Source organism: Capra hircus, chromosome 3 (genome assembly GCF_001704415.2).
Source record: "Capra hircus breed San Clemente chromosome 3, ASM170441v1, whole genome shotgun sequence".
NCBI classification, from domain to species: Eukaryota; Metazoa; Chordata; class Mammalia; order Artiodactyla; family Bovidae; genus Capra; species Capra hircus.
In genome coordinates, this window is record NC_030810.1 from 90,074,945 (window position 1) to 90,147,033 (window position 72,089).

At 41.0% G+C, this 72,089-nt stretch overlaps 1 protein-coding gene and 1 pseudogene across 1 annotated transcript; one reads left to right on the forward strand and one right to left on the reverse strand.

Moving 5' to 3' along the window:
- LOC102181743 (monocarboxylate transporter 1) lies at positions 616-39,458 on the reverse strand. Its single transcript, XM_018046576.1, has 5 exons — positions 39,303-39,458; positions 11,323-11,583; positions 9,974-10,117; positions 4,463-5,329; positions 616-1,339 (listed from the first exon to the last, which is right to left on the reverse strand). Exons 2-5 carry the CDS (start codon positions 11,537-11,539, stop codon positions 1,092-1,094), a joined length of 1,476 nt encoding a protein of 491 aa, XP_017902065.1. The 5' UTR covers positions 11,540-11,583; positions 39,303-39,458; the 3' UTR covers positions 616-1,091.
- LOC102181459 overlaps positions 64,407-72,089 on the forward strand; it is a 19,377-nt pseudogene continuing 11,694 nt past the window's right edge.

Sequence of the window (72,089 nt, forward strand, 5' to 3'; positions counted from 1 at the left end):
CAGATGGAAGAGATTCATAGGGCAAAATATGGAGGGGAGGAGTGGCAGGGAACTTCCATGTCTTATCTGGGCACACTACCCTCCCAGTACCTTAAGGTACTCACCAGCCAGGAAGCTCTCTGTAGTTTAGGGGGTTTCATTACATAGGTGTGATCGATTATTTTATTGGACATTAATAATTGAACTCAATTTCCAGTCCCTCTCCCCTCCCCAGAGGTCATGGGGCTGAAAGAGCCAACCTCCTAATCATGCCTTGGCCTCTCTAGAGACTAGCCCCCATCCTGAAGTTAAGAAGGGGGTCTCCAGCCACCAGTCACTTAATTAGCATGCAAAAGATACTCTTATCACTCCCAAGGTTCCAAGGGTTCTAGGAGCTCTATACCAGGAACTGAGGATAAAGATCAAATATATGCTATCATGCCACAGTTACATACTAGGTCATTTCATACAGGCTTCCCAGGTGGCACAGTGGTAAAGAGTCCACCTGTCAATGCAGGAGATGCCAAGAGATATGAATTGGGTGGGGAAGATGCCCTGGAGGAGGGCATGGCAACTCACTCCAGAGAATCCCATGGACATAGGAGCCTGGTGGGCTATATAGTCCATGGGATCCCAAAGAGTCGACACTACTGAGCATGCAGGCATAGGGGAAGTAGGTACCAGGTGCTTTAGTTAAGGAGAGAATTGACTGCAAAGGAGCAGAAGGGAATTATCTTGGCTATTTTAAATGTTCTATATTGGAATGGTAGTTATTTGACAAAAGAACTTTGTCAAAATTCATTAAACTTTATAAAAGGAGTGTGAACAGTATATAAGTATACCTGAATAAACATGACCTCAAATAAAAGCTATTTCCTTCTGTCACCTTCTGCAAATGTCCCTTGCCCCTAAAAAGTGTGACTGTAAGTGGGTGTAAAAGTGTGACTGTAAGTGGGTGTAAAGGAAGGAATAAAAGTTCCATCAGTGAACACCTGGTCTGACTTCTACACAAGTGTCCACTGTCCATGGTGAGCACCAAGAGTAGAACATGATTCAGTAGCATTTTTCATGTATCTTTGCTCCAAAGCTTCTGTTTCTCCCTGATTTCAGCCTCAAAGTTCCTCCTCTTTGGGTCCTTCTTCTGTGCCTTTCAGTTCTGGAGACTGAGCAGCTTTAATAACTTCTTTTGGTTCCATCTCTTTACTTTCTTTTTTCTGTTTCTCTCCTGCCTTTTGTTCTTTAACCTCAAGTCGGTAATTGATGCCCATGCCGATGAAGAGATAGATGCCTGCGACAATAAGGATTATGCCACATGCCCAGTATGTGTATTTATAGTCTCCATATATGTCATTGAGACGACCTAAGGATGTCAAAAAAAAAAATAAGTTATGTGGGTAAACAATTATACCCTTTCCCAAATAAAGGTTAAGGATCCTTTCAAAGAGCCCATAAATGACAAATTAGTCTAAAAAGAAACTGCTCAAAGTTGTATGATCTTTCGTTTATGATGTCACACTGATTTTGGGGTGTCCCTGCACATTCTGTTATCTTTAGCAACTTGAAAATAACTAAATCTTGGGAAATTTGAATTGAGAAAGTCCTGGAGATCACCTAGAATCAATTCTCTCAATATCCAATGGAAAAATTTGCTCAGAAGAGGTTTAGGAGTCTTGTCCAAGGCCACAGAGCTAATTCCAGTCTCCCAGGCCAATGCACTTTTTCTGACATCAACTTTTCCCAAAGAATGTTCCTAGGGACACTCATCCTCTGCTAAAACATTAACTAACAGCAATACTTTCCACCATTCTAACCTCATACCAGAAAGATTCTATCATCATTTCCACTGTATAACATAAAAGCTGAAGTACGGAGACTTTAAGGAAGTCATCCAAGGTCACAAAGCTTTAAATGAAACAGGTTGGCTTTAACCCCAGCGAGCCTGACTCTGAGGCATGCACCCATAACCTCTGTGCTTCAGGCTACCTCCCTCACATTTGCACAGTCAAGTAAATTTGGAAATGACACATCATAGTCTTTTCTATTCAAGTTTTTATGAGGTCTGATATTAAAGAAACTTATTTAATCCTCATTATAGTAAAATTTATTAGCAACTCATCAAACTAGTATTAAGAAATAAACTTTGGAAAACTTGACACATATAAAGGCTACAATAACCAATTCAAATATGATTCCATATGGTTTTCCAATGCAGGGCATCACTCACTCAGCAATACTTAGTTTCTATGTATCAGTACAGCCCTGGGTCTGCTAAGCCCTGAGTTAAGAGTGAGCAAAAGAGGTAACGTCCACAGTTCAGTGGAGAAGAGAAATGTTAATCCAATAACCACACAGACTGTGACAAGTGCTACAGGTGTGCTTGAAGGCAGAAATTAGGGGTTTGGGGCTAGCAAGGAGGGTCAGGAAGGCTGTTTTACAGTGCAAACTTAACCAAAACTTACAGGAGGATAGAGTTAACCTAGGAGAAAGGAGATGGGAAAAGGATCTGGGCGGAGAACAGCCAGTGCTAAGGCAGGTGGGACGGGGAAACACCAGGTGTGAGAGGGCAGCACAGGAAACAAACTGGGTGGTAGGAAGTGAGGCTGGAGAAAGAGGTGGGCCAGGCCATGCAGGAACCAGCAGCCACAGTAGGGAATTTCATCTTCACCCTCAGAACGCGGGAAGCAACTGGAGTGTTCTAAGAGACGGGAGAACAGCTAGAGTGGATATGGGTAAAGCTAGAAGGCTACTGATAGAAGATCGGAGATTAGGATAAGAGCAGTAGTAGTGATGGAGAAAAAAATAAGCAGATTAGAAAGAGATTTAGGAAGTGAAAAACGAACAGGATTTGGAATCTCCTTGGATATACTGGGTTGGCCAAAAAAGTTCAATTGGGGTTTTTCTGTAAGATCTTATGGAGGAGAGAAGGTGGAAAAGTTTTGCCAGGTCAATAGCGGGTCTTTCATTACGTGTCCTTCTTAACTTTATAGCACATAATCTCAAAAACATGCATCACATCCAGAAGTCCAAATTATTGTTGTATTTTGTATTAATGATAATTTAAAAATGTAAACTGTTCTATTTGCAATTTTTTAAGGAATCTCCACACTGTTCTCCATAGTGGCTGTACTAGTTTGCATTCCCACCAACAGTGTAGGAGGGTTCCCTTTTCTCCACACCCTCTCCAGCATTTATTGCTTGCAGATTTTTGGATCGCAGCCATTCTGACTGGTGTGAAGTGGTACCTTATGACCCAGCAATCCCACTGCTGGGCATACACACCGAGGAAACCAGAATTGAAAGAGACACATGTACCCCAATGTTCATCGACAGCACTGTTTATAATAGCCAGGACATGGAAACAACCTAGATGTCCATCAGCAGATGAATGGATAAGAAAGCTGTGGTACATATACACAATGGAGTATTACTCAGCTGTTAAAAAGAATTCATTTGAATCAGTTCTGATGAGATGGATGAAACTGGAGCCAATTATACAGAGTGAAGTAAGCCAGAAAGAAAAACACCAATACAGTATATTAACACATATATATGGAATTTAGAAAGATGGCAATGACGACCCTGTATGCAAGACAGGAAAAAAGACACAGATGTGTATAACGGACTTTTGGACTCAGAGGGAGAGGGAGAGGGTGGGATGATTTGGGAGAATGGGAATTCTAACATGTATACTGTCATGTAAGAATTGAATCGCCAGTCCATGTCTGACGTAGGGTGCAGCATGCTTGGGGCTGGTGCGTGGGGATGACCCAGAGAGATGTTGTGGGGAGGGAGGTGGGAGGGGGGTTCATGTTTGGGAACACATGTAAGAATTAAAGATTTTAAAATTAAAAAAAATAATAATAATAAAAAATAAATTGATACTCAAAAAAAAAATTAAAAAAAAAAAGTAAACTGTTTAGCACTGACTGAGAGAATAATACCTCAGGTTTTATCGTCACTTCTTAGCTGTGTGATCCTGGGCAAGTTATTTCACTTTCAAAAGCCTCTATTTCTTTAAAGTGGGAACAATAATAGTCTGATATCATAGTCTTGCAATATATGACAGAATATAGAAACGATTAAGACAGTCCCTGGTACACTGTGAGCCCTCATCTGGTACCTACTGTTATTTTAAATATTACTTTTGAAATAAATTCCACAATTAAAAAGAAATCACCAACAGTATTTTAAAGGTGGTTATACATTTTTCTAAAGTAAATGTTAGGATTTTTTTAAATCAGGAAAATTATTAGAAATACTTAAATTTATAATAGCTTTTTATTCCTCTTTCAGCTTGAGGATTCACTTCAATTCAGTTCTATAAGTATTTGAGCAATTGCTGTGCCAAGCACTGTGTCAGCCCTGAGGGTACAGAAATGAGGACTATCAAGCAGCCCACTGACTTCTGCTTTCCATCACCTTCCCAATCTTCTCTGCCTGTTTTATGTTAATAGAACCATAGAAATTGGGAGACATACTGTACCTAAAACTGGTGGCCCCAGGAGGATAGGGCAGCACTCCACAATGGTCACCAACCCCACAGCACTGGAGAATCTCTCGGCTCCCACAAGGTCCATCAGTGTTTCAAACAGTACGGCACCAAACCACCCAAAAGCAAATCCAAGGAATCCGGAGTAGACACAGAACCCTATGTAGCTGGAAGATAAAGGTACTAGCATATGACATACTCCGTTCATGATAATAGAAGCAGCCAAAAAGTACTGAATTCGTGGTCTTACCCACTTTGTGTTGGCTACAAATCCCATACAAGGTCTGGATACCATGTCAACAAAAGCCAGGATGGAGAGAAGGAAGGCAGCCTTCTCACTAGAGTGATGTTGACTCTTGGCGTAACTGCTAATAAAGACTAAAGGTGTAGCCATCCCAAAAGACATGATCACATTCCCAGAGAGGTACAGCAGGAAGCCTCTGTGCTTCAACAAGGATAGGTCCAAAAGTTTGTTAACTGTTTGACAAAGTGATTGTTTCTCCTTTGGGGAGTTTCTGCCATTAACTCCTGTCTTTGGATTACCTGGCCCCTTGTTTGCATCACATTTTCTAGCTTCCTGAAGGAATTCTTTAGACTTCTCTTTCTCTGCAGCGGTTGGCTTGGGCCCTATTGGTCTCATCAGGGCTCCAGCCACACAGCAGTTTAGTAGGAGGGCCCCCAGAATTAGGAAGCTTCCTCTCCAGCCAAAGGCAGCAAAAAGAGCCTGGTTGAGCGGGGCCATGGCAGAGAGGAACACAGGGCTGCCTGCCATGGCTAGTCCACTTGCTAACGGCCGCTTCTTATAGAAATACTTGCCAATCATGGTCAAAGCTGGACTGAAGTTGAAGGCAAGCCCAAGACCTGGGGAGAGGGGAGGAAAAAACAATCACATACCATCAGAAACATATTTGGAAATGATTAACTAGGGAAAGAACTGACATGGAAAGAGGTCAAAATCATGAGAGGCTATTGTAACTACTAGGTCATGAAGTGGACTATTATCAAATAAATACAGACATAAAATCTCTTTATGCAGCAAATACTAGATTTATACACACACACATGCGTGTGTGTGTGTGTATGTGTGTGTGTGTGTGTGTGTATGTATATGGCATGCCATGTGGCTTCCAGGATCTTAGTGCCCTGAACAGGGATGGAACCCATGCCCCCCACAGTGGAAGTGTGCAGTCTTAACCGCTGCACCACCAGGGAAGTCCCTAAAACATGTATATTATTAAAAACAATTCTTTTCACTTTAGCAACAAAAAGAACAATAGAGATTCTTTGTCTAATTTCATAATTACAAATGTATTAGAACTATTGGAAAAGGATAAATAATTGGTGGGCCTACCCTAACAAATAAATAAACATATTATACAGCTATAGTAATAGAACAAAACACTTACTCAAAATTGAAAAACTGATTTCTAAAAGTGGGAAGAAAATCCAGAAATAGAACCAAAAGATACATTTAAATTAATAGGGAAAAAATGGATTTTTCAGCTAATGGGGTTGGGATAGTAACTATGCTGATAACCTTTTAAGTGGTCTTCCAATCTTGCTTTTCTACTAGGTAAACCAGGTTAGGATGCTTGCCCATTTCCATCTCTCTAATGACTGCCTGTCCATAACTTTTCACTCTGGATTAAGAGGTCCTATGACTTGGCTCACACCTACCTCCCTGCCCTCACTTCAGTCTGTTCTTTTTGTGCAAAGTGGAACTATTACTCTAGGTTTCCACAAAGCCTTCTCCTGGCTATCATTCAGATCTCAACTCAAAATCACAATCTCCTTCTCTTTAGGGGCCATTCAATCCTTCTCTATCAAATTCTGTTTTAAGTCTTTGCAAAGCACTTATTACTACCTGAATTTTTCTTATTTATTCATTTATTTGTTGGCCTGTTTATTGTCTGATTCCCTCCACTAAGGATCAGGAATTTTGCTTGTCATGTTGGTCTCCCCACAGAGCTTGAACCAGTGCCTGGCATATAGTTAGGGACTCAATGAATATTTGCCGAGTAAATTAATGACATGAAATAATGAACAGGTTGAATAACCACGTGGGAACAAATAAAGTTCTATTCCTTCTTTGTGTTATTCAAATATTCCAGATGAATTAAAATATTTAAATATTTAAAATTTTAATGCAGTAAAAGTATAGATCTAAAAAGATAATACCTATTATTAGCATTATCTCAGGTCCTGCAGGTGGGGCTGTAAATTATTAAAACCTTTCTAAAGATTAATTGACCAATCGTATCAAAAACCTTTTCTTCCCCCAGTAATTGCACTTCTACAATTTATCCAAAGAAAATTATCATTTTCAAAGATGCATACAGAGGCACTATCATACAAACACTGTTTATTAAGAATGAAAATATAAACAATCTAAATGTCCTTCAATTAAAGTGAAATAAATTATAGTACATCTACCCAGTGAAAAAATAATAGCTACTAAAGTATATTTACTGAGATGGGGAAGCTATTAATATGTACATGATGTATTACTAAGTAAAAAAAACTGGTTACAAATATTTCACATAATCTGGTCAGTTTTCATTCCAATCCCAAAGAAGGGCAATGCCAAAGAATGTTTAAATTACTGTATAATTGTGCTCATTTCACATGCTAGCAACATAATACTCAAAATCCTTGAAGTTAGGCTTCAGCAGTACATGAACTGAGAACTTCCAGATGTACAAGCTGGGTTTAGAAAAGGCAGAGGAACCAGAGATCAAATTGCCAACATTTACTGAATAACAGAGAAAGCAAGGGAATTCCAGTAAAACATCTATTTCTGCTTCATTGACTATGGTAAAGCCTTTGACTGTGTAGATCACAACAAACTGGAAAATTCTTAAAGAGATGGGAATACGAGACCACCTTAGGTAAGTTTCTCACCTCCTGAGAAACCTGTATGCAGGTCAAGATGCAACAATTAGAACTGACATGGAACAACAGACTGGTTCAAAATTGGGAAAGGAGTATGTCAAGGCTATACATTGTCACCCTGCTTATTTAACTTACATGCAGAGTACATCATGTGAAATCCTGGGCTGGATGACTCAAAAGATTGAATCAAGATTGCTGGGAGAAATATCACAATCTCAGATATGCAGAAGATGCCACTCTAATGGCAGAAAGCAAAGAGAAACTTTAGAGCCTCTAGATGAGGGTCTTTCACCTCATCTTCCACCTCAGCCAGAGTGAAAAAGCTGGCTTATAACCCAACATTCAAAAAACTAAGATCATGGCATCTGGTCCCATCACTTCGCAGCAAATACAAGGGGGAAAAGTGGAAACTGTGACAGATTTTATTTTCTTGGGCTCCAAAATGACTACGGAATGGTGACTGCAGCCATGAAAGTAAAAGATACTTGCTTCTTGGGAGGAAAGCTATGACAAACCTAGCTGCTGCTGCTGCTGCTGCTGCTGCTGCTAAGTTGCTTCAGTCGTGTCTGACTCTGTGCGACCCCATAGATGGCAGCTAACCAGGCTCCCCTGTCCCTGGGATTCTCCAGGCAAGGACACTGGAGTGGGTTGCCATTTCCTTCTCCAATGCATGAAAGTGAAAAGTGAAAGTCAAGTCACTCAGTCGTGTCCGACTCTTCGCAACCCCATGGGCTGCAGCCTACCAGGCTCCTCCGCCCATGGGATTTTCCAGGTAAGAGTACTGGAGTGGGGTGCCATTGCCTTCTCCAATGACAAACCTACACAGCACATCAAAAAGCAGAGACATCACTTTGCTGACAAAGGTCCGTGTAGTCAAAGCTATGGTTTTCCCAGTAGTCATGTATGGATGTGAGAATTGGACCATAAAGAAAGCTGAGTGCCAAAGAATTGGATGGCAAGGATATCAAACCAGTCAATCCTGAATATTCATTGGAAGGACTGATGCTGAAACTGATGCTCCAATACTTTGGCCACCTGATGCAAAGAGCCAGCTCATTGGAAAAGACCCTGATGCTGGGAAAGATTGAGGGCAGGAGGAGAAAGGGGCAACAGAAGATGAGATGGTTAGATGGCATCACTGACTTAATGGACAAGAGTTTGCGCAAACTCTGGTAGAGAGTGAAGGATAGGGAAGCCTGGTGAGCTGCAGTCCATGGGGTCACAAAGAGTTGGACATGACTTAGTAACTGAACAACAATATCCCTTTTTAAAAAAATTTTAACTTTATTGGAGTATAGCTGATTTTTGTTAGTTTCAGGTATACAGCAAAGTGATTCAGTTTTACATATACATATATTCATGCTTTTTAAGATTTTTTTCTCTTACAGGTTAGCACAGAGTACTGAGGAGAATTCCTTGTGTTATTGTCCTTGTTCATTATCTTTCTTAAATACAGTACTGTGTGTATGTTCATCCCAAGCTCCTAATTTATCCCCTACCCCTCAACATTTCCCCTTTGGTCACCATAAGTTTTTTCAATATCTATCATCTGTTTCTGTAAATAAGTCCATTTGTATAATTTTTAAAAATTAGATTCCACATATAAGTGATATCACGATATTTGTCTTTGACTTAATTCACTTAATCTCATCCCTTTTTGTTCTAAAAGTTCTATGTGTATAGAAGAATTTTTAAAACAAAACTTTTTGTTTTGTTTTTAGAAAGAATATAGAAAACTATACAAAAATTATATAGAAAAACTATAGAAAAATCAGTGGATATGGCATCAAAATGTTTTTTAAATAAATCTTATTGGAGTATAGTTGATTTATAATGTTGTGTTAGTTCCAGGTGTATAGCAGAGTGAATCAGTTATACATGTACACACATCTACTCTTGTTTTTTTTTTTTAAGATTCTTTCCCATATATGCTATTACAGAGTATTGAGTATTGTGCTATAGAGCAGATTATTATAAATTATCTTCTTTACATATAGAAGTGTGCATATGTCAATCCCATCTCCCAGTTTATCCCTCACCCCCCATGTTATCAAAATATTAATGGTAGTTTTCTCTGAACTGTAGAGCTCTGGGTGTTGACAGTATTTATATTCAGCAGTTCTATTTTCTTAATTTAGCTATTAGAAAGAGAGTTTTCCCATGTGTCCCTTTATCCTTTGAAATGTATCTGGCTTTTCTATCAGAAAACTCTTTCTATGTATCTGACATTTTCTCTTTCTCCAATTTGAGCCAGTGCCTTCCTAGGCAGAAGGGGAAATGAGTGGGAACAGTTAATGACCTCCCTTTCAACAACTTTTTACATATCACTGCTATCTTCTTTATAAAAACAAAAAAAGAAAAAGAATTCTCTTTCACTGTATTCATTCAATAAAAAATAATCACTCATTAGGTATGATTACTTTTACACTTAATGTGAACTTTCTTTAAAGATTGCTTTTCTAATACTATTAAATTAATGATCAACAGCTCAAAAACATAGTGACCTAGTAATTTTCTAACAAAGAACTTTCATTTTTCAAAAGAATTGGCAAATGGATACTATAAATAGTCCACAAAGAAATTATTGCCTGAAAAGGCATTAGTACAACTCACCTACAATAACTCCGATACAAAAGTAAAGTTCCATCACAGTGCTACAGAAGGAACCTGCAACCAAGCCACAGCCTGACAAGCAGCCACCAAGAATCATGACGGGGCGACTGCCATATTTATTCACCAGGACACTGCTGATAGGACCTAGGAGAGAACAGACAGATTAGTAACAATATAGGGGAGAAGCCCAGCCCTCCCATCCACACCTGCTCATGCCATTACTGACACGACAGCATGCTATCCCAGAAAATAAACAGACAGAACCCAGTGCTAAAGAATAGTGCTTTCTGTCTTTATTTCAGAGTCACAGGCTTGTCTAATGGAAAAAAGTTATAGTATTGATTATACATCTTCTATATACCTAGGACATGTGAGATGGGTTTTAACTGAAGTATGAAAGACCATAAGCTAACTATTTTAAGGCAGAAGAGGCCGCAAGTACCCTGATTATAAGTGCTTAAAGGATTCTTCATATATCTAAGATATTATGCACATATATGTAGCAACTTTGTTTATTTTAAATTTTTTAAAAAATATTTTAATTTATGTATTTGGTTGCTCTGGGTCTTAGTTGAAGCATATGAACTCTGTAAGTTGTGGCATGTGGGATCTAGTTCCCTGACCAGGGTTGAACCTGGGCCCCCTGCCCTGGGAGCACAGAGTCTTAGCCACTGGACGACCAGGGAAGTCCTTGTTTTAAAATTTTAGATGGAATTTAAACATACACGACTGATGAGATATATGAGCTAGTCTGATCATACTTCTGACTTAAGGGCATATTTACTACAAACTACCTAAAATATTGTTTCTCATAGAAAACAACAACAAAACCAAAGCAGGCCTACAAAATAAGAATGCCTACCATCACCACTTTTCTTCAACATTATACTGGAGGTCCAAGCCAGTGCAGTAAGACAGGAGGAAAAAAGGTGTAAGAAAAGGAAGAAACCAAAGTATCAGTATTTGTAGAAGATTTGTTTGTCTATCTAAAATTTTTGAAAAAGAAATCTACCAATAAACTACTGGAAATCAGAGTTTAGCAAGCTTACAGGATATATGATTAAAGTACAAATATCAATTACCTGTCTATTCCCAGCAGCCAACACAAGACACATATTTTTAAAGAAAGCTATCCTTTATAATGACACTGTTTTATATTATAACTGACCCAACAGAGCACACGATTGCTATGCAACTTAGAATGAAAAATATGATTCTAATCACATAACTCCAATAACTAAGATTTCAATTATTTTTACTAATAAAGATATCAAGAGCAAAAAGTACTTAATACAGAACTTCTGTCTACCCACTGAAAGTTAAAAGAGCAAGCCTTCATGGATACTTACCTCCAGCATACATGACAGCAAACGCAATGGAAGATAACCATGACACTTCGCTGGTGCTGGCTTTAAATATTTCTTCAATTTCTTTGTAAAATACACTAATAGATTTGCCAAATGCACAAGAGAAGCCAATGGAAATGAAAGCTCCAACTACCACTGCCCACCCCCAGCCTCCATCTGGTGGGGTATATCCAGCTGGACCTCCATTTGATGGTGGCATTGTAAGTAAAGATGAATTCTAAAATCCAGTTCAAATCCAGATATCTAAAGGGTATGAAATCAAAATAGTACAGAACAAGCAGATCAATAGCAAAGCACTTCCAGAAAATCCCTTACATTTATGAAATAAATAAATAAAGGCATATAGCAATTTTCTAAATAAAAGGTCAAACAGATTCTCATTTAATGGGCTGCAAAGTTATCTCAGTAAAGTTTATTTTTCATCCAGATGCTTAGACTTAAGTTTTTGTTGTTTTACTATTATGTGACTAGAAAGATTCCTAAATAATGGCTGGCCAATACAGTTTAAATCTGCAAAATGAATCCTGATGTCAGAGACTAGTAGTTTTAAACCAAAGATTTCACCTTTTCTTAAGCCCCAGCATTAGTGAAAAACATAGCTAGAAAAAGAAATTTAATATGATTATGAATTACCAGCAGGTGGGAGAAGTTGAGAGCAGATTTACCAGTCTAGAGAAATTAAGTTCTCCTTGGATTTACTTAAACCGGATTCTATTTTATGTCAAAATTAACAACAATGTGTTATCATACATATTTCTGGCCACCCTAACATTACCTGGAGAGATTTAGTACCGTATTGACACTGTGCAATGACAATATGATATAAATGATATAAAATGGTTAACAATAACAATATCACATTTTACTATTCCTTTTTAATACAAATTCTACCTTCCTATCCATAGAAATTAACTTTTAAATAGCTCACATTCTAACTAAACACTTCAAATATAATTTAGAAAGTGATGCTGTAGTGATTAAAAAGAAAATAACTCAGAAAGAGTTCTGCTTGAGAAGCTAAAAGACTAAGTTTTTTAAATAAAACTTTTATAGAAGTAAAGTTTCTAAAACCTTTATAAAATTATAAAACTCCCAGAGTTTGCAAACTTTTGTTAGACTTATCCCAAGGTGTTTTTATTACTCTTATAGATAGTAGTTATAAAAAATCATTTTCTGTTAGTTGCTGGTGTATAAAGACATAACTTATTTGTTTCAATAATAGCTTTACTGAGATATCATTCACATATAATAAAACTTTAAACTTTATATTTCAGTGGTTTTCAGTATATTCACAAAACTATCAATTATCATCACTAACATCAAACATTTTTATCACCCTTGAAACCCTGTACCCATGAGCAATTTTATTGCTAAATATTATTTTTTTATGATATTGTAAATCAAGTTGTTTTCTGCATATCACGTTTGGATTTTTCATTGCTAATGTCTAGAAATTGATTTTTTGATGTTAATTTTGCAGCCTGCAAATTTGCCGAACTCATTTATTAGTTCTAATAGGCTTAACTAAGTATCTGTGGATTTCTCAGGATTTTCTATTTACAAAAGCATGTAATCTGTGATGATTTTACATCTTTTTTTCATTGCCTAATTCCTTGGATAAAACCTCCAGTACATGTGGTGAAAGCAAACATCCTCATCTTATTTCTGACCTTAGAAAGCTTTCAGTATTTTACCATTAAGTATGCTGTTAGCTGTGGGGTTTTGTAGATGCCCTTTAGCTCAGATGGTAAAGAATCCGCCTGCAATGCAGGAGACCCAGGTTTGATCCCTGGGTCAGGAAGATCCCCTGGAGAAGGAAATAGCAACCCACTCCTGTACTCTTGCCTGGAGAATTCCATGGATGGAGGAGCCTGGTGGGCTACAGTCCATGGGATCGCAAAGAGTCAGACACGACTGTGTGACTAACTTTAACTTTATTAAGTTTGGGAAGTTTCCTTCTATTTCTAGTTGTTGAGTATTTTTATCAAGAAAGATGTTCAGTTCAGTTCAGTTCAGTCACTCAGTCGTGTCCGACTCTGCAACCCAATGGACTGCAGCACCCCAGGCTTCCCTGTCCATCACCAACTCCTGGAGCTTGCTCAAACTCATGTCTATCAAGTGGGTGATGCCATCCAACCATCTCATCCTCTGTCGTCCCCTTCTCCTCCTGCCTTCAATCTCTCCCAGCATCAGGGTCTTTTCCAGTGAGTCAGCTGTTTGTATCAGGTGGCCAAAGTATCGGAGCTTCAACATCAGTCCTTCGGCATCAGAAGGACATTGGATTGTGGCAAATGCTTTGTTATGTATCTATTAAGATGACCTTGTGGTTTGGGACCTTTATTCTATTAATACAGTGTGGTTGAACTGACTCTTTTAAATTTTGACCCATTTATGAATTCCTGCACTCCTGAGATAAGTCCCAGTTCATCATGATATATAACCCATTTTAAATGTTGTTGGATTCTGTTTGCTCATATTTTGTTGAATATTTTTATGTCCATATTTACAAGGGATGTATAGTTTTCTCCTCTTGTGATGTCTGATTTTGGTTTCAGGGTAATTCTGGCTTCAAAAATAAGTTGGGAGTTGTTCTGTTCTTTGGACCAATTTATAAGAGTTGTGTTTGTTCTTTAAATGTTTCATAGAATTTACCAGTGAAGCCAACTAGGCTTCAGGTTTTCCTTGTGGGTAGTTTTTTGTGTGTGTGATGATTATGTCAATCTTTTTACTTTCTATAGGTATATACAGATTGTCTGTATCTAACTTGAGTCATTTAACAGTTTGTTTTCCTATAAATGTATTCATTTCATTTAGGTTATCTGATTTGTTGGTCTGCAATTGTTCATAGTATCCATTTATAATCCCCTTTTTATTTCTGTAAGATTAGTAGTGATATATGAAGAGTTGCTCAGTGGTGAAGAATCCACCTGCTAATACAGGAGACATGGGTTCAATCCTTGGTTCAGGAAGATCCCCTGGAGAAGGGAATGGCAACCCACTTCAGCATTCTTGTCTGGGAAATCCCATGGGCAGAGGAGCCTAGCAGGCTATAGTCCATGAGGTTGCAAGAGCAGACATGACTTACAGGCTAAACAACAACAATACCATAAAGAGTTTCAGCAAGAGTACTATTAGAGGGAACAGGCCTCACAAAATTGACCTCACTTCTAACACCAACTGCTAGGCATTGGAGGTGGGGGGGGGGGTGTGGTGGGAGGTGGTTTCAAAATCAGGTTTGGCAATTCTACAGGACTCACAGAATTCACTGAAAGCTATTATACCCATGATTTATTACAGGGGAAAGGACACAGGTTGAAATTAGCCACAGGAAGAGATGCACAGGGTAGAGTTTGGGAGAGGTTCAAGTGTGGAGGTTTTGATCATCCTCTTTCCATGAAGTCATGGAAGCATCACCTTCTCCAAGTCATAGTGTATGACAATACAGAGTATCACCAACCAGGGAAGCTCACCTAAGCTTTCAGTGTCTAGAATTTAATGGGACTTGATCACACACTGCCCACATGACAGCTGACTGTCTCCAGCTCTTTTAGAGATTGGAAAAAAGACAATATGGCTAAAACACCTAGCAAAGACACTCTTATCAAACAGGACTTTTCAGAGGGCTAAGGAAATGGCAACCCACTCCAGTGTTCTTGCCTGGAGAATCCCAGGGATGGTGGAGCCTGGTGGCCTGCCATCTATGGGGTTGCACAGAGGTGGACACAACTGAAGCGACTTAGCAGCAGCAGCAGAGATCATATTCCAATAGTCAAGGGCAAAGGCCAAACCTTGTTTTTCATAAGGTTAATTCTTTACTATACCTACTGTATCCTCTTGCATTTCTGACTTCAGTAATTTGAGTCTTTTCTCTTTTCTTGGTTAGTCTGGCTAAAAGTTTGTCAATTTTATTGATTTTTTTTTTTTTGGATGTCTCAGACTCTTGTGTCTTCTTCTTCTTCTTTTTTTAATATTTTTACTTTATTTTACTTTACAATACTGTACTGGTTTTGCCATACATTGACATGAATCCACCACGGGTGTATACAAGCTCCCAATCCTGAATCCCCCTCCCACCTCCCACCCCATATCATCTCTCTGGATCATCCCCATGCACCAGCCCCAAGCATCCTGTATCCTGTATCAAACATAGACTGGCACTTTGTTTCTTACATGATAGTATACATGTTTCAATGCCATTCTCCCAAATCATCCCGCCCTCTCCCTCTCCCTCAGAGTCCAAAAGCCCATTCTATACATCTGTGTCTCTTTTGCTGTCTCACATACAGGGTCATCATTACCATCTTTCTAAATTCCGTATATATGTGTCAGTATACTATATTGGTGTTTTTCTTTCTGGCTTACTTCACTCTGTATAATTGGCTCCAGTTTCATCCATCTCATTAGAACTGATTCAAATGTATTCTTTTTAATGGCTGAGTAATACTCCATTGTGTATATGTACCACAACCAGAAAATTACTAGAGCTAATCAATGAATATAGTAAAGTTGCAGGATATAAAATCAACACTCAGAAATCCCTTGCATTCCTATACACTAATAATGAGAAAGTATAAAAAGAAATTAAGGAAACAATTCCATTCACCATTGCAATGAAAAGAATAAAATACTTAGGAATATACCTACCTAAAGAAACTAAAGACCTATATATAGAAAACTATGAAACACTGGTGAAAGAAATCAAAGAGGACACTAATAGATGGAGAAATATACCATGTTCATGGATTGGAAGAATCAATATAGTGAAAATGAGTATACTACCCAAAGCAATCTACAGATCCAATGCAATCCCTATCAAGCTACTAGCAGTATTTTTCACAGAACTAGAACAAATAATTTCAAGATTTGTATGGAAATACAAAAAACCTCGAATAGCCAAAGCAATCTTGAGAAAGAAGAATGGAACTGGAGGAATCAACTTGCCTGACTTCAGGCTCTACTACAAAGCCACAGTCATCAAGACAGTATGGTACTGGCACAAAGACAGAAATATAGATCAATGGAACAGAATAGAAAGCCCAGAGATAAATCCACACACCTATGGACACCTTATCTTTGACAAAGGAGGCAAGAATATACAATGGAGTAAAGACAATCTCTTTAACAAGTGGTGCTGGGAAAACTGGTCAACCACTTGTAAAAGAATGAAACTAGATTACTTTCTAACACCACACACAAAAATAAACTCAAAATGGATTAAAGATCTAAACGTAAGACCAGAAACTATAAAACTCCTAGAGGAGAACATAGGCAAAACACTCTCCGACATAAATCACAGCAGGATCCTCCATGATCCACCTCCCAGAATACTGGAAATAAAAGCAAAAAAAACAAATGGGATCTAATTAAAATTAAAAGCTTCTGCACAACAAAGGAAACTATAAGTAAGGTGAAAAGACAGCCTTCTGAATGGGAGAAAACAATAGCAAATGAAGCAACTGACAAACAACTAATCTCAAAAATATACAAGCAACTTATGCAGCTCAACTCCAGAAAAATAAACGACCCAATCAAAAAATGGGCCAAAGAACTAAATAGGCTTTTCTCCAAAGAAGACATACAGATGGCTAACAAACACATGAAAAGATGCTCAAGATCACTCATTGTCAGAGAAATGCAAATCAAGACCACAATGAGGTACCATTTCACACCAGTCAGAATGGCTGCGATCCAAAAGTCTACAAGCAATAAATGCTGGAGAGGATGTGAAGAAAAGGGAACCCTCTTACACTGTTGGTGGGAATGCAAGCTAGTACAGCCACTATGGAAAACATTGTGGAGATTCCTTAAAAAATTGCAAATAGAGCTGCCTTATGACCCAACAATCCCATTGCTGGGCATACACACCGAGGAAACCAGAATTGAAAGAGACACATGTACCCCAATGTCCATTGAAGCACTGTTTATAATAGCCAGGACATGGAAAATTTCATTGATTTTTGTCAAACAATCAAACTTTGTTTTATTAACTTTTTGGTTTTGTACTTTCATTTATTTCTGTTCTAATCTTTATTATTTCTTTCCCCATTTCCTTACATTTAATTTGCCCTTTTCTCCCCACATTACTCCATGGTAAAAGTTTCAGTTATTAATTTGAGATTTTCTCTCTTTTTAAATATAGATGTATACAGCTATTGATTTCCTGCTAAGCACTGTTTTAGCTGTATTCCAGAACCTTTGATATTCTGTATTTGTTTTCATTCATCTCAATGTGTTTCCTATTTTTTTTTTTTTTTTTTTTACAATTCATCCCTTGAACCACCACTGGTTATTTAGGAATGTGTTGACAGTTTTCACATTTTTGTTCATTTCACAAATTTTCTTTTGTTATTCACTTCTGATTTTATTTCATTATAATCAGAGAACATACTCAGTCCTTTCAAATGTACTGAGACATGTTTTATGGCCGAATGGATGGTCTATCCTGGAAAATGTTCTGTATGTTACTTGAGAAGAAAGTGTATTCTGCTGTTGTTAGATAAAATATTCTAAGAATGTTTGTTAGATTTATTTGGTTTATACTCAGTATGTACTTGGTTGTCCAAGTCTTATATTTCTTGGTTGATTTTCTGCCTAGTTATTTTATTGGAAGTGAAAGTGAAGTCACTCAGTCATGTCCGACTCTGCGAACCCATGAACTGTAGTCTACCAGGCTTCTCTGGACATGGGATTTTCCAGGCAAGAGTACTGGAGTGGGTTGCCATTTCCTTCTCCAGGGGATCTTCCTGACCAAGGGATCAAACCCAGGTCTCCTGCATTGCAGGCAGATGCTTTACCCTCTGAGCCACCAGGGAAGCTTATTTTATTGAAGTTCTGTTGAAATCTTCAACTATTGTTACTGAATTGTCTATATCTCTCTTTAATTCTGTCAGTTTTTGCTTTATGTATTTTAGGGCTCTGTGGTTAGGTGTATATATGTTTATAATTTGGAGAAGGAAATGGCAACCCACTCCAGTATTCTTGCCTGGAGAATCCCATGGACAGAGGAACTTGCCAGGCTATAGTCCATGGGGTCACAAAGAGTAAGACACAATTGAATGCCTAACAACAACAACAACATGTTTATAACTTTTATATCTTCATAGTGGATTAAACTTTTACCATCATAAAATGTCCTTATTTATGTCTAGGTCTCTTTGGTTACTGTTTCCCCCCACATCTGTATACTCTAAATCAGTCTGCCCTTGAATCTATAACATGTCTCTTGTAGATAGCATAAGGTTTGATCCAGTCTTCCAATCACTGGTTTTTGATTGGAGTGTTTAGTCTATGTACATTTAATTAATGCTAAGGTAGGACTCCAGTCTGCTGTTTCACTGTTTGTCTTCTCTGCCATGTCTTGTTTTTCCAGTCCTCCATCACTACCTTCTTCTATGTTAGGTATATATTTTAGTGTGCCTCTTTAATTACCTTGTTGTTTCTTTTATTATGCTTTTGGTTATTTTCTTAGTGGTTGTCCTATGAATTACAATTAACATCTTAAAACAATCTAGTCTGGTTTAATACCAATTTAATAGTAATAATATACAAAAATTTTGCTCCTGTACAGTATCCCCTTTCACACTATTGTCTTACAAATGACCTCTTTATATAAGCCTATCAAAAGTTATATAATTATTGTTTTACAATTGGATTGAAGACAAAAAAATAGAGTTTACAAAGAAAAAATATATTTTACTGTCTTACTGTATATTAACCAATGAAGTTGCCATTACTGGTGCACTCAACTTCTTTCCATGTGGATGCAAGTTATTGTGTAGTGTCCTTTCAATTCATTCTGAAGGACACTCTTTGGTCTTTCTTGTAGAGCAAGCTTGCTGGCAAGAAATTCTTTCACTTTTCATCTGGGAATGTCCTACTCTCCCCTTCATTTTGGAAGATAGCTTTGCCAGATATAGAAGTTTTGGTTGACAAGTCTTTTTCTTTCAGCACTTAGAACACTTTCTCCCACTGTCTTCTTGCTTCTATGGCCAAGAAAGAAAAATTACCCTTTATCTTACTGAGAGGAGATAACCTCCACGTCCAAGGTCAGGGGCGGCAGCCGAGAGGAGCTACCCCACGTCCAAGGCAAGGAGCAGCAGCTGCGCTTTGCTGGAGCAGCCATGAAGAGATACCCTACGTCTAAGGTAAGAGAAACCCAAGTAAGATGGTAGGCACTGAGAGAGGGCATCAGGGGGCAGACAGACTGAAACCACAATCACAACTAGCCAATCTGGTCACATGGACCACAGTGTTGTCTAACTCAATGAAACTAACCCATGCCTTCTGGGGCCACCCAAGACAGACGGGTCATGGTGGAGAGGTCTGACAGAATGTGGTGCACTGGAGAAGGGAATGGCAAACGATTTCAGTATTCTTGCCTTGAGAACCCATGAACAGTATGAAAAGGCAAAATGATAGGATACTGACAGAGGAACTCCCCAGGTCAGTAGGTACCTAATATGCTACTGGAGATCAGAGAAATGACTCCAGAAACAATGAAGGGATGGAGCCAAAGCAAAAACAACACCCAGTTGTGGATATGACTGTTGATAGAAGCAAGGTCCGATGCTGTAAAGAGCAATATTGCATAGGAACCTGGAATGTTAGGTCTATGAATCAAGGCAAATTGGAAGTGGTCAAACAGGAGATGGCAAGAGTGAATGTTGACATTCTAGGAACCAGCAAACTAAAATGGACTGGAATGAGTTAATTTAACTCAGATGACCATTCTATCTACTACTGCAGGCAGGAATCCCTTAGAAGAAATGGAGTAGCCATCATGGTCAACAAAAGAGTCCAAAATGCAGTACTTGGATGCAATATCAAAAACGACAGAATGATCTCTGTTCATCTCCAAGGCAAATCATTCACTATCACGGTAATCCAAGTCTATGCCCCAACCAGTAACACTGAAGAAGCTGAAGTTGACCGGTTCTGTGAAGACCTACAAGACCTTTTAGAACTAATATCCAAAAAAGATGTCCTTTTCATTATAGAGGACTGGAATGCAAAAGTAGGAAGTCAAGAAACACCTGGAGTAACAGGCAAATTTGGCCTTGGAGTACAGAATGAAGCACAGCAAAGGCTAGTAGAGTTTTGCCAAGAGAACACACTGGTCATAGCAAACACCCTCTTCCAACAACACAAGAGAAGACTCTACACATGGACATCACCAGATGGCCAACACTGAAATAAGATTGGTTATATTCTTTGCAGCCAAAGATGGAGAAGCTCTATACAGTCAGCAAAAACAAGACTGGGAGCTGACTGTGGCTCAGATCACAAGCTCCTTATTGCCAAATTCAGACTTGAAGAAAGTGGGGGAAACCACTAGACCATTCAGGTATGAGCTAAATGAAATCCCTTATGACTATACAGTGGAAGTGAGAAATAGATTTAAGGGACTATATCTGATAGACAGAGTGCCTGATGAACTATGGATGGAAGTACGTGACACTGTACAAGAGGGAGTGATCAAGACCATCCCCAAGAAAAAGAAATGCAAAAAAGCAAAATGGCTGCCTGAAGAGGCCTTAAAAATAGCTGTGAAAAGAAGAGAAGTGAAAAGCAAAGGAGAAAAGGAAAGATATAAGCATCTGAATGCAGAGTTCCAAAGAATAGCAAGAAGAGATAAGAAAGCCTTCCTCAGTGATCAATGCAAAGAAATAGAGGAAAACAACAGAATGGGAAAGACCAGAGATCTCTTCAAGAAAATAAGAGATACCAAGGAAACATTTCATGCAAAGATGGGCTCGATAAAGGACAGAAATGGTATGGACCTCACAGAAGCAGAAGATATTAAGAAGAGGTGGCAAGAATACACATAAGAACTGTGCAAAAAAGATCTTCACGACCAAGATAATCATGATGGTGTGTTCACTCACCTAGAGCCAGACATCCTGGAATGTGAAGTCAAGTGGGCCTTAGAAAGCATCACTACGAACAAAGCTAGTGGAGGTGTTGGAATTCCAGTTGAGCTATTTCAAATCCTGAAAGATGATGCTGTGAAAGTGCTGCACTCAATATGCCAGCAAATTTGGAAAACGGAGCAGTGGCCACAGGACTGGAAAAAGTCAGTTTTCATTCCAATTCCAAAGAAAGGCAATGCCAAAGAATGCTCAAACTACAGCACAATTGCACTCATCTCACACACTAGCAAAGTACTGCTTAAAATTCTCCAAGCCAGGCTTCAGAAATACATGAACCGTGAAGTTCCAGATGTTGAAGCCAGATTTAGAAATGGCAGAGGAACCAGAGATCAAATGGCCAACATCCGCTGGATCATTGAAAAAGCAAGGGAGTTCCAGAAAAACATCTATTCCTGCTTTATTAACTATGCCAAAGCCTTTGACTGTATGGATCACAATAAACTGTGGAAAATTCTGAAAGAGATGGGAATACCAGACCACCTGACCTGCCTCTTGAGAAACCTGTATGCAGGTCAAGAAGCAACGGTCAGAACTGGACATGGAACATCAGACTGGTTCCAAATAGGAAAAGGAATACATCAAGGCTGTATATTGTCACCCTGCTTATTTAACTTATATGCAGAGTACATCATGCAAAATGCTGGGCTGGATGAAGCACAAGCTGGAATCAAGACTGCCGGGAGAAATATCAATAACCTCAGATATACAGATGACACCACCTTTATGGCAGAAAGTGAAAGAGGAGAGTGAAAAAGTTGGCTTAAAGCTCAACATTCAGAAAACAAAGATCTTGGCAGCCGGTCCCATCACTTCATGGGAAATAGATGGGGAAACAATGGGAACAGTGGCTGACATTATTTTGGGGGGCTCCCAAATCACTGCAGTTGGTGATTGCAGCCATGAAATTAAAAGATGCTTACTCCTTGGAAGGAAAGTTATGACCAATCTAGAGAGCATATTAAAAAGCAGAGATATTACTTTACCAACAAAGGTCTGTCTAGTCAAGGCTATGGTTTTTCCAATAGTCATGAATGGATGTGAGAGTTGGACTCTAAAGAAAGCTGAGCACCGAAGAATTGATGCTTTTGAGCTGTGGTGTTGGAAAAGACTCTTGAGAGTCCCTTGGACTGCAAGGAGATCCAACCAGTCCATCCTAAAGGAGATCAGTCCTGGGTGCTCATTGGAAGGACTGACGTTGAAGCTGAAACTCCAATACCTTGGCCACCTCATGCGAAGAGTTGACTCATTTGAAAAGACCCTGATGCTGGCAAAGATTGAGGGCAGGAAGAGAAGGGGACGACAGAGGATGAGATGGTTGGATGGCATCACTGACTCAATGCACATGAATTTGGGTAAGCTCTGGTAGTTGGTGATGAATAGGGAGGCCTGGTGTGCTTCAGTCCATGGGGCTGCAAAGAGTTGGACACTTCTGAGCGACTGAACTGAACTGAATCTTATCGAGGCTTGGTTTGTAATGAGTTGCTTCTCTCTCGTTGCTTTCAAGATTCTCTCTTTGTCTTTGTCTCTGAGAATCTATTCATTTTTCATTTATTTTTTCCCCCTTAGATTAGATAATTGGCCAGTGTTCAGGTTTACTGATTCTTCTGCCAGCTGGAGTCTGCTGTTGAGCCCTTCTTACAAATTTTTTCACTCAGTTACTATACTTTTCAGCTCCAGAATTTCTCTTTGGCTTTTTCATTTTTAAATAACTACTGTCTATTTGATGAGATGTTCTCAAATCATTTCTTTTAGTTCTTTAGACATGGTTTTAATTCTTTAAAAAAACTTTGTAATAGCTAATTTAAAGCCCTTGTCTAGTAAGTCCAAATGTCTAGGCTTCCTTGGGGATAGTTTCTATTTAATGACTTTTCTGTCTACAGACCATACTTTTCTGTTTCTTTGAGTATCTCACATTTTGCTTTTGTTTTTGTTATTGCTGCAAACTGGGCATTTAAAATAATACAAAGTAGCAACTGTGGCAATCTGATTTCAGATTCCCTCCTCCCCATGGCTAGTTGTTATTGCTGTTTGTTATTCATGTTGACACTACTACTATTGCCCTTTGTTTGTTTAATGAATTTCCTAAATACTGTGAAGTTTGTATTTTTTGTCATATGTTACTATTGAAATACTTGCTTAGCTCAGTCATCAGCCAGTGGTTGGACAAACATTTTCTTAAAATGCCTTGAATCAGTCAGAATATCTCCCAGGCTTCATCAAAGGGTTTTATGTGTATGTTGGGGCATGCTTTCAATTATCCAGCAGGCAGCTTACAGTTCTGCCTTAGCCTTCAATTCCTGCTTGTATAGAGCTTCAAGATCAGTCAGAGGAGGGAGATTCAGGCCTTCTAGGTCTTTCCTAAGCATAGGCCCAGTGTGCCCATGTGCATGACCTTCTAGTATCTTGGGAATATGGCAGAGCTTTTCAAAGCCCACTGTGAACATCTCACTCCCCAGCTTTTGTTTTGAAGTGCTTGGTCAGCTTTTTGTTTGCCCCAGTTGTTTTTCCAAGTCAGGCATGTGAGATGTTAAGTAATTGTCCCTGATTGTTTTCAACAAATGTCCTGGGGAAAAAATTGTTTGCACTGGGCAAGCTCTGAATTAGGTCAAAGGCAAGCTCTGTGAGTTAGAGTTTCCGTGACTGTCAGACATGTTGGCTAATAATAATTCTCTAAGAATGGGGCTTTTCTGTGAGTTCCAAACAATTCTGTCCCCACAATGATTACTACACTGATGAGGTTCAGTTGTTTGTTGATTATATTCTCTTTGGATTATTGCAAGCCTTGGGTTAATTTTTAGTTTTGAAAAGTGAGAGGTTTTTGTGTTTTTTTTGGCCAATGTTCTTATTGCTTTTATGAAAGAGGAAAGTTTCAGAAGACCTTACTTTACCATTCCAGAAGCAATTCCACTACAGTTGATTTTTGTATCTAGTAAACCCACTCCAGTATGGCTCAATGGGTAGGGTCTCCCTGCAATGCAGGAGACACAGGAGATGCAGTTTCAATCCCTGGATCAAGAAGATCCCCTGGAGGAGGAAATGGCAACTCATTCCAGTATTCTTGCCTGAAAAAGCCCATGGACAGAGGAGCCTGGTGGGCTACAGTCCAAAGGGTCCCAAAGAATCGGACATGACTGAGCTAGTAAGAAGTCCCTCTTTATCTGAAGTTTTGCTTTCTGCAGTTTTAGTTACTCATTGTCAAACTGCAGTCTGAAAATATGAAATAGAAAATTCCAGAAATAAGCAACTTAATAAACTTTAAATCGCATGCTATTCTGAGTAGCATGATCAATCTCACACCATCCCGCTACTTCTTGCCTGGGATGTGCATCATTCTTGTGCCAGCAGCTCCACATTGTATGTGCTACCAGCTCATTAGTCATTTAGTAGCTGTCTCCGTTTTCAGATTGTCATAGTATGGCAATGCTTGTGCTTAAATAACCTTAATTTTATTTATTAAATAAAATTATGTAGGTAGTGTCTCATCAAGAAACGTATTTACTCCAAAGTTTGCCAAATATATTATCAGATTTGGGAAGTTTCATGCCTAGCTCATTAAGAACTTACTTTAAATCCAGTGACCACTGAATTCAGGTATTTTTCTCCCATAATACCTTCACAAGGCATTTCTTCTTTTATCTGTACAAACAGTAAGTAACATTTATAGATTTTTATTTTTACATGTTAAGCCACCCCTTGCATCCCTAGAATATGCCCAACTTGGTCACAATATACATCTTTTTTTAAAGTCTGTTTCTAAGTTAAATTGTTATTATGTTTGGATTTTTAAAAAAATGTGTCCATAAAGTATTTGGAAATATAATTTTCCCTTCTCATATTGTCCTTTTCTGACTTAAATATAAATTTTATATTAGAGTCATAAAGTAAGTTAAGAGATGTTTCCTTTTTTCCTCCTCTCAGAGAGAGATTAAGATTGGAATGATCTACTCCTTTTAAGTTTGGTAAAATTTACTGGTAATACTATTTGGGCACTTTATTTTTCGGGGGGAGATTTCAAATCTTATTTCAATTTTCTCAATAATATAAGTCTATTCATTCCTTCAGCTGCATTTTGAGTCTATCTTTTTAGGATTTTTTTTATGGCTTCTTCCATTTTGTCAAAGTTTTCAAATTGCTGGCATAGAATTTTTATATTTTAATCTCTTTATGGATATAGCTATATCCTCTTTATCACTGATTCTTGTGTCTTCTTTTCCCACTTTAATCTCAGGAATTTATCTATTTTCTAAGTTATCTTCAAAGAACATTCTCACAAGAACCTCTCTGTCCTGAACAGGTTTTTCCTCCAACTGCAGTATACCCATAAAAAAGAACATTCTCGCTTTATCAATATTTTATTGTACCTTCCTCTTATTTCATTGATTTGCTATTATTTTTACCATCATTTGTATTCTTCATATTTGGGGTTTGTTCTGTTTCGTTATTCATTTATTTTTGGCTACACTGGGTCTTCATTGCTGTACATGGGATTTCCTAGTTGCAACGAGTGGGGGCTACTCCGGTGCTCAGGGTTCTCATTCATTTTGCAGTGGCTTCTCCTGTTGCAGGGCACAGGCTCTAGAGTGTGATGGCTTCAGTAGCTGTGACACATGGGCTCAGTAGTTGTGCGGCACAGGCTTAGCTGCCCTGTGGCCTGTGAAATCTTTCCAGACCAGGAACTGAACTCCTGTCCCTCGTACTGGATGGTGCATTCTTTACCACTGGACCACCAGAGAGGTCCTATTTGATTCCTTTTCAAACATAAAGGCTACTTAGCTGACTACTTTTTAGACTGATTTTTTTCCTAATATGAGCACTTAAAACTACAAATTTGCATACTATATAGTTTTATATACAGTACTCTTACTATTGTTTGTTCCAAGTGTTTTAAACATTTCCATTGTTAACCACCCCTCACCGCCACCCCCCCCCAAAAAAAAACCCAAAGACTTCCCTGGCAGTCCACTAGATAAGACTCTCTCTGCTACCAATGCAGGGGGCATAGATGCAATCCCTGGTCAGCGAACTAAGATCCTGCATGCCATGTGGCATGGCCAAAAGTAAATAAATAAAATAAAAATTTCCATTGTGATTTCTTCTTTGACCCAAAGAAGGGGGTTTTTAACTCTCTAAAGGACATGTTTTATTTAGCTTTATTGACTTGTACTTAACAACACTCTGGTGAGATGATGTGGTTGGTACCATTCAGTTTTTTGATATAAGACTGGCATTTATGGACTGATATATTAATTTTGGAAAATATTTCATGTATGTTTAGAAAGAATATACATTTTCTAACTGTTGGGTTGAACTGTTTGTTGAATTAAACTTTTTTAAAATTTTCTAAATCTTTGCTATTTTTCTATTTTCTGCTTCATCTATTAATAATTGAAGAGAAGTATGTTGAAATCTCCTAATGATGATGTTTCTCAATTTTTCTATGTTATACTTTTGGTAATGTTTACAAGCTTAGTTGGCTGATTTTAATCTCTGAGAAACCTGAGGGCCTAAACTGAGGACACTTTCTTCCACAAAGTGGAAGATGCAAATATTTTTCTGGAAGAATCTCCCAGAAGCTAGGAACATTATGGACCTGGATGATTTTAGCCAGGATTCCTGGCTTAACATGGAAGCTATGGTTAGTTTTCCTTTGGTGCTGATCCCACACTTACATTCCAATTACTGGCCCAAGTATGCAAAAAGCACAACCCTATGAAGTTAAGTACTATTACTATTCCTAAATTAGAGTTGAGCAAACTTAGGAACAGAAAGTTTAAGCACCTTAGGACATGGCATTCAAACCCAATCAGAATGGCTCCCAAGTTTGTGCTCTTAACTACTAGACCATGTTAGCTCTGTTTTCAGTCTTTCCACACCAAAAAAAAAAAAAGGCTGCATGAAAATGGGGACTTTTAATAGTGACATAGCTCTAGTCCTTTGGCATATAATAATAGATACTCAACAAATATTTGATGAACAAATGAAAGAGGAGGCCAATGTAGCCAGAAGAGAAAATGAACACTTAAACATGAACTACACACAAGCTGCCCTAAATAAACACTGCAGACTCAGAGCATATCTATTCTAGCAGTTTTCTTATCACTTATGTGATGACTCAATCGCATAGTTCCAGCTGGAGTCCAAAATCCTGGAGTCATCCCTTCTCTCGTGTGCCTTCATGCCCCATATTTTATCAATCTGAATAGCTCTAAATTTGTCCACCTCTCCACCCTCACTGCCACTACACCTTAGATCAGGTCACCATCTCCCATGGGTTAATGCAATAACCTAACTGGTTTCCCTACTTTCCACCTTTTGGTCTCCCCTTCTCATTCTCCACACTGCAATCCAAGTGATCTTCTGAAAGTAAAGTCTGGTCATTCTGCCTTTTAAACAATTATTCTCTGGCTCCAGATACACTGCCCTTGGAATAATTTATTAAAGCATTCAAAACCCGTTCTAATCTCACCCTTGTTTGCCCCTTCAACTTAAACTCTCCTGATTTCCACTATACCCTATGCTCTAGCCTTAATAAGTCCTTGAACTTCTTCAAAGTGCCATCTTTTCTCATCCTCTGCCTTTCACACACTTCTGCTTCCCTGTGCTTAGTTCTGGATCTCTCATCACTTTGTTGTTGTTTAATCTTAAAGTCATGTCCAACACTTTTGCAGTCCCCCATGGACTGCAGCCTGCCAAGCTCCTCTGTCCATGGGATTTCCCAGGCAAGAATACTAGAGTGGGTTGCCATTTCTTTCTCCAGGGGATCTTCCCAACCCAGAGATCAAACTTGCGTCTCCTGCACTGCAGGCAGATGCTTTACTGCTGAGCCACCAGGGAAGACCCTCCCATCACTTGGCTAACTGCTACTTGTCTTTTGGGTCTCATTTTTCCTGAAATGCCAGAGACAGGTTTGTCATCTCTGCTCTGTGCACTCAGAGTACCCCAGTCTTCGTTCTATCAGAACACCTCTGTTGTGGTATAATCTGTTTGCCCATCTCTCCCATTAAATGCTGTATGCTCTTGTGAACAAACACCATTATCTACTGTGTTCAGCCATATACTTTCATTATCTAGAATAGGTTCTGACGGATACAAGGCAATTATATTATTTGGAAAATTAAATGAAGCCCCATTTTATTGGTGAAGATGTACTTAAAGTTGTTAAATGGTAATGTCCATCAGCAGATGAATGGATAAGAAAGCTGTGGTACATATACACAATGGAGTATTACTCAGCCGTTAAAAAGAATTCATTTGAACCAGTTCTGATGAGATGGATGAAACTGGAGCCAATTATACAGAGTGAAGTAAGCCAGAAAGAAAAACACCAATACAGTATACTAACACATATATATGGAATTTAGGAAGATGGCAATGACGACTCTGTATGCAAGACAGGAAAAAAGACACAGATGTGTATAACGGACTTTTGGACTCAGAGGGAGAGGGAGAGGGTGGGATGATTTGGGAGAATGGCATTCTAACATGTATACTATCATGTAAGAATTGAATCGCCAGTCTATGTCTGACGCAGGGTGCAGCATGCTTGGGGCTGGTGCATGGGGATGACCCAGAGAGATGTTGTGGGGAGGGAGGTGGGAGGGGGGGTTCATGTTTGGGAACGCATGTAAGAATTAAAGATTTTAAAATTTAAAAAATAAAAAACTAAAAAAAAAAAAAAGTTGTTAAATGGTAGAGCATATATCCAAATTCAAATGAGTCTGGTTCCACAACACATGTACTTTAATGTACAGACCCAACTGTCACCACAAACAAGCAGGGGCCGGGGCAAATTTTTCAGACTCCTCTTGTTCCTTCAGGAAGACTTGAGACTTCTTCAACAATCTTCCTTAAGAAACTCTGGCCTTGCCCGAAACTTCCCCAGGGCAGTCTGTCTAGAGAAAACATAATGGAGATATGACCAGGACCAGCAAGTTCCACTAGGCTAGGCCTGTTCTACAGAAGCTCAGACAGAGATTGCTTCAAGTCCTCTAAAGTGATTTGGCAAAACAGCCCTTCTAATATTTAGATATCACCTTCTAATATTTAGAAGCTTCTACGTAGCTGCTAAAGCCCAGAAATTGATGAAATCACATCGGAACATGAAGGCACCATTATTTTAGGGTCTGGTAACAATTACAGATCCATCTCCTTTAGAGATTTCCTATTATTTTGACTATTCATCAGAATGAGTAAGATTATACCATGACATTATCAGAAATATAATTTTCCATCCATTCCCATTCATTGATGGAGACAAACAAGGATTAGGGAAAGTCCTCAAGTAAATACAGAATATGTTGTACATTTCCCCTGTGTGTTTGGTGAAAGGAAGGGAAAAAAATCAGGCAGAAGTCTTGGTTGACATAAAGTCCTAAATTACACAATTGTAGGGGCAAAGCAAAAACAATAGCCAGTTGTTGATGTGACTGGTGATAGAAGCAAGGTCTGATGCTGTAAACAGCAATACTGAATAGGAACCTGGAATGTTAGGTCCATGAATCAAGGCAAATTGGAAGTAGTAAAACAGGAGATGGCAAGAGTGAATGTCGACATTTCAGGAATCAGAGAACTAAAATGGATTGGAATGCGTGAATTTAACTCAGATGACCATTATATCTACTATTGCAGGCAGGAATCCCTTAGAAGAAATGGAGTAGCCATCATGGTCAACAAAAGAGTCCGAAATGCAGTACTTGGATGCAATCTCAAAAACGACAGAATGATCTCTGTTCATTTCCAAGGCAAACCATTCACTATCGTGGTAATCCAAGTCTATGCCCCAACCAGTAACTGAAGAAGCTGAAGTTGAATGGTTGTATGAAGACCTACAAGACCTTTTAGAACTAATATCCAAAAAAGATGTCCTTTTCATTATAGAGGACTGGAATGCAAAAGTAGGAAGTCAAGAAACACCTGGAATAACAGGCAAATTTGGCCTTGGAATACGGAATGAAGCAGGGCAAAGGCTAATAGAATTTTGCCAAGAGAACACACTGGTCATAGCAAACACCCTCTTCCAACAACACAAGAGAAGACTCTACACATGGACATCACCAGATGGTCAACACCAAAATCAGACTGATTATATTCTTTGCAGCCAAAGATGGAGAAGCTCTATACAGTCAACAAAAACAAGACTGGGAGCTGACTGTGGCTCAGAGCATGAACTCCTTATTGCAAAATTCAGACTTAAACTGAAGAAAGTAGGGAAAACTACTAGACCATTCAGATATAACCTAAATGAAATCCCCTATGATTATACAGTGGAAGTGAGAAATAGATTTAAGGGCCTAGATCTGATAGAGTGCCTGATGAACTATGGACTGAGGTTTGTGACATTGTACAGGAGACAGGGATCAAGACCATCCCCATGGAAAAGAAAAGCAAAAAAGCAAAATGGCTGTCTGGGGAGGCCTTAAAAATAGCTGTGAAAAGAAGAGAGGAGAAAAGCAAAGGAGAAAAGGAAAGATATAAGCATCTGAATGCAGAGTTCCAAAGAATAGCAAGAAGAGATAAGAAAGCCTTCCTCAGTGATCCATGCAAACAAATAGAGGAAAACAACAGAATGGGAAAGACTAGAGACTCTTCAAGAAAATAAGAGATACCAAGGGAACATTTCATACAAAGATGGGCTCAATAAAGGACAGAAATGGTATGGACCTAACAGAAGCAGAAGATATTAAGAAGAGGTGGCAAGAATACCCAGAAGAACTAAACAAAAAAGATCTTCACGACCCAGATAATCATGATGGTGTGATCACTCTCCTAGAGCCAGACATCCTGGAATGTGAAGTCAAGTGGGCCTTAGAAAGCATCACTACAAACAAAGCTAGTGGAGGTGATGGAATTCCAACTGAGCTGTTTCAAATCCTGAAAGATGATGCTGTGAAAGTGCTGCACTCAATATGCCAGCAAATTGGGAAAACTCAGCATTGGCCACAGGACTGGAAAAGGTCAGTTTTCATTCCAATTCCAAAGAAAGGCAATGCCAAAGAATGCTCAAACTACTGCACAATTGCACTCATCTCACATGCTAGTAAAGTACTGCTCAAAATTCTCCAAGCCAGGCTTCAGCAATACGTGAACCGTGAACTTCCAGATGTTCAAGCTAGTTTTAGAAAAGGCAGAAGAACCAGAGATCAAATTGCCAACATCCGCTGGATCATGGAAAAAGCAAGAGAGTTCCAGAAAAACATCTATTTCTGCTTTATAGACTATGCCAAAGCCTTTGACTGTGTGGATCACAATAAACTGTGGAAAATTGTGAAGGAGATGGGAATCCCAGACCACCTGACTTGCCTCTTGAGAAACCTGTATGTAGGTCAGGAAGCAACAGTTAGAACTGGACATGGAACAACAGACTGGTTCCAAATAGGAAAAGGAGTACGTCAAGGCTGTATATTGTCACCCTGCTTATTTAACTTACATGCAGAGTACATCATGAGAAATGCTGGACTGGAAGAAGCACAAGCTAGAATCAAGATTGCCGGGAGAAATAGCAATAACCTCACATATGCAGATGACACCACCCTTATGTCAGAAAGTGAAGAGGAACTAAAAAGCCTCTTGATGAAAGTGAAAGTGGAGAGTGAAAAAGTTGGCTTAAAGCTCAACATTCAGAAAACGAAGATCATGGCATCTGGTCCCATCACTTCATGGGAAATAGATGGGGAAATAGTGGAAACAGTGGAAACAGTGTCAGACTTTATTTTTTGGGGCTCCAAAATCACTGCAGATGGTGATTGCAGCCATGAAATTAAAAGACGCTTACTCCTTGGAAGGAAAGTTATGACCAACCTAGATAGCATATTGAAAAGCAGAGACATTACTTTGCCAACAAAGGTCCATTTAGTCAAGGCTATGGTTTTTCCAGTGATCATGTATGGATGTGAGAGTTGGACTGTGAAGAAAGCTGATCGCTGAAGAATTGATGCTTTTGAACTGTGGTGTTGGAGAAGACTCTTGAGAGTCCCTTGGACTGCAAGGAGATCCAACCAGTCCATTCTAAAGGAGATCAGCCCTGGGTGTTATTTGGAAGGAATGATGCTAAAGCTGAAACTCCAGTACTTTGGCCACCTGATGTGAAGAGCTGACTCATTGGAAAAGACTCTGATGCTGGGAGGGATTGGGGGTAGGAGGAAAGGGGGACGACAGAGGATGAGATGGCTGGATGGCACCACTGACTCGATGGACGTGAGTCTGAGTGAACTCCGGGAGTTGGTGATGGACAGGGAGGCCTGGCGTGCTGCGATTCATGGGGTCACAAAGAGTCGGACACGACTGAGCGACTGAACTGAACTGATCCTCTCTTCATCTCTTCTATTAAGTGTACAAGTGGCTCCCAGGTCTGTGGTATTCAATCGTTTTGCCCCTGCCCCTGAAAAAAAATTTGGAAACTGTAGTTCCTTACACACTAACTACTAAATTGTGTTAAGTTTAATAGTTGCAAATGTGTAGTTTCTGGCATATGGTACAGTGTGTTATTTCTGCATTAAATAGATTATCGTCAAACCTTGGCACTTGAGTTCATTCAGTTTTTGGAAAATGGCCACCATATAACTGGCCAGTTCTCACTATCAGAAAAGGTGTGACCTCATTTGAATTTGAAAGGGAACAGAATATGCCACCCCAAAACATGCCATTTGGCATATTGTTTACTTTGAATTAATATTACTTAAGAAATAGCTGGCATGAGAAGAACACTCTGATTTTCTGATTTCCTTTGCCCCCATGACAGCAGAACATTAGTCTCCCACTGGGAAAGTACCCTCCCACTACCAGGTGGTTAGAAGGCATCCTTATTATCATAGATAGGGAGTTTAGGACTGACAAGGCTGTATAAACACAGCTTGTTACTTCTTTACTGATTTGCTACCCAAGCCCATTTTGTCAACTCCTCACAAATGTATTGTTTCCTTGTCTAGAAGGTATAAACGCTGCCTGCTTAGGTCACTTCTTTGAGTGTCGTATTTTTATGGCTTGCATATGTATGAAATTGTTTTTCTGACGTTAATCTGTCTTACGTCAATTTAATTATTATTATTGTTTAATTATTAGACCAACCACAGAGCTTAGAAGCGAAGAAGGGAAAAGTTTTCTTTCCCTACAAATTCAAAGCAGTGAAAAACATTCCTGTTATAACCTATTCCTGTCTCCTTCAAAATTTCTCTCATTCAGAAGGCAATGCATTCTGGATATTTCTCTTTGTTTGGATTGTTTGCCAAATATTTTGATAGCACGGAACAGCACACCAAAGTAAGAACAGGGATGAGTGAGGTAGCCTTTCTTTTGTAAAGAAGGAGAAGGGAATAAACAAGGACCTACTGCACAGCAAGGGAACTATATCTTATAATAACCTGTAATGGAAAAGAATCTGAAAAAAGATATATAAATATATATACATATATATATAATATATATGAATCACTTTGTTATATACCTGAAACACAACATTGTAAAGCAACTATACTTCAAAAAAAGGAGTTTTTTTTTTAAAGACAAAGATGAGATTTAAGTCCTGAGGCATCCACAAAACTTAGAAGGGCTCATTCTAAATTCCAGGTATATTTGGCAAACTGAGGATTTGCAAAATTAGTCCTTAAAACTATAGCACCATGTGAGAATGAAGATTACCTGTCCAAGAGCATTGCACCTACCTTTGCTGAAGACACGATAATAAAATATCTCCAAGATTTCTAAAATTTCCCCTTGAGTTATAGAAGCTGTAACATCTGAATTCAAAGGAAACAATCTGGGTTCTGAGGTTAGAAATGCTCCATGGCATGAATTTTACAGATTTTTTTTTTTGAAGTAAGAGTTAAAACAAAAGGATTAAATGCTAATTGGTCTCAGAATACTTATGCTTAAATTTACATATACACTCAATGATAGTAGAGCTGTTTGATACAGTAAGGTTCAGTTGGAACAGCTAATATAATACTTATTGAATCTGATTAAACTTTGAGCTTAGTTGCCAGTTATGATTTCTCACAATTTTTTGTATTTATCTTATTATTATCATTATTATTATTGGCCACACCTTGTGGCTTACAAGATCTGTTACCCAACCAGGGACAGAACCATGGCCATGGCAGTGAAAGCATCAAGTCCTAACCACTAAACAACCAGGGAATTCCCACAATTTGTTTTTATTTTTTAATTTAAGATGTATTTATTTTTGCTCACTGGGTCTTCATTGCTGAGCGCTGTGGCGAGCATGGAATGCCCTCTGGTTGAAGGTGCCAGGACTGCCCATTGCAGGGGCTTCTCCTGCGGGACACCACTCTGGAGCTAGGGCGTCAGTAGTCATGGCTGTTGGGCTTAGCTGCCCTGTGGCGTGCGGAATCTTCCCAGTCCGTGGACTGAACCCATGTCCCCTGCACTGGCAGATGGATTCTCAAGCACAAAACCACCAGGGAAGCCCCTCAATTTGTTTTTTAATGTTTACAATTTTTGGTCACCAAGAACTGTCTCATCAGTCTTAATAATAACACTGTCTTGTATTAAAAAATTTATTCCACAGTGTCAAAATTAAATTTAAAACTGCAAGTATCTTCAGGAAGAAAAAGATTCAGAGAGAAGAAGAAAGTGAATAAAATACAAGCAGTCAAAAGAAAATTTATGGATAAAAAAAATTCAAAACCCCGACATGGACTCAACACAATTCTGCCAAATTACCAAATTCCTGACTTTGTTGTTTGAAATGTCTTATTTTGGCATTTCTTAAATACCAGTTTTCTTCCCATTTTAAAAAGGACATAAAAACCTGAAGTAATAGTGAAGAAAGGGAAGTTACAGACTGTGTTCTCTGAAGTCCTTTACACCATGCAGGAGAGTTTTGCTCAGTAAAATTCCAGATTATAATCTAAACTATAATCTATAAACATTATTTTCTGCAGCAATCCAAAATAGACTATCAAAACATTTTAAAACCTATGAAATATTTTAGCGCTTTCCCAGTGGCTTAGCAGGTTAAGAATCTGCCTGCAATGCAGGAGACACAGGAGGTGTGGGTTCAATCTCTGGATCAGGGATTGAAAAATCCTGATTTTAGTATAAAAATATACTATTTTTACTTATTAATATACGACTGATTTTGTCCCAGGATTTGAGGCACAAAGGTATTGGTACTTTAAAATAACAAACAAACAAGAATGGAGTTAGGGTTATGGTCATCTACATTACTCCTTTTGAATAGAAATGCTAGTATACCACTGCCAGTATCTACCACACACCCAATTCTTTGAGGCCGAGTTGGGAAAATAAATAATCATAAAGAAGACAGCAGAGACATTTAGTTTTCCTTTTCTTGGAAAAAAAAAACAACAAGTATGAATGGCTCACAGAAATACTTAACATTATAATTAGCTTCATGATTTTCAATAGTTTTATAGTTTATAGTTAGTTTTATGTAACAGTATCTCACGTGCTTAGTTGTGTCCTACTCTTTGGGACCCTTTAGACTGTGGCTGGCCAGGCTTCTCTGTCAATCAGATTTTTCAGGCAAGAATACTGGAGTGGGTTGCCATTTCCTCCTCCAAGGAATCTTCCTGATCCAGGGATTGAACCCACACCTCCTGTGTCTCCTGCATTGCAGGCAGATTCTTAACCTGCTGAGCCACCGGGAAAGCCCTAAAATATCTCATAGGTTTTAAATTTTTATTTATTTTTAATTAAAGGAAAATTGCTTTACAATGTTGTGTTGGTTTCTGCCATATACCAACATGAATCAGCCATAGGTACACGTACGTCCCCTCCCTCTTGAACCTCCCTCCTACCTCTCAACCCATATCACCCCTCTAGGTTGTCACAGAGAACCAGATTTGAGCTCCCTATATCATGCAGCAAATTTCCACTGGCTATCTAATTTTACATTCTCATAGGTATTGATGTTTTGTCATTGTTTATTTGCTAAGTCATGTCCATCTCTTTGTGACCCCAGGACTGTAGCCCGCCAGGCTCCATGGGATTATCCAGCAAGAACACTGGAGTGGGTTGCCATTTCCTTCTCCACGGGATCTTCCTAAGGCAGGATCAAACCCCTGTCTCTGGCACTGGCTGCACTGGCAGACAGATTATTTACCGCTGACCCACCAGGGATGACCAAGACTAAAATTTTACCTCTATGATTTTCATCTTTCTTAAAAGTTTTCAACTCAAATGCAAGACAATTGAATTTGTCTCTTTAGTTCTCTCCTGTATATGTAATTGTTTAATATCCATGACTGAGTCTGAACATCATTATAACTGTTACATCTGAGCTCATTACTTACTTCAAAGAAGTAACAAAGTTGTTTTGTAAAGAAGCTGATAGGGACTTCCCTGGTAGTCCAGTGGTTAAGAATCTGCCTTGCAATGCAAGGGACTCAGGTTCAACCTCCGGTCAGGGAACTTAAATCCCACATGCCTTGGGGCCCAAGCACAGTAGCAAAGGGTCTTGTGTACAGCAACTAAGATCTGAGGCAGCCAAATAAATTTAAAAAATAATAAATTAAAAAAAATAAAGAAGCTGATAATCCACAAAAGACTAATAAGTATTGTTTGTCTAACATTACTTACACTAAGCACAGATAAATACTTATTGGCAAGGTTGTTTTAAAGGGCCTTTCTGGACACTAAAAATGTATCAAAAATGAAATTTTATTACCTCAAAATACTATTATAGGTTAAACTTAAGGGTCTTTAAATGTTGACAGTGTAAGTCCTAGACTATTCTATCAGTAAAACAAAAAAAAATCACTTTATAATACACTTACAGTAATTTCAACAATCTATTTCACTTCCCTTTAAAAAAAAAAAGACATTAAATTGCTAATCTACTCCCCTTCCGGGCTGTTTTCTATATGAAAAATATCAGCATAGTGCAATCACAACAGAGTGAGGTCAAGGGGTGCATTCTTAATTGGCATCCCAAATCTGAGTCATCAGCCTCTAGAGGGGTTACTGGCAACTGGCATGACACCGGCCAGGGAATTACTGAAGACAAGGTTTGGGGCTAATTTAAATAACGTAACTGATGTTACTGGATCCACAAGAAGAGAGAATTCCATGGGTCATGGTAATTAGCTGAAAAATTGCTCAAGACACACTGTTCCATTTAACTATGCTTACGGGAATTTCAAAGACAGCTACTACCTTAGAAACTCACAATAGTGGAGAGAAAGTAAAATAATACAAAATTAAAGATTCACATAAAAGGGAATTCCCTGGTGGTTCAGTGGTTAAGTATCCACCTTTCAACTCAGGAGACCCAGTTCTATCCCGGCTCTGAGAACTAAGAACCCACATAGGGGAGGAAGTTGCAGCCGCGGGGAACTATGCCAAGTAGCCACAATTACTGAGCCTGCTCCAAGCAGAAAGATACAGCCTTAGGCAACTAAGACCCAAGGCAGTCAAATAGATAATTTAAAGAAAAATCCCTAAAGATTCTCACGTGGTGGTTTAGTCCCTTAGTCCTGTCCGACTCTTTGCGACCCCATGGACTGTAGCCCGCCAGGCTCCTCTGTCCATGGGATTTCTTCAGGAAGGAATATTGGAGTGGGTAGCCTTTTCCTCCTCCATGGGAATCTTCCCCATCCAGGTAGTAAACCCGGGTCTCCTGCACTGCAAACGGATTCTTTATCGACTGAGACACTAAGATTCGCATAATATAGTATAAAAGAAAAAAAAAAAAACGGAGACCAGGGGCGGTAGGATTTGAGGGGAAAATGGAATTTCTATGGGGCAAAATCACAGATAATCAAGAATGGGATAGAATTCAGTCAGGATGAGTCAAAGTGAAAGTGAAGTCGCTCAGTCCTGTCCAACTTTTTAGGACCCGGTGGACTGTAGCCCACCAGGCTCCTCCGTCCATGGGATTCTTCAGGCAAGAATACTGGAGTGGGTTGCCATTTTCTTCTCCAGGGGATCTTCCCGACCCAAGGATTGAATCTAGGTCTCTCGCATTGCAGGCAGACGCTTTACCCTCTGAGCCACCAGGGAAGCCAGGATGAGTCAAAGGAAGGTTTAAAAGGTTAAAGAGGTTTTAAAAGAAGGTCTAAGAGAGTTTGAAATTTAAACTCTTGAAATTAAAAGACGCTTGCTCCTTGGAAGAAAAGCTATGACAAACCTAGACAGCATATTAAAAAGCAGAAGCATTATTTTGCCAACAAAGGTCCCTCTAGTCAAAGCTGTGGTTTTCCCAGTAGTCATGTATGGATGTGAGAGTTGGGCTACAAAGAAGGCTGAGTGTTGAAAAGAACTGATGCTTAACTGTGGTGTTGGAGGTGACTCTTGAGAGTCCCTTGGATAGCAAGGAGATCAAACCAGTCCATCCTAAAGGAAATCAGTCCTGAATATTCATTGGAAAGACTGATGAAGAAGCTGAAACTCCAATACTTTGGCCGCCTGATGCGAAGAACTGATTAGAAATGACCCTGAAGCTAGGAAATATTGAAGGCGGGAGGAGAAGGGGACGACGGAGACGAGATGATTGGATGGCATCACCGACTCCACAGACATGAATTTGAGAAAGCTCCGGAGTTGGTGACGGACAGGGGAGCCTGGCGTGCTGCAGTCCACGGGGTCGCAGAGTCGGACACGACTGAGCAACTGAACTGAACTAGAAGAGTTTAAGGATTAGAACGTTACAAGTGGCAGGGCACGCCACGCCAGAAAAAAAAAAAGAACTCCTGCCCCCCACCCCTAGCTGAGGCACAACCCCACTCAGAGATTCTGCAGGCAAGAGATTAACCAACCCTAGGTCACTCTACTCTTCCTGCCGGAAAGCATCCCCACGGGGGATGAAACGATTTCCCCCAGATCACCACCCCAGATCACTCGTCTCCCCGGGCCGGTAGCCGGGACACCAGCCTCTCGGTGATTCACAGACGCTGCCGCCATCTAAGCCCCTGCCGGACCGCCCCCATCCCCGTCCCCCGAGACCAAGCTCTCCGTTCCCCAAGGCTCCCTGCCCCACCCCCGGCCCAAGCCGCCAGGGCTCCCGGCTTGCAGCCAGCCGGCTCCCGGCTTGCAGCCAGCCATCACCCAACTAACCGAGGTCCGCGGCTCCAGGAGCCGCGTGTGCGCGAGCGTGGGCGGGACGGACCCGGATGGCGCTGGGCAGAGCTCACCACACCACGCGCGCCGCACGCAGCCGGAGCTCGCCGGAGTTCCGCACGTACGGGTGCGCCGCGGTGGACCCGGTGGGCGCCGCCGCCTTATACCCCGCCGCCGGGGCCGGAGCTAGCGCGCAGTGGGCGGAGCCGGCCCTCCCGGCCGCCCCCCCAACAGGCGCTAACTGCACTGTGGCGCCCTCCCCGCCGCGGCGTCGGCTGCGGCCCCTCCAGGTGTTCCTCCGCCTCCTCCAGGTCCCATCTGCACACTTGCGTGCCGCCAGTGTCGGCCTCTCCCTGAGTCTCTGGAGGAGAAAAGGGGAAAGCCGGCAAAGACGGATGGGGCGTGCCCCCAGGGCCCAGATTCAGGTTTGGGGGGCGATGGTGCGGGGAGGAGCGGGGGACTGATGGAAGTGGGGGACCCGGCGGAGTGTGAATGGACGCGGGTGCACCTTGGACCCCGGAAGAGGCCGAGGGCCAGAGGTGAGGAGGTGGGCTGTGACCTGGCCACTGGTTTTCGCTGACCTCAGGGAAGTCACTCAAAACCCTCAGGGCCTGTTTCTGCTCTTTAAAATGGCAACAGTAATACTGGTGACCTCATTTATATTTTAACGGCCTTTGAGGGATGGTAGGTACATGGACTGGACGGAGAAGGCGATGGCACCCCACTCCAGTACCCTTGCCTGGCAAATCCCATGGATGGAGGAGCCTGGTAAGCTACAGTCCATGGGGTCACTAAGAATCAGACACGACTGAGCAACTTCACTTTCACTTTTCACTTTCATGCACTGGAGAAGGAAATGGCCAGCCACTCCAGTGTTCTTGCCTGGAGAATCCCAGGGACGGGAGAGCCTGGTGGGCTGCCATCTATGGGGTCGCACAGAGTCGGACACGACTGAAGTGACTTAGCAGCAGCAGCGGCAGCAGGTACATGGAAGTCGGGAAAGAAGAGCAAGTCAGAGGGTGGCAAGATTGGTCCAGAAGGGTAGGGGTGTGTGTGAGTGTGTGTGTTAGAAACATGGAGTAATGCAGAGGCCAAATTTCTGTGGACGCAGTGTTTAGGACATGATGTAATTATGGCTGGCAGTTTGGGGGTGGGGTTGATTATATTACTAAGCACTTCACATGAACCTTCATGACCCTGTGAAGTAGGTTCTGTTGACTGTTGACAGATATAGAATCGGAGGCTAGAGAGAAGTTGAGTAACTTTACAAAAGTCACTGACCTAGTAGTGGCCAACCTTTGAAATCAGACTTCAGAAGCTGATTTTCTCATAAGGGCCTTGGTTCTTAAGCAGGTCCAGATACCAAAGTGTATTTGTTAAAAGTTATATAATTTTTATTTAAGAAATACCAAAAAAGTATGTCGAAGGCCCTTGTCGTCAAAGAATTGAGAAATTCTTTGTGACTACTGAGATACAAATCAGCCTACATTTGCTGAGCATTTGTTCATGCCAGGACCTGTCCTTCCGCTCCTCTCTCTGTCTCTCTCACACACACGATTAATTCCTACAACAACTTTTGAGAGGAGACCTTATAGTTTGTTCTGCAAATGAATAATCTGAGATTGAGACGTGGGGTTTGTGGGGTCAGGCTTTGTGCCCTCCCCTCACCCACTTTGCCTCTGTTTCACAGCAAAGTTTTCAGTAAGAATTCAATGCTAGTAGAAGACACTGCAGAATCTATGGTCAAGTACAGCTTATGAGCAGTAATTGTTTTTTATGTTCCTAAATGCAGAGAGAAGGAAGGCACTTCATGTCACTGGAATGGCCAGGACTTAGATCAGCAAAGCTTCAGAGTTGTTAGAATCGTGGCAGCATTCCGGGTAGGTGGTAGACAGTTGAATTAGGAAGACAGTGGGAAGCTCTGGCTCAGTGTTGAATTTATAAGGGTCTGAACTACGGAATGGGAGTGTGAAGAGGTAGATAACAGGTCCCAGGAAACTTCTCGAAGGCTTGTGAAGCAACAGTATGGTGAGTTCAGAATACAGACTCAGGAGGCAGACTACCTAGTTTTCAACAAAGTACCTTAAGGTTGCTAGGAGAATAAAATTAGGGTTGTGAAGCACTTGGAACAGAGGCTAGCATACAGCACGTGCTCAATAAGTATTTTAAAAACACGAATAAATAGGAAATTAAGGAAATAATTTCATTTCAACAGCATCCAAAAGAATCAAACACCTGGTGTTAGTCTCTCAGTCATGTCCAACTCTTTGCAACCCCATAGGCTGTAGCCTGCCAGACTTCTCTCTCCATGGAATTCTCCAGGCAAGAGTACTGGAGTGGGTTGCTATTCTTTTCTCCAGGGGATCTTCTCAACCCAGGGATCGAACCCTGGCCTCCTGCATTGCAGGCAGATTCTTTACCATCAGAATCCTCAGGGACGCCCCAAAACACCTAGGGAGTTGCCTAAACTCTTTGCAACCTCTTTAGTTAAAACACTTAGGGATAGATTTAACTGAGGAGGTTGTAAAGAGTTTAGGCAACTCTACTGTTGGAAGAAACACTGCCCTATCTCAGATGCCATCTGCAAGGTTGGGAGTCTCCAGGGCCACCCTGACTTCAGACCATCTGGCCACAAATTCAAGTATTCTCATAACCTTGCTTAGACTCAATAATTTGCTACAAAGATTGACAGAACACACTGAAAGCTATTATATACACAGTCACATTGATTACAGAAAAAAGATACCTTGAATTGAGGCAAAGGAAGAGTAGTGGTAGGGCAGCATCTGGGAGGGGTCCAAACTGGAAGTTCTGGTTGTCCTCTCCAGGTGGGGTCCTGAGTGGAGTTGTCTCCTCTCATCTGTGATGTGTGAAGTGCTCTAAGAATATTGTCAGTCAGGAATGCTAACTGGTGTCCAGTGCTTGATGAGGCTTCTTTACTTGGGGAGAATTATTGTCCATGTGATTGAACTAAAATCTCTATCCACCTGCTTCCCTGAAGTTTGGGCTGTTACCTTGTGACACACAGTCCTAACTTCCAGGTCACATTGCTGGGTTTTCTAACACTGTCAGCTGTACCCTGAGTCATTTCATTAGCCTGGACTATGAAGGGGCCCACCCTGAGACACCTTATTAGCATAAAACTATTAAAGTTGGTCTGAGGGACTCCACTATGAATTATACTCCTGTCTCTTGGGAAATTGCAAGGGTGTGGAGGTCATCTCCCTGGAGCTGGGACAGAGGCCAGACCTCCGTTTAGATGAGGCCAGATTCCTTACTACACAAAAGTGAAAGACTTGCACACTAAAAACTATAAAATATTGCTGAAAGATACTAAAGAATACCTAAATAAGTGGAAAGACGTCCGTGTTCATGTATTAGAGACAATATTGTTCAGATGGCAATACTACCCAGCTAGTGGTACAGATTCAATGCAGTTATGATTAAAATCCCAATAGCCCTTTTTGCAAAAGTGGAAAATACATATGGAATTGCACAGGACCCTGAATACTTAAAATATTTAAGAAGAACAAAGTTAGCGGACTCACATTTCCTTATTATAAAATGTATTACAAAGCTACAGAGATCAAAACATTTTTGTGGTATTGGCATAAGGAAAGATATATACACAAGAGAATAGAAGTCCAGAAATAAACTTATCAATCTATGGCAAATTGATTTTTTTCTGACCATTCAATAGAACAAGAAAAGTCTCTTCAACAAGTGGTTCTGGGACAGCTGAATATCTATATGCAAAAGAATGAAGTTACAACCCTATCTTATGCCATATACAAAAATTAAAAATAGATTAACCGATAACCTAAATATAAGAACTTAATTATAAAACTCTTAGAAGAAAAATATGTGTGGTAAGTCTTAATGACCTTGCATTTGGCAATCAATTCTTAGATATAAAACCACACGAAGAGGAAAGAAGAAAAAGATGAATTGGGTTTGATCGAAATTAGAAGTTTTTGTGCATCAAAGGGCATTATCAAGAAAGTGACAAGACAACCTGTAGATGGGAGAAAATATTTGCAAATTAGGGTCTCAGTTCAGTTCAGTCGCTCAGTCGTGTCCGACTCTTTGCGACCCCATAAATCGCAGCATGCCCGACCTCCCTGTCCATCACCATCTCCCGGAGTTCACTCAGACTCACGTCCATCGAGTCAGTGATGCCATCCAGCCATCTCATCCTCGGTCGTCCCCTTCTCCTCCTGCCCCCAATCCCTCCCAGCGTCCGAGTCTTTTCCAATGAGACAACTCTTCTCATGAGGTGGCCAAAGTACTGGAGTTTCAGCTTTAGCATCATTCCTTCCAAAGAAATCCCAGGGTTGATCTCCTTCAGAATGGACTGGTTGGATCTCCTTGCAGTCCAAGGGACTCTCAAGAGTCTTCTCCAACACCACAGTTCAAAAGCATCAGTTCTTCAGCACTTCAGCCTTCTTGACAGTCCAACTCTCACATCCATACATGACCACAGGAAAAACCATACCTTTGTTGGCAAAGTAATGTCTCTGCTTTTGAATATGCTATCTAGGTTGGTCATAACTTTTCTTCCAAGGAGTAAGCATCTTTTAATTTCATGGCTGCAATCACCATCTGCAGTGATTTTGGAGCCCCAAAAAATAAAGTCTGACAGTGTTTCCACTGTTTCCCCATCTATTTCCCATGAAGTGATGGGACCAGATGCCATGATCTTCGTTTTCTGAATGTTGAGCTTTAAGCCAACTTTTTCACTCTCCACTTTCACTTTCATCAAGAGGCTTTTTAGTTCCTCTTCACTTTCTGACATAAGGGTGGTGTCATCTGCATATCTGAGATTATTGATATTTCTCCCATCAATCTTGATTCCAGCTTGTGTTTCTTCCAGTCTAGTGTTTCTCATGATGTGCTCTGCATATAAGTTAAATAAGCAGGGTGACAATATACAGCCTTGACATACTCCTTTTCCTATTTGGAGCCAGTCTGTTGTTCCATGTCCAGTTCTAACTGTTGCTTCCTGACCCGCATACAGATTTTTCAAGAGGCAGGTCAGGTGGTCTGGTATTCCCATCTCTTTCACAATTTTCCACAGTTTATTGTGATCCACACAGTCAAAGCCTTTGGCATAGTCAATAAAGCAGAAATAGATGTTTTTCTGCAACTCTCTTGCTTTATCCATGATCCAGCAGATGTTGGCAATTTGATCTCTGGTTCCTCTGCCTTTTCTAAAACCAGCTTGAACATCAGGAAGTTCACGGTTCACATATTGCTGAAGCCTGGCTTGGAGAATTTTGAGCATTACTTTACTAGCATGTGAGATGAGTGCAGTTGTGCGGTAGTTTGAGCATTCTTTGGCATTGCCTTTCTTTGGAATTGGAATGAAAACTGACCTTTTCCAGTCCTGTGGCCACTGCTGAGTTTTCCAAATTTGCTGGTATATTGAGTGCAGCACTTTCACAGCATCATCTTTCAGGATTTGAAACAGCTCAATTGGAATTCCATCACCTCCACTAGCTTTGTTCATAGTGATGCTTTCTAAGGCCCACTTGACTTCACATTCCAAGATGTCTGGCTCTAGATGAGTGATCACATCATCATGACTATCTTGGTCGTGAAGATCTTTTTTGTATAGTTCTTATGTGTATTCTTGCCACCTCTTCTTAATATCTTCTGCTTCTGTTAGGTCCATACCATTTCTGTCCTTTATCGAGCCCATCTTTGCATGAAATGTTCCCTTGGTAGCTCTAATTTTTTTGAAGAGATCTCTAGTCTTTCCCATTCTGTTGTTTTCCTCTATTTGTTTGCATGGATCACTGAGGAAGGCTTTCTTATCTCTTCTTGCTATTCTCTGGAACTCTGCATTCAGATGCCTATATCTTTCCTTTTCTCCTTTGCTTTTTGCCTCTCTCCTCTTCACAGCTATTTGTAAGGGCTCTCCAGACAGCCATTTTCCTTTTTTGTATTTCTTTTCCATGGGGATGGTCTTGATCCCTGTCTCCTGCACAATGTCACGAACTTCATTCCATAGTTCATCAGGCACTCTATCTATCAGACAGATCTAGGCCCTTAAATCTATTTCTCACTTCCACTGTATAATCATAAGGGATTTGATTTAGGTCATACCTGAATGGTCTAGCGGTTTTCCCTACTTTCTTCATTTAAGTCTGAATTTGGCAATAAGGAGTTCATGATCTGAGCTGCAGTCAGCTCCTGGTCTTGTTTTTGTTGACTGTATAGAGCTTCTCCATTTTTGGCTGCAGAGAATATAATCAATCTGATTTCGGTGTTGACCATCTGGTGATGTCCATGCGTAGAGTCTTCTCTTGTGTTGTTGGAAGAGGGTGTTTGCTATGACCAGTGCATTTTCTTGGCAAAACTCTATTTTCTTTGCCCTGCTTCATTCCACATTCGAAGGCCACATTTTCCTGTTACTCCAGGTGTTTCTTGACTTCCTACTTTTGCATTCCAGTCCCCTATAATGAAAAGGACATCTCTTTTGGGTGTTAGTTCTAAAAGATCTTGTAGGTCTTCACACACCATTCAACTTCAGCTTCTTCAGCATTACTGGCTGGGGCATAGACTTGGATAACTGTGATATTGAATGGTTTGCCTTGGAGACGAACAGAGATCATTCTGTCGTTTTTGAGACTGCATCCAAGTACTGCATTTTGGACTCTTTTGTTGACCATGATGGCTACTCCATTTCTTCTGAGGGATTCCTGCCCACAGTAGTAGATATAATGGTCATCTGAGTTCAATTCACCCATTCCAGTCCATTTTAGTTCGCTGATTCCTAGAATGTCGACGTTCACCCTTGCCATCTCTTGTTTGACCACTTCCAATTTGCCTTGATTCATGGACCTAACATTCCAGGTTCCTATTCAGTATTGCTCTTTACAGCATCAGATCTTGCTTCTATCACCAGTCACATCCACAGCTGGGTATTGGTTTTGCTTTGGCTCCATCCCTTTGTTCTTTCTGTATTTATTTCTCCCCTGATCTCCAGTAGCATATTGGGCACCTAATGACCTGGGGAGTTCCTATTTTGGTATCCTATCATATTGCCTTTTCATACTGTTCATGGGGTTCTCAAGGCAAGAATACTGAAGTGGCTTGCCATTCCCTTCTCCAGTGGACCACATTCTGTCAGACCTCTCTACCATGACCCGCCCATCTTGTGTTGCCCCGCAGGCATGGCTTGGTTTCATTGAGTTAGACAAGGCTGAGGTCCTAGTGTGATTAGACTGACTAGTTTTCTGTGAGTATAGTTTCAGTGTGTCTGCCTTCTGATGCCCTCTTGCAACACCTACCATCTTACTTGGGTTTCTCTTACCTTGGGCATGGAGTATCTCTTCACGGCTGCTCCAGCAAAGCACAGCTGCTGCTCCTTACCTTGGATGAGGGGTATCTCCTTACCGCTGCCGTTCCTGACCTTCAACATGGGATAGCTCCTCTAGGCCCTCCTACGCCTGCACAGCCACCGCTCCTCATGTTGCTCCTCCTGGCTGCGGGCCCTGGCCTCGGGCATGGGTGGCTCCTTCCAGCTGCCGTCCCTAGCCTCGGGCTCAGGATGGCTCCTCAGGGTCACCGCCCCTGGCCTTGGGCGCGAGGTGGCTTCTCCTGGCTGCCCCTGACCTCAGACCCTGAGGCTTGAGACTAGCAAGAGGGGGAGGCCCAATACCCCTCACTGCCCCAGTTCAGCAGGAAGTAGCCAGAAGGACCTCGACGCCCCTATTCCCAAAGAATTGGGCCTCCCATCTCTTGAGGGGGGAATGTTAGGTAGGTGGAATAGGAAAAAGGAGTCCAAAATGGCGGTGGCTAAAAGACAAGGAAGGGAAAAGCCTGCGAAAATGAAACAAAAGAAGGTCCGAGGACCGGAGTGAAGACTTCAGGTAGAAGAAACAGCACTCCTGGCTAAGTCCAACTTGCACAGGGCAGGCCCGGGGGAGGCAAACTTATAAAAGGAGGAGCCAAAGCCTTGCGCTCTCTCTCTCCCTCTCCCGCGTGCATGCGCTTTCTCTCTCTCTCTCTCTCTCTCTCTCTCTCTCTCTCTCCCACGCGCTCCTCCACTCTCTTCTCTTCAAGTCTTTGGGTTGTCATGCCCTCATGCTTCGAGGATGTATTCTCCTGCTATCTTCTAAATAAAATAGAGCTGTAACACTGATTTGCCTAAGAGCTATAACATGGTTTGTCCAAGACCTGAGAGCTGTGACGCGCCGAGAGCTCTAATGTCCGTTGCTCCAAATCTTTGTTGTAACGAGACAAAGAACCAGGGAACATACACTCACGTGACATCTATGGTGCCATGACTCGGATCTAATGTCCAGAATACATAAATAACGCATACAACTCAACAACAAAAAGACAACCCAATTAAAAAATGAACAAAAGACTTGAACAAGTGTTGTCCAAAAAAGATATGTTAGTAACCAACAAGCACATGACAAGATACACAACATTATTAGTCATTAGAGAAATGTAAGTTGGAACCACAAGATGCCACTCTACCCACTAGGATGGTTATAATAATAATTTTTTAAGGAAAATAAGTATTGGCAAGAATGTGGAGAAATTTGAAAATTCATACATTGCTCATAGGGTTATAAAATGGTATAGCCACTGTGAAACAGTTTGGCAGTTCCTCAGAAGTTAAACATAATATTACCGCATGACCCAGCAATTCTACTTCAAAGTATATACCCAAAGAATTGAAAACAGATATTCAAACACATGTTCTATGACCAGTGCATTCTCTTGGCAGAATTCACTTAGCTTTTGCCCTGCTTCTTTTTGTTCTCCAAGGCCAAACTTGCCTGTTACTCCAGGTATCTCTTGATTTCCTACTTTTGCATCCACAAAAAAAGATCTTAATGAACCAAGTTATTAGGATGGTGTGGTCAGTCTCCCAGAGCCAGACATTCTGGAGAGCGAAGTCAAGTGGGCCTTAGGAAGCACTGCTGTTAATAAAGCTAGTGGATGCAATGGAATTCCCGTAGAGCTATTCAAAACCCTAAAGGATGATGTCATCAAGGTGTTGCATTCAATATGTCAGCAAATCTGGAAGACCCAGCAGTGGCTACAGGACTGAAAAAGGTCAATCCTCATCCCAGTTCCCAGGAAAGAAGTACTAAAGGATGTGCTAACCGTCGGACAGTTGCGCTCATCTCCCATGCTAGTACCTGGAGGAGGGCATGGCAACCCACTCCAGTGTTCTTACCTGGAGAATCCCCATGAACAGAGGAGCCTGGCAGGCTGCAGTCCATGGGGTCTCAGAGTCAGACACAACTGAGCAGCTAAGCACAGCACCCATGCTAGTAAGGTCGTGCTTAAAATTTTTTGCATGCTAGGCTTCAGCATTATGCGAACCAAGAACTTCCTGATGTCCAAGCTGGGTTTAGAAAAGGAAGAGGAACCAGAGATCAAATTGCCAACATTTGCTGGATCATAGAGAAAGCTAAGGAATTCCAGAAAAACATCTACCTCTGTTTCATTGACTGCACTAAAGCCTTTGTGTGGATCATAATAAACAGTGAAAAACTCAAAGAGATGAGAATACCAGACCATCTTACCTGTCTCTTGAGAAACCTGTATGCCGGTCAAGAAGCAATAGTTAGAACCCTGTATGGAACAACTGATTGGTTCAAGATAGAGAAAGGAGCATGATAGGGCTGTCTGCTGTCACCCTGTTTGTTTAACCTATACAGTGAGCACATCATGAGAAATGCCAGGCTGGATGAGTTAGAAGCTGGAATCAAGATAGGCGGGAGAAACATCAACAGCCTCAGATATGGGGATGATACCACTCTAATGGCAGAAATTGAAGAGAAACTAAAGAAGCCTCTTAATGAATGTGAAGGAGGAGAGTGAAAGAGCCAGCTTAAAACCAAATGTTGAAAAAACTAAGATCATGGCATCCTGCCATGGAAAACTAGTACAGACAGCTTTAATGTGTATACTTAAAGTCCCACAAAACTTGTATCTTTTCATAGACAGTGAATATTTCATGAAGAGTAAGGCTTTGGAGTTGGAAGGCAGATGCTATTACTTGATGGCTATGTTTCTGCAGGCAATTCACTGAACTCTTATAGGCTTCAGTTTCCTCACCAGGTACATTGGAAATACCTACAAACCTGATTCGTCATGAGAATCAAAAGAGAAAATTATAGGTGAAACTGGGAAAGTACTCTGAGAATGTTTTTTTATCATGTTTTTATAAATTATCGGTTGTTGTTTAATTGCTAAGTCATTTCTAACTCTTGCAACCCCATGGACTGTATAGCCCACCAGACTTCACTGTCCTTGGGATTTTCCAGGCAAGAATACTGAAATGGGTTGCCGTTTTCTTCTCCATTGTATCTTCCTGACTCCAAAGGTCAAACCCATGTCTCCTGCATTAGCAGGCTCATTCTCTACCACTGAATCACCAGGGAAGATCAAATTATCAATAAAGGGTGCTTAAGTGAAAGTGAAAGTCACTCAGTTGTATCCGACTCTTTGCGATCACATGGACTGTACAGTTCATGGAATTCTCTAGGCCAGAATACTGAAGAGGATAGCCTTTCCCTTCAGGGGATCTTCCCCACCCCGGGATCCAGCCCAGGTCTCCTATATTGCATGTGGGTTCTTTACCAGCTGAGCCACAAGGGAAGCCAAAAAGGGTGCTTTAGGGGGAAAGAAAATTTGGAAATAGCGAAGGTGGGAAGAGGAAACAGTTTGAGTGAACTGGATAAAATGATAAAGCAGGTGTAATTCTTACTGTTTTTCCAGATGTCATCCTTGTTTTATGACAGTATAAGATAGGAATTTCAGTGTTGACAGTCAGTTCAGTCACTCAGTCGTCTCTGACTCTTTGCAACCCCACGGACTGCAATATGCCAGGCTTCCCTGTCTAGCACTAACTCCCAGAGGTTGCTCAAACTCACGTCCATTAACTCAGTGATGCCATCCAACCATCTCATCCTCTGTTGTCCCCTTCTCCTCTTGCCCTCAATTTTTCCCAGCATCAGGGTCTTTTCAATGAGTCAGTTCAAATCAGGTGGCCAAATTATTGAAGCTTCAGCTCATCATCAGTCCTTCCAATGAATATTCAGGACTGACTTCCTTTACGATTGACTGGTTGGATCTTCTTGCAGTCCAGGGGACTCTCAAGAGTCTTCTCCAACACCACAGTTCAAAAGCATCAATTCTTCGTCACTCAGCTTTCTTTATGGTCTAACTCTCACATCCATACATGGACTACTGGACAAACCATAGCTTTGAATATACAGACCCTTGTTGGTAAAATAATGTCTCTGTTTTTTAATATGCTGTCTAGGTTTGTCATAGCTTTTCTTCCAAGGAGCAAGCGTCTTTTAATTTCATGGCCGCAGTCACCATCTGCAGATGCTTGGAGATCTTGTACCCAACCTCCCACATTATGCAGATGTGGAAGCTGAAAGCAGAGACTGAAACAGTTTCCTCAAACCTCAGCTAATGAATGGTTTGACCAGGTGAATAGACAATCTTCCTGGACTTCACTGTCTGAAGCCTGATCTTGAAGATAAAAGGTATTTCTGCACAAGTATCTTTACTGCACACCAGAGGGGATACAGTGCCCTCTAGTGGCTTTTTATTTTATTGTACAAATCCCCATTACTTCACATTTCTGCTGAAAAGAAAGGCAGAGGAACCAGAGATCAAATTGCCAACATCCGCTGGATCATTCAAAAAGCAAGAGATCTCCAGAAAAACATCTACTTTTGCTTTATTGACTATGCAAAAGCCTTTGACTGTGTGGATCACAACAAACTGGAAAATTCTTCAAGAGATGGTAATACCAGACCACCTGACCTTCCTCTCGAGAAATCTGTATGCAGGTCAAGAAGCAACAGTTAGAACTGGACATGGAACAACAGGCTGGTTTCAAATCAGGACAGGAGTACGTCAAGGCTGTATGTTGTCACCCTGCTTATTTAACTTATATGCAGAGGATATCATGCGAAATGCCGGGCTGGATGAAGCACAAGCTGGAATCAAGATTGCTGGGAGTGGATGAAGCACAAGCTGGAATCAAGATTGCTGGGAGAAATATCAATAACCTCAGATATGCAGATGACACCACCCTTATGGCAGAAAGAGAAGGAAAACTGAAGAGCCTCTTGATGAAAGCAAAAGGAGAGTGAAAAAGTTGGCTTAAAACTCAACATTCCAAAAACTGAGATCATGGCATCTGGTCCCATCACTTCATGGCAAATAGATGGGGAAACAATGGAAACAGTAATAGGCTTTATTTTGGGGAGGCTCCAGAATCACTGCAGATGGTGATTGCAGCCATGAACTTAAAAGACTCTTGCTCCTTGGAAGAAAAGCTGTGACAAACCTAGACAGCACTTTAAAAAGCAGAGATACTACTTTACCAACAAGGGTCTGTCTAGTCAAAGGTATGGTTTGTCCAATAGTCATGTATGGATGTGAGATTTAGACCATAAAGAAAGCTGAGTGCCGAAGAATTGATGCTTTTGAACTGTGGTGTTGGAGAAGACTCTTGAGAGTCCCTTGGACTGCAAGGAGATCCAACCAGTCAGTCTTAAAGGAAGTCAGTCCTGAATATTCATTGGAAGGACTGATGATGAAGCTAAAGCTCCAGTACTTTGGCCATCTGATTCGAAGAACTGACTCATTGAAAAGACCCTGATGCTGGGAAAGATTGAAGGCGGGAGGAGAAGGGGATGACAGAGGATAAGGGGGTTGGATGGCATCCCCAACATGATGGACATGAGTTTGAGTAGGCTTCAGGAGTTGGTGATGGACAGAAAGACCTGACGTGCTACAGTCCATGGGGTCACAAAGAGTCGGACATGACTGAGCAAGTAAACTGAACTGAACTGAAGCTGCCTTAGGGACATCCCTTATAGTTATTTTCAAACTCAGGAAGATTTCAAGCAATTTTTTCCCTGCTTTATTTATTTTTTAGTTGAAAGATAATTGCTTTACAGAATGTTTTTGTTTTCTGTCAGACATCAACAAGACTCTACCATTGGTACACCCGTGTCCCCACCCTCGCAAACCTCCCTCCCATCTCCCTCCCCATCCCACCCTTCTAGATTGTCACAGAGCCCCATTTTGATTCCCTGCGTCGTACCGCAAATTCCCATTGGCTACCTATTTTACACATGGTAGTATAAGTTTCCATGTTACTCTCTCCATTACATCTCACCCTCTCCTTTCTCCGCTCCTCCTGTGTCCGTAGATCTCAAGCAAGTTGTTTTTTAATACATAGTTTTATTTGTGTTTTGTTTGTGGCTTGCTGGGTCTTCATTGCTGCACAGGCTTTCCTTCAGTTGCAGTGAGCGTGAGCTGCTCTCTCCTTTCAGTGCGCAGGCTCCTCGCTGCAGTGCGCAGGCCCTCGCTGCAGTGCGCAGGTTCCTCACTGCAGTGGGCAGGCCCTCGCTGCAGTGCGCAGGCCCCTCGCTGCAGTACGCAGGCCCTCGCTGCAGTGCACAGGCTCCTTGCTGCAGTGAGTAGGCTCCTTGCTGCAGTGAGTGTGAGCTGCTCTCTCGCTGCAGTGTGCAGGCCCTCGCTGCAGTGCGCAGGCTCCTCGCTGCAGTGCGCAGGCCCTCGCTGCAGTGCGCAGGCCCCTCGCTGCAGTGCGCAGGCCCTCGCTGCAGTGCGCAGGCTCCTCGCTGCAGTGCGCAGGCCCTCGCTGCAGTGCTCAGGCTCCTTGCTGCAGTGAGTGTGAGCTGCTCTCTCGCTGCAGTGCGCAGGCCCCTCGCTGCAGTGCGCAGGCCCCTCGCTGCAGTGCGCAGGCTCCTCACTGCAGTTCCCAGGCCCTCGCTGCAGTGTGCAGGCTCCTTGCTGCAGTGAGTGTGAGCTGCTCTCTCGCTGCAGTGCACAGGCTCCTCGCTGCAGTGCACAGGCCCTCGCTGCAGTGCACAGGCCCTCGCTGCAGTGAGTGTGAGCTGCTCTCTCGCTGCAGTGCGCAGGCTCCTCGCTGCAGTGCACAGGCCCTCGCTGCAGTGCGCAGGCCCTCGCTGCAGTGAGTGTGAGCTGCTCTCTCGCTGCAGTGCGCAGGCCCTCGCTGCAGTGTGCAGGCTCCTCACTGCAGTGCGTAGGCCCTCGCTGCAGTGTGCAGGCTCCTCACTGCAGTACCCAGGCCCTTGCTGCAGTGCGCAGGCTTCTCGCTGCAGTGAGTGTGAGCTGCTCTCTCGCTGCAGTGCGCAGGCCCTCGCTGCAGTGCGCAGGCTCCTCACTGCAGTGCGTAGGCCCTTGCTGCAGTGTGCAGGCTCCTCACTGCAGTGCCCAGGCCCTTGCTGCAGTGCACAGGCTTCTCGCTGCAGTGAGTGTGAGCTGCTCTCTCGCTGCAGTGCGCAGGCCCTCGCTGCAGTGAGTGTGAGCTGCTCTCTCGTTGCAGTGCGCTAGCCCTCGCTGCAGTGCACAGGCTCCTCGCTGCAGTGAGCGTGAGCTGCTCTCTCGCTGCAGTGCGCAGGCCCTCGCTGCAGTGCGCAGGCTCCTTGATGCAGTGTGCAGGCTCCTCGTTGCAGTGCGCAGGCTCTTGTTGCAGTGAGCATGAGCTGCTCTCTCGCTGCAGTGCGCAGGCCCTCGCTACAGTACGCAGGCCCTCACTGCAGTGTGCAGGCTCCTCGCTGCAGTGGCCTCTCTTGTTGTGGAGCACAGGCTCTAGGCATGGGGGCTTCGGTAGCTGCGGCACCGGTGCTCAGTAGCTGCAGCTCCTGGGCTCCTAGAGCACAGGCTCAGTAGTTGTGGTGCATGGGCTCAGTCGCTCTGAGGCATGTGGGATCTTCCTGGACCAGGGATCCAACCCATGTAGCCATCAGGGAAGCCCTCAAGCAAGGTTTTTGGTTTCTGTTTTTTCGGTTGCACTGAGTCTTTGTTGCTGCACACAGGCTAGTTGTGATGAGCAGTTGCAGTGCACTCGCTTCTCATTGCAGCGGTTTATCTTGGTCCGGCGCAGCTACAGTGGGTGGGCTCAGCAGTTGCAGCGCTCAGGCTTAACTGCCCTGAGGCACGTGGGATCTTCCCAAACCAGGGATCGAACCTGTGTCCCCTGCATTGGCAGGTAGATTCTTAACCACCGGACCACCAGGGAAGCCCGAGCCAGTTTTAACTTGAGAAATTAGGGGCTAGGATGAGAAATACCATTAAAGGAAAGGGGTAGAGGATTTAAGTACAAAATCAGAAATAGTGGCTCAAATGGTAAAGAATCTGACTGCAATGCAGATTCTATCCCTGGGAAGATCCCCTGGAGAAGAGAATGGCCACCCATTCCAATATTCTTATCTGGAGAATTCCATGGACAGAGGAGCCTGGCAGGTTACAGTCTGTGGGGTCGCAAAGAGTCAGACACGACTGAGTGACTAATACCTAATGGTGAATACATTGCTCAAATATTTTATCTGGAAAATAAGAAAAATAAATTTGTGTTGTGTTTTCACTGACAAACTTAGTGAAATAAAAATGGCTCATTTATTGTTTTATTGACATATAATCCTTATAACATAAAATCCATCATTTTAAAGAATACATTTAAGTAATTTTTAGTATATTCACCATGTTGTGCAATCATTACCACTATCTAATTGCAGAATATTTTCATCTCTCCTCACATCCCCACAACCCCCAAACAGATTAGCAGTTAATTCCAATTCCCCCCTTCTCTGGGTTTCCAAGGTGACTCAGTAGTAAAGAACCCACCTGCCAAAGCAGGAGATGCAGGCAAGAGAGGCAGATTCAATCCCTGGGTTGGGAAGATCTCCTGGAGGAGGAAATGGCAACACACTCCAGTGTTCTTGCTTGGAAAAATCCTATGGACAGAGGAGCCTAGTGGGCTACAGTCCATGGGATCGCAAAGAGCTGGACACGACTGAGCAGCTGAGCACACACACACCCCTTCTCCCATCCCCTGGCAACTGCTAATGTACTTTCTGTCTGTGTATTTGTCTGTTCCAGATATTTTATATAAGTGGAATCATACAGTATGTGAACTTTCGTGTCTGGCTTCTTTCACTCACCATGTTCAGCTTTCACCCATATTATGCATGTATCAATGCTTAATTTCTTTTTATAGCAAAATACTATTCTGTTGTATAGATAGATCACATTGTAATTATTTGTTTATCAGTCCATTGGTATTTGCATTGTTTACACATTTTGACTATTATGTATCAACTTAAAAAATATTCACATCCAAAAAGCTGAGAGTTGTGTTTTATTTAGTGGAAATGTTTTGAACTTTAAGCCTGGAAGACAGAATCTCAAGTAACCCTGAGAAAACTGCTTACTGGAGGTGGAGGGAGGAACCAGGTTATATAGAAGTTTTGCAACAAAAGACAGGTAGTCTGACTGTCAAAGGTTTTTTATAAATTAAAGAAAACCAAATATGCCAAGTTAAGAAATTTAGCACTTTTCTGTGTAGGGAAAGATGCAAGAATCTAGGCTCACTGAAACCTTTCCTTTGATAAGCACCTCAGCTATCTGGGGCCAGTTTCCCGTTTTCACAGACTGAGCTTCCTTTCCTCAGGGCAGATTTTTTTTCCTCTCTTTTATTTTTTATTTGTGGTAAAATACACAAAACCAGGGCTTCCCTGGTGGCTCAGACGGTAAAGTGTCTGCCTGCAATGCGGAAGACCCGGGTTCAATCCTTGGGTTGGGAAGATCCCCTGGAGAAGGGAAAGGCTACCCACTCCAGTATTCTGGCCTGGAGAATCCCGTGGGCTATACAGATGACAAAGAGTCAGACATGACTACGCGACACTTTCACTTTCACTTCTGGTGAGGCCAAGTCAGAAGCAGGCCTTAAACATATACAATAGACACCTTTTATTCTTGTCCGACTAACATCCATTCCTCTTTAAAATAACACAAAACCAGGGCTTCCCTGGTGGCTCAGGTGGTAAAGCGTCTGCCTGCAATGCGGGAGACCCGGGTTCAATCCCTGGGCTGGGAAGGTACCCTGGAGAAGGAAATGGCAACCCACTCCAGTTCTCTTGCCTGGAAAATTCCACGGACTGAGGAGCCTGGTAGGCTACAGTCCATGGGGTCACAAAGAGTCGGACACGACTGAGTGACTTCACTTCACACAAAACATAAAATTTAGCTTCATAACTGTTTAAGATATATAGTTCATTCATGTTAAGTATATTCACATTGTGGTGCAGCCAATTTCCAAAACTCTAGCTTGCAAAACTGAAATGATGCCTGTTAAGCAACTCGCATTCTCCTCTCCCGTCAACCACCATTCCACTTTCTGTCTCTATGAGTTTGATGATTCTAGGTTATCTCATATTAATGGGATTATATAATATGTATCTTTTTGTGATTGACTTACTTCATTTAGCATAAGGTCCTCAAAGTTCATCTGTGTTGTAGCCTGTATCAGAATTTCCTTTCTTTTTAAGGTTGAATAATATTCCATTGTAGGACTTCCCTAGTGGTCCAGTGGTTAAGATGCCACGCTTCCACTACAGGGGGCACAGGTTCCATCCCTAGTCAACAGCTGCACAGTGTGGCAAAATAATAATAATAACAACAAAATAATAGTATTCTGTTGTGTGTATATATATATATATATATACACACCATATTTTATTTATTCATTTCCTTGTCGATGAACTCTTGGGTTGCCTCTACCATTTGGCTTTATGAATAACACTACTATGACTCTGATGCTGGGAGGGATTGGGGGCAGGAGGAGAAGGGGACGACAGAGGATGAGATGGCTGGATGGCATCACTGACTCGATGGACGTGAGTCTGGGTGAACTCCGGGAGTTGGTGATGGACAGGGAGGCCTGGCGTGCTGCGGTTCATGGGGTCGCAAACAGTCGGACACGACTGAGCGACTGAACTGAACTATGAACATGGGTGTACAAATATTTCCTCAAGACCCTCTTTTCCATTCTTTAAATGTATGGTTAGAAATGGAGTAGCCGCATCATATATAAATCTGTTTTTAATTGCTTGAGAAACTGCCGCACTGTTTTCCATAGCGGCTGTGCTGTTTCACATTCCCATCAGCAGTGCACAGGGGCTCTCATTTCCCGTGTATTCTAACATTTGTTCTACTTATGTATGTACTCTGCTGTGCTGAGTCTTCACTGCAGCGCTCGGGTTTTCTCTAGTTGTGGCACACGGCGGCTTCTCTTCATGGAGTGTGGGCTCCAGAGCACGCAGGCTCAGTACGTGCAGTGTGAGGTCTCTGTAGTTGCGGCACACGGGCTGTAGAGCGCATGGGCTGTCTTGGGTGTGGGGCTTAGTTGCCCTGTGGCATGTGGGACCCTAGTTTCCCAACCAGGGATCAAACACGTGTCCTCTGCATTCAAAGGCAGATCCTCAACCACTGGACCATCAGGGATGCCCCCTCAAACGCTTGCTGTTTTCTGTTTTGTTTTCTTTTTTACAATAACCCATTCAGTCGGTGTGAGTTAGTATCTCACCGTGGTTATGATTTCCATTTCTCTAAAGACTAATCATATTCAACATCTTTTTATGTGTTTGTTATCTATTTATTATATGTATCCTTGGAGAAATGCATTATGAATCTTTTGCCCATTTTTGAACTGGATTGTCTTTTTGTTGTTGAGTTGGATGAATTCTTTATATATTCTGGATGTAAATTCTTTTTATCAAGATACATAATTTGCAAAAGGATTTATTTTAAATTGTCTTCTGTTGAGGTATACTTTACATAAAGTGAAATATACAGATCTTAAGGGAGCAGCTGAATGAAGTTTGACAAATTCATACATCCCTGTAACTCTCATCCATGGCAAGTTAAAGAACATTTTTGTCACTCCAGATAATTCCCTTAGGACCCTTTCTGGTCAGCCCCCCATTCCTCTCTACCCAATGCAATGACTATCTTTATTTCTGTCAATGGAAATGAGTCTTGTATGTTTTTGAAATTTATAAAACAAGATGTAGGGACTTCCCTGATGGTCTAGTAGCTAAGTCACAACTAAAGAATCCACCTGCTGCAACTAAGACCCGGTGCAGCCAAATAAATTTGAAAACAAAACACCAAACTGTGTAATATGGACTACTTGTGTCTGGCTTCTTTTACTCAGCATTACATCTGTGAGATTCATCTGTTATTATTGCATGTATTCAGTTATTACTTTTTATTGCTGAGTTTTGAATTTTGATGTAGTCAAATTTATTTACTGTTTTCTTTTGGGGGGGGCTATTGTTGTTTTTACAGATAGTGCTTTTTGTGTCCTATATGAAAAATGTTTTCTGACCTCCTCTTTCTCTACCCCCAAGTTAAAAATATATTTTACTGTATGTTCTTCTGAAAGATTTATCATTTTAGTTTTCACATTTAGGCCTATCAGTTCAGTTCAGTTCAGTCGCTCAGTCGTGTCCGACTCTTTGCGACCTCATGAATTGCAGCACGCCAGGCCTCCCTGTCCATCACCAACTCCCGGAGTTCACTCAGACTCGCATCCATCAAGTCAGTGATGCCATCCAGCCATCTCATCCTCTGTCGTCCCCTTCTCCTGCCCCCAATCCCTCCCAGCATCAGAGTCTTTTCCAATGAGTCAACTCTTCTCATGAGGTGGCCAAAGTACTGGAGTTTCAGCTTTAGCATCATTCCTTCCAAAGAAATCCCAGGGTTGATCTCCCTCAGAATGGACTGGTTGGATCTCCTTGCAGTCCAAGGGACTCTCAAGAGTCTTCTCCAACACCACAGTTCAAAGCCATCAATTCTTCGGTGCTCAGCCTTCTTCACAGTCCAACTCTTACATCCATACATGACCACAGGAAAAACCATAACCTTGACTAGACGGACCTTAGTCGGCAAAGTAATGTCTCTGCTTTTGAATATACGATCTAGGTTGGTCATAACTTTTCTTCCAAGGAGTAAGCGTCTTTTAATTTCATGGCTGCAATCACCATCGGCAGTGATTTTGGAGCCCAAAAGAATAAAGTCTGACACTGTTTCCACTGTTTCCCCATCTATTTCCCATGAAGTGATGGGACCAGATGCCATGATCTTCGTTTTCTGAATGTTGAGCTTTGAGTCAACTTTTTCACTCTCCTCTTTCACTTTCATCAAGAGACTCTTTAGTTCTTCTTCGCTTTCTGCCATAAAGGTGGTGTCATCTGCATATCTGAGGTTATTGATATTTCTCCCAGCAATCTTGATTCCAGCTTGTGTTTCTTCCAGTCCAGCGTTTCTCATGATGTACTCTGCATATAAGTTAAATAAGCAGGGTGACAATAGACAGCCTTGACGTACTCCTTTTCCTATTTGGAACCAGTCTGTTGTTCCATGTCCAGTTCTAACTGGTGCTTCCTGACCTGCATACAGATGCATATCAAATTAATAATTTTTGTTTAATATGCAGTGAAGTTGAGAGGTAGTTGGTGTTCTTTTTTTTTTCTCCCACAGTTATCCAGTTGTTCAGCACTGTTTATTGGGAAACTTTTTCTTCCTTCATTGAATTGCTTTGGTTGTTTTGTTAAAATTGCTATAGGGTATGGTCTATTTTTCGACTCTCTGTTCTGTATTACTATTTGTTCATTCTATTGCCATGACTACCTTGTCTTTCAATATTGTAGCTTTTTATTTAATAAGTCTTGAAATGAGGTAACGTTTGCCCTAGAGCTTTGCCCTTGTTTTTCAATATTGTTTTAGTTATTCTGAGTCCTATCCACTTCCATGTATATTTTAAAATAAGTTGTTGATTTCAACCAAAAAAGCCCTCATGGGGTTTTTATTGGAATTGCATTGAATCTATAAAAGATATGATGAGAATTGTCATCTTAACAGTATTAAGTCTTCTAATACATGAATGTGGTATATCTCTTCATCTGTTTAGGTCTTTTTTAGTGTTTCAGCAAATGTTTTTAAACAGAAATTTTGCACAATTTCATTAAAATTATTCTAGATATTTTTGGTTATTTAAAAATAGCATTGTTTTATTTTAATTTTTGAGTTGTTCATTGCTAGTAGAAATAAAATTTATTTTGCATATTAAATTTGTATCCTGTAACCTTCCCAAATTCACTTATATTTCATCATTAAGTTTGATGTCACTTATAAGATTTCATATACAACCTTATTAGATAAATGAATTTCCTTTCAAAAACTCAGCAGTGGCCACAGGACTGGAAAAGGTCAGTTTTCATTCCAATCCCTAAGAAAGGCAATGCCAAAGAATGCTCAAACTACCACACAATTGCACTAATCTCACACACTAGTAAAGTAATGCTCAAAATTCTCCAAGCCAGGCTTCAGAAATACGTGAACCATGAACTTCCCGATGTTCAAGCTGGTTTTAGAAAAGGCAGAGGAACCAGAGATCAAATTGCCAACATCCGCTGGATCATGGAAAAAGCAAGAGAGTTCCAGAAAAACATCTATTTCTGCTTTATTGACTATGCCAAAGCCTTTGACTGTGTGGATCACAATAAACTGTGGAAAATTGTAAAAGAGATGGGAATCCCAGACCACCTGACCTGCCTCTTGAGAAATCTGTATGCGGGTCAGGAAGCAGCAGTTAGAACTAGACATGGAACAACAGACTGGTTCCAAATAGGAAAAGGAGTATGTCAAGGCTGTATATTGTCACTGTGCTTATTTAACTTATATGCAGAGTATATCATGAGAAACGCTGGACTGGAAGAAACACAAGCTGGAATCAAGATTTCTGGGAGAAATATCAATAACCTCAGATATGCAGATGACACCACTCTTATGACAGAAAGTGAAGAGGAACTAAAGAGCGTCTTGATGAAAGTGAAAGAGGAGAGTGAAAAAGTTGGCTTAAAGCTCAACATTCCAAAAATGAAGATCATGGCATCGGTCCCATCACTTCATGGGAAATAGATGGGGAAACAGTGGAAACAGTGTCAGACTTTATTTTTGGGGGCTCCAAAATCACTGCAGATGGTGATTGCAACCATGAAATTAAAAGACGCTTACTCCTTGGAAGAAAAGTTATGACCAACCTAGATCGTATAATCAAAAGCAGAGACATTACTTTGCCGACTAAGGTCCGTCTAGTCAAGGCTATGATTTTTCCTGTGGTCATGTATGGATGTGAGAGTTGGACTGTGAAGAAGGCTGAGCACCGAAGAATTGATGCTTTTGAACTGTGGTGTTGGAGAAGACTCTTTTTTTTTTTTTTCATTATTTTTTTTTTTACTTTATTTTTTTTTAATTTTAAAATCTTTAATTCTTACATGCGTTCCCAAACATGAACCCCCCCTCCCACCTCCCTCCCCATAACATCTCTCTGTGTCATCCCCATGCATCAGCCCCAAACATGCTGTATCCTGCGTCAGACATAGACTGGTGATTTGATTCTTACATGATAGTATACATGTTAGAATGCCATTCTCCCAAATCATCCCACCCTCTCCCTCTCCCTCTGAGTCCAAAAGTCTGGTATACACATCTGTGTCTTTTTTGCTGTCTTGCATATAGGGTTGTCATTTCCATCTTTCTAAATTCCATATATATGTGTTAGTATACTGTATTGGTGTTTTCTTTCTGGCTTACTTCACTCTGTATGATCGGCTCCAGTTTCATCCATCTCATCAGAACTGATTCAAATGAATTCTTTTTAACGGCTGAGTAATACTCCATTGTGTATATGTACCACAGCTTTCTTATCCATTCATCTGCTGATGGACATCTAGGTTGTTTCCACGTCCTGGCTATTATAAACAGTGCTGCGATGAACATTGGGGTACATGAGTCTCTTTCAATTCTGGTTTCCTCAGTGTGTATGCCCAGCAGTGGGATTGCTGGGTCATAAGGTAGTTCTATTTGCTATTTTTTAAGGAATCTCCACACTGTTCTCCATAGTGGTTGTACTAGTTTGCATTCCCACCAACAGTGTAGGAGGGTTCCCTTTTCTCCACACCCTCTCCAGCATTTATTGCTTGCAGATTTTTGGATCGCAGCCATTCTGACTGGTGTGAAGTGGTACCTCATTGTGGTTTTGATTTGCATTTCTCTAATAATGAGTGATGTTGAGCATCTTTTCATGTGTTTGTTAGCCATCCGTATGTCTTCTTTGGAGATATGTCTATTTAGTTCTTTGGCCCATTTTTTGATTGGGTCGTTTATTTTTCTGGAATTGAGCTGCATAAGTTGCTTGTATATTTTTGAGATTAGTTGTTTGTCAGTTGCTTCATTTGCTATTATTTTCTCCCATTCAGAAGGCTGTCTTTTCACTTTGCTTATATTTTCCTTTGTTGTGCAGAAGCTTTTAATTTTAATTAGATCCCATTTGTTTATTTTTGCTTTTATTTCCAGTATTCTGGGAGGTGGATCATAGAGGATCCTGCTGTGATTAATGTCGGAGAGTGTTTTGCCTATGTTCTCCTCTAGGAGTTTTATAGTTTCTGGTCTTACATTTAGATCTTTAATCCATTTTGAATTTATTTTTGTGTGCGGTGTTAGAAAGTGATCTAGTTTCCCAAAGCAATTTACAAATTCAATGCAATCCCTATCAAGCTACCAGCCATATTTTTCACAGAACTAGAACAAATAATTTCAAGATTTGTATGGAAATACAAAAAACCTTGAATTGCCAAAGCAATCTTGAGAAAGAAGAATGGAACTGGAGGAATCAACTTGCCTGACTTCAGGCTCTACTACAAAGCCACAGTCATCAAAACAGTATGGTACTGGCACAAAGACAGACATATAGATCAATGGAACAAAATAGAAAGCCCAGAGATAAATCCACACACCTACGGACACCTTATCTTTGACAAAGGAGGCAAGAATATACAATGGAGTAAAGACAATCTCTTTAACAAGTGGTGCTGGGAAAACTGGTCAACCACTTGTAAAAGAATGAAACTAGATCACTTTCTAACACCACACACAAAAATAAACTCAAAATGGAGAAGACTCTTGAGAGTCCCTTGGACTGCAAGGAGATCCAACCAGTCCATTCTGAAGGAGATCAACCCTGAGATTTCTTTGGAAGCTGAAACTCCAGTACTTTGGCCACCTCATGTGAAGAGTTGACTCATTGTAAAAGACTTTGATGCTGGGAGGGATTGGGGGCAGGAGAAGAAGGGGACGGCAGAGGATGAGATGGCTGGATGGCATCACTGACTCGATGGATGCGAGTCTGAGTGAACTCCGGGAGTTGGTGATGGACAGGGAGGCCTGGGGTGCTGCGATTCATGGGGTCGCAGAGTCGGACACGACTGAGCGATTGAACTGAACTGAACTGAACCAAGAGTTTTAATCATGAACAGGTGTTAAATTTTATGAAATGCATTCTGGATGTTTACTGAGATAATTAAATGCTTTTTCTCCTTGGTGAATCACCCTATTTCTTTTTTTAAAATGTCTTTTATTATGGAAAGTTTCAAGTGCATATGAAGCAAATAGAATAAACTCCTAGGTTGCCTATTCCTAACTTTCTATATCATTTGTACCTTTATCTAATCTTATACTTAAAAATTCTTTCAGGTGTTTTACCTTGGATCTTCTCTGTCACTTTCTAATTCTTTTCATTCCCCATTTTCTCCCTCTTTCACTTTCCCTCCTACCTTATCTTTCTCCTTCTGCCTCTTTCCTTCCTTTTTCCTCCCCTCCCATCTTTATCTTCCTCTTCTCCTCCCCTTCTCTTTCTCTCATCCTTATCTTCCTCTTCTTCTGATAAAGTTGACGAACTCCTCATTATTATTTAATTAAGATACATGAACTCACATAAAACTCTTTTCTTGTATTCCCTTTCATAGACTTCAAATCAGCAAAGTTTTCTGTATGCAACGTAATCTATTAGAATACTAGCAGAACTTTATCAAACACTGAAATATTATACATTAGTCATGATTATCAATTCCATCAGTGTGGTCTAAAATACGTAAGTGCATTAACTGGAACTTAGTTAATTGCACAGCCTTCTTTCTTTCCTAAGACATGTTAGAGCCCTGTATCACTTTTCTATTTTGGTAAATAATCTGAAAATGAACTGCATACGGCTGTGCTTAAAAAGTTGTGATATATTGTGGAAAAATAGGAGTTACACAGAACCAAAAGACAACCTTTAAGTGTTTTATGTTTTTTGACTTGGGGCCCATGCAAGTTAAATGAAAAATTTGAAGTTTATATGGAGTTTTTTTGTTGTTGTTTTTGTTGCAGGTTTTACCCTGAAGAGGCTAGAATGAAAAACGAGATGAGAAATCAGCTTGTTATGACGCACATGAGAAAAAAAGCAAAAATAAGGTAATTTGGATGTTATGTGAGAGAATATCTTCAGGCCTATGCTTATTTTTCAAAATTAAAAAAATTTTAATAGCAAAATATAGCTAGAAGAAACAGGATAATAAGGGATAATAAATTAATTCCCATCTTACTTTAAGAGGAATAACTTTTACTAATAGAAGTCATGTAGAATAGCCAACAAAATTAAATGTGTGAAATCAAATGAAATGAAGCTTAATATTTTCATTATCTGGGTACTGTTAGTAGTGTCTATCTCATCAAAAGTGTTGATCTGAAGGTACTGTCACATTGTATTAGTAAGAAATTGGAAAATCATCTTTTATCAGGTAGCTTCATTTTTTATATGAAAGATCTAAAAATAGTTCTAAACATAGTTATGCTATTCCAACCCCTAAAATTGTGTAGAAAAACTTAGAGCAGTTAAATTTTGTTTTTTCTGGGAAAAGATTGCATTAGCTTATCACCAAATTCCTCCAAACATTTATTTGCAGGTGCTAGTAATACATACCATTTCAAACAATATTTCCACAAAATCATCGATCACATGAACATGTACTCCCATAGCCAGGTTCCAGATCCAATAAAAGCACTTGTGTCTGTTCTTCTTTCTCCTCTACCTCCGAATGGAAAATAAACACCACTTCACACTAGGGAGCTACCGGAGACCAGGTGGAGCTGGGCTGAGGGCAGGAGCTGCTGAGCACAGCGGTCGCATTTCTTCTCCTCTCCCTCCCTCCCCTATGCATTTTAAATTGAGGTAATTCAGGTAAAATTATACACATAGATCTTATGCGATCAGTTTAATGAGCTGACAATCTTACAGATGAAATCTTACACATGAAAAAAAGGTATAGAACATTCTGTCACCCCAGCAGGTTTCTTCATGCCCTTTCCAGTCCTGTCTCTCTCTTTCCAAGGAAACGCATTCTTGATTTATCTCTCTCCATAGACTTGTTGAGGCTGGTCCTGGGCCTCATATATATGGAATCATACAGTAATGCACTATTTCATGCCTGGCTTCTTTCACTCGGCATGTTTCTAAGATTTATCCACGCCATTGCTGATTTCAGAGTTTGTTACTTTTAGTTGCTGAGTAGTATTTCATTATATAAATAAATTAATACCACATTTTTTAAACGTTTATTTTTTTTAACAGTTTTAGGTTGACAATAAAACTGAGAGGAAGGTAAGTAGATTTTCCATATACACATGTATAGCCTTCCCCACTGTCAACATTACTCACCAAAACACTATATTTTATCAAAAGTGACCCTACTTTGATGCATCATAATCTCCCAAAGTTGATAGTTTACCTAAGGGTTTATTCCTGGTGGTGTATGTTCTACAGTTTTCAACAAATATATCCATGGATCCATCTTTACATAATATCATACACAATGTTTTCACTGCCCTAAAAATCCTTTGTCTTCTGTCTTTTCATTTCTCCAACACCCACCAAACCTTTCATATCCCTGACAACCATTGGTCTTTTCACTGTCTCTTTAGTTTTCTATTCCATGATGTCAGACAGTTGGAATCATATAGTATGTAGCCTTATCAGATTGGCTTCTTTTAGTAATATGCATTTAGGATTCTCCCATGTCTTTTCCGGAGAAGGCAGTGGCACCCCACTCCAGTACTCTTGCCTGGAAAATCCCATGGATGGAGAAGCCTGGTAGGCTGCAGTCCATGGGGTCGCTAAGAGTCAGACGCGACTGAGCGACTTCACTTTCACTTTTCATTTTCATGCATTGGAGAAGGAAATGGCAACCCACTCCAGTGTTCCTGCCTGGAGAATCCCAGGGACAGGGGAGCTGCCCTCTATGGCTTGATAGTTCATTTCATATTAATGCTGAATATTATCTCATTTTCTGGGTTATATTTATGTGTCTGTTCATCTACTGTAGAGCACCTTTGTTGCGTCCAAGTTTTAGCAATTATGAATAAAGCTGCTCTGAACCTCTTTGGGCAGGTTTTTAAGTGGATATAAGTTTTCAGCTCTTTTGGATAAATACCAAGGAGCACAATTGCTTGATTGTTTGCTAAGAGTATATTTAGTTTTGTAAGGAACCACCAAACTGTCTTCCAAACTGGCTGTACCATTTTTCATTCCCACTAGTGATGAATAACGGTTCCTGTTGCTCCGCATTCTCCCCAGCATTTGGGGTCGTCATGCTCTAGATTTTGACCTAATTACCATTTCCCTGATGATATATGATGTGGGACATCTTTTCATGTGCTTACTTGCCATTTGTGTGTTGTCTTTGGCCCATTTTAAAATTCAGATTTTCTTATTATTCAGTTTTCAAAGTTCTTTGTGTATCTTAGATAATAGTCCTTTGTGAGGTGTGTCTTTTGCAAATGTTTTCTCCCAGTCTGTGGCTTCTTTTCTGATTCTCTTTATAACTTTGTTTCACAAAGCCAAGTTTTTAATTTTCATGAAATGAAGTTTATCAATTATTTCCTTCATGTTTTACACCACATTTTTAGAAAGTATTTGTTGATTTAATTATTTGGCTGCACTGTGTCTTCATTGCTGCATGTGGGCGTTTTCTAGTTGCAGTGAACGTGGGCACTCACTCTAGTTGTGGTGCCCGGGCTCCTCACTGCCCTGGCTTCTCTTTGGCAAAGCACGAGCTCTAGGCCTGTGGGTTTTAGTAGTTGCAGTTTGAGGGCTCTAGACCAGAGGCTTAGGAGTTGTGGTGCATGGACTTAGTTGCCCCACGGCATCCCAGAGCAGGGATTGAACCCATGTTCCATGCGTTTAGCAGATTCTTAACCACTGAACCACCAGAGAAGCCCTACACCACCATTTTTAAAACCCATCCTTCTGTGTGGTGGCTCAGAGGTTAAAGCGTCTGCCTGCAGTGCGGGAGACCCGGGTTCGATCCCTGGGTTGGGAAGCTCCCCTGGAGAAGGAAATGGCAACCCATTCCAGTGTTCTTGCCTGGAGAATCCCATGGAGTGAGGAGCCTAGTAGGCTACAGTCCGCAGGGTCCCAAAGAGTCGGGCACGATTGAGCAACTTCACTTTCACTTTCTGTGTTTGTACTTTCAGTTCATTTCTCATTTGAGACCTCTGTAACAAACACTGCTGTGACTGTTTGTGTAGTTCTCTTTGGAAGATACGTAAAAGCATAATTAATAAGTCATAGGGTAAAGGTATGTTTGAGTTCATTGGAAACTACTAAGTCCTCCAAAGTGGTTGTACTAAGTTTACCAGCAATGTATGACGGGTCAAGTTGTTTCATATTCTTGCTAACATTTAACATTGTTAGAGGTTTTTTGTTTTTTTTTTTTTTACTGTGGCCATTCTGATGTGTAGGAAATGGAGCCTAATTGTGGTTTTAAATTATATTATCTTGGTGACTCATGAGGTTTAGTACCATTTCGTGTGCTTGACATCATATGTATTCTTCTTTTAAACTGAAATACACTTGATGTACTGTATCATATTAGTTTCAGGTATACAGTATAGTGACTCGGTATTATAGGCTACCCTCCATTTAAGGCTACTATAAAATGTTGGCTATGTTCCCTGCGCTGTGCAGTATATCCTTGTAGATTACTGATTTTATGCATGGTGGCTGCACCTCCCTTATTTCTTCCTCCTGTCACTGCCCCACCCCCTTCCCTCTCCCCAGTGGTAAGCAATAGTTTGATCTCTGTGTCTGTGACTCTGTTTCTCCTTTGTTGTATTTATTCATCTGTTTTATTTTTTAGATTTCTCATGTAAATGATAACATCCAATATTTGTCTTTGTCTACCTGACTTATTTCACTTAGTGTGATGCCCTCTATATCCATCCATGTTGCCTCAAATGGCAAGATTTCATTTTTTTGTTTGGCTGAGTCATGTTCTATTGTATGTATACACACACACACACACACGCATGTATATATGTTGTTGTTTAGTCACTAAGTCATGTCTGATTCTTTTGCCATCCCATAGACTAGCCCACCAGGCTCCTCTGTCTGTGGGATTTCTCAGGCAAGAATACTGAATTGGGTTGCCATTTCCTCCTTCAGAGGATCTTTTGACCCAAGGATCAAACCCACGTCTCCTGCATTTGCACGTGGATTCTTTACCAGTGAGCCACTAGGGAAGCCCACTGTGTGTATATATGTACACCATATCTTCTTGTTAATTCATCTGTTGATGGACACTTTAGTTGCTTCTATATCTTGGCTATTATAAATAGTGCTGCAGTGACTATCAGTGACTTCCCAGGTGGCTCAGTAAAGAAATGGTAAAGAATGGTAAAGAATCCATCTGCCAGTACAGGAGATGCAGGAGACTCAGGTTTGATCCTTGGGTCGGGAAGGTTCCCTGGGGAAGGGCATGGCAAGCCACTCCATTATTCTTGCCTGGGGAATCTCATGGGTGGAGGAGCCTGGCAGGCTATAGTCTATGGGGTCCCAAAGAGTCAGACATGGTTGAGTGAGCGCACATGCATGAATATCAGGGTGCTTGTGTCTTTCAAAGGAAATTACAAGTGTTAATAAGTTTCCCTCTTAATAGTTTGACACACTCATCATTAACTGCATGCGTACGTGCTCAGTCGCTCAGTCGTGTCCAGCTCTTTGCAACCCCATAGACTATAGCCCACCAGGCTCCTCTGTCCATGGGATTTCACAGGCAAGAATACTGGAGTGCTCTGCCATTTTCTTCTTCAGGGCATCTTCCTGACCCAAGGATCGAATCTGTGTCTCCTACATTGGCAGATGGTTTCTTTACCACTAAGCCACCTGGGAATCCCATTTCACTATATTTCAATATTTGTTGATAATATTTTTTCTTTTCAGGAAAATTTAAGTGAATATATTTTATAGTTGGCATTGGTAATATAAACTTATTATGGTCAGTGACTTTACCAGAGCCAACTTTTGATCATTATAAGAGAAAATTTTGTAACTGGAATATTTATATAATAATTTCTTTCTCCATTTTATTTTGTTTGGACAGTACTGAAATGATTGATCAAAATAAGTACTCACAGATATAGCAGATTTTTAAAATATCTCATGTAATTTTAGGAAATTAAATCCAAATTTTGTAATTTAGGTCACTCTTCAGTGACATTAATTCTAAAGCTGGAAGGAAGTATATTAAACATTTTTCTTTTCAGGTTGGAATCAAATTGTATCTAATAAGAGTTCAGATTTTTTTTTCATATATGTAATAGTTGGGCATAACTAATCCCAGCCAATAAAAAATGCTAGAAGTGTCTGTAAGTGTTCACTGATTATTATACAACTGATCATTGCAATGTGAAGAAAATTTGTTCCAAAAAACTGAACCTTATACATTTATTGGTTTTTGGGGGGATGTCCTGTGTTATCTGCTCATGTGTATATTTTACAACCTGGATTTTTGAGAAGGAGCTACCATCTACCTAGTCAACCACATATTAAGAAGTTTATACTAAGTATACAGCAATGCAGAAAAACTCTATTCAGAAAGCTGAGTTTCTGCCAAGAGAGGACCCTAGAATGCCACACTTAGAAATCAAAGGAGGCCCCTGGCAGTCGGGTTCAGCTGATGTAACAGATTAGTGTTTCTAATCCCTGCCTGGGAACACTCTGCTCAGTACAGTCTGCTGTGGTGCAGGAAGCTTTGTGCATAAGGAGGGTGCCACCAGCCTGAGGACTGTCAGCGGCAGGGGAGCTATTGCTGGGTAGGTGACTTTTTTTTGCTTCAGGGCACTAGGCTAGTTGGAATGCCTTGGAGAGTCCAGCTGGAAAAAGTCACAAAACCCATGTAAGGCATCCTAAATAGCCACTCTTAAATTAAGGCAGAGGGTTGCCTCTTGAAGAGGTTTAGGACCTTCAGTCCAGGAGTGATTGGCGCTTCATTCGATTTTCCATGGAGGGGAAAAAAAGAGTTTTTAGGATATTTGAAAGCTGCCCCAGTGACCTGGTTTCATTGGAACGGGCCCTTTCTCTTCTGAGGCAGTCATGCTGCAGTTGTGATATGGCAAGAAGAAAAGTATTTGGGGAGTAGGGAGTATGTTAGCTTGGAACATAAAGCTCACAAGACCTTGAACAAGTCATGTAACCTCAGTTTCCTCATCAGTAAATGGATTCTGTGGTAGGACTGCGTAAAATAATCTATGTGGAAGTACCTAACACTAATTCTTAGCATATATTACTAAATCTGAATAGTCTTCTAAGTAAAACAGATATTCCTTAACACACCAACAGATGCTCTGAGGGGGGCGGGCGGAAAGAGGGGGGACTTTTGCGGGTCTTCCTTGGTGGTCCAGTGGCTGAGACCCTGTGCCTCTGATGCAGGGGGCCCAGGTTCCATCCCTGGTCAGGGAACTAGATCCTACATGCAGTAAAGATCGAAGATCCCACATACCCCAACTAAGACCTGGCATGGCCAAAAATAAAATACTTTTTAAAAGGAGGAAATTTTAAATTGAACTGTTACGAAATAAATTAGATGGTTCATGTAATTGAAGCTATTATCACTTCACCTTTTAGAACTGAAAGGGATATGAAATATCACCTGAGATAATGCTGAGGTAAATACATGTAACTTTTGCTTTCTTATGTCTGCCATTAGATACTGCATACTTCTGATGAGGGCTTCCCTTGTGGCTCAGCTGGTAAAGAATCCACCTGCAATGAGGGAGATCTGGGTTCGATCCCTGGGTTGGGAAGATCCCCTGGAGAAGGGAAAGGCTACCCACTCCAGTATTCTGGCCTGGAGAATTCTGCGGACGATACAGTCCATGGGGTCACAAAGAGTCAGACATGACTAAGCAACACTTTCACTTTCACTTCTGGTGAGGCCAAGTCACAAGTTGGCCTTAAGCATATACGATAGACACCTTTTATTCTTGTCTGACTAGCATCCGTTCCTCCTCTTTATGTTTCTAGCACCTGGTTTCCCTCTGTCATGCTCAGCTCAGTCCTGGGGGAGACAAGTCCACCCCAGCTTCAGAAGTGGACTTGCCAGCCAGGCTCTGCCAGTCAGAGCATTACCTGTACGGCAGATCCCACTGATAGGTGAACCCAATTCCCATTCTCATTCCCCTTCTTCCCAGCCTATCTCAACTAGAGAGTCTGGAAGAGCAAAATACTTGGCTCCCAACCTCCCTTGAAGGTAGGGGTACCCTTGTGACCCACTAATGATCAGTGGGTCATAAGCAGAAGTCTGCCAGGTGCTTTGGGGAAAACTTTTGCTTTCTCCAAAGAGGGACATTTTTTCCCTTAGTATCCTTTTTCCTGCCTAGAACCTGGATGTGGTTTTTTGGAACTGCAGCAGCCATCTTGCGATTAAAAAAAAGAACTATAAAAAGTGTCAATCCATTGACTCATCAGCAGTGGCTATCTACTCCACACATCTTTTAATATAAGGAACGTGAACTTCATTTTGTTTTATCAAGTTTGCTGTTATCTGCAGTTGAAGGTATCTCTTATTGATTCAAGGATGGCCACGTGACTCAAGTTAGAGCAATCAGAGCCAGTGAGACTCAGTTTTAGGACTTTCACTGAACTGTAAGAATAGAAGTTCTCTATCTGTAGCGTTAAAACTCTTTTTAACACTTTGTGACCCCGTGGACTATAGCCTGTCAGGCTCCTCTGTCCAT

Bases quoted from the DNA above. Each gene is read 5' to 3' on its own strand.
- LOC102181743 (XM_018046576.1), bottom strand. From the start codon at position 11,539: ATGCCACCATCAAATGGAGGTCCAGCTGGATATACCCCACCAGATGGA. The intron at 5,330-9,973 runs GTGAGTTGTACT...CCCTCTCCCCAG, and splicing joins TTGTATCGGAGTTATTGTAG to GTCTTGGGCTTGCCTTCAAC. The intron at 1,340-4,462 runs GTACAGTATGTC...TGACATCCTTAG, and splicing joins CCTGGGGCCACCAGTTTTAG to GTCGTCTCAATGACATATAT.